Raw genomic sequence first — 72089 nt, 5'->3', positions numbered from 1 at the left:
CCATCATTTCTGGACTCTATTTTTCATGTCGAGATATTCCAGCTGCCAGCTCACAGTTTTCTAATATACTTATATTTTGTACAGAGATGTTTAACTGTCTCTACACTCGTTCAGCCTCCAATATGTTTTCAATCTACTTTTCATTTCCAAAAACTATTGGGAAACTCTGAAAAACAGTGATCATCTCTACCATTCAGCAGCACAAAGAACCTACAGAAACATTGAAATTCCTATTTCTATTCTAACATAATTAAATTCTTAGGTGGGACTCCTTCCATACCAGAATGCAAAAAAGAAAAATAGTTTTCTCTTTCTGTACAAAGTCTCCAGAGGTCACGATTCTCACACACACACACACACACACATGCACATACACACAAATACATTACATGCTGTAGGTACCAAAATATTTAGTCAGGTTCTTGCATATATAGCTTCTGAATGCTTGATGAAATGATTCATTATCCACATTCTGGTCCCAATTTTTTTTTTTTTTTTTTTTGCTGTATGCGGGCCTCTCACTGTTGTGGCCCCTCCCATTGCAGAGCACAGGCTCCGAACGCGCAGGCTCAGCGCCCATGGCTCACGGGCCCAGCCGCTCCGCGGTATGTGGGATCTTCCCGGACCGGGGCACGAACCCGCGTCCCCTGCATCGGCAGGCGGACTCCCAACCACTGCGCCACCAGGGAAGCCCCGACAAGTCTACCTTTTGAGCACAGGATAGCAGGGTAAAGTATTGCCTTTGTGCTCAATTCTAGGCTGCTCTGGGTCTAAGCCTTTGGGAATGTACACAATATTCTCAAGGCTGTTAAAAAGCCCATGCAAAGAGATGGATCTTCTATACCCTCATGAATGGCTTGATTTATGCACCTTTTCTGGAAAGCCAAAGGAAATTCTCAGCCTCTGACTCCTGGTTAAGAATTCCCTCCCTCCGATTTGAGACTATCAGTTCGTTAAATGGGACCAGAGGGCTTCCCTGCAAAAAGAAAATAAAAAAGGCAGACTTGTCTAGGCACTCAGGTACTACAAGACAAGCCTGCTCCATCTGGCTGCTTCTGATGGAGAAACGTCATGGGTATTATCTGATTCCTTGTTCCCATTGTCACTGTCTACACAGTACAAGTAAAGTGCAATCAAAGAGAAAAACAATGCTTTTGTGACCCTCAACATCTTAATAACACAGCTGATTTGACTGGTGTATTAGCAGGAATGTAGCTAGGCTGACAGAGCACTCATAAAGACAGGCCTGAGGCCTCTCCCTTGATGAGCCCTGCATCCAACACATAAACATCAGCTATTTACTTAACACGGGTGAGCCAGTGTCATAAAGAAGACCAAGTAGGTACATATGTACTAATACAAATCTCATAATTATCAAATTGGAAAACAAGCCTATGAGGAAACTAGGGGTAGGGAATAAGCATATTCTTACAGGCTTTTGCAGCAACGTCTTATCAACTCTACAAGTTCATAAGTTATCCTGGAACAAGAAGTAAGGAGAAAGTGGGGAAAATAGCAACATTTATTAGGCTGACTATTGTTTCACATTTATGCAGCAGTATGAAACTTAAAACTTGATCACTGAAATCTAACTCATTCCATTTAATCCATGCTATCTCCAATTCACAGCTGGGGAAACTAAGATTCAGAGAAGTTAGGTAATGTGATCAGGACCACATAGCTGCCGAGGGATAGAGTGTGGACTCAGACAGTGTTATTATTCCTGTCTAGGAATATTATTTTCTTCCATGTGCAATTGCCGCTTGTGAAACCAGGTTTGCCCTGCATGCAATACAGAAAATTCTATTATTGTCATCTCATCTAATGCCAACAGTTTCCAGAAAACTCTGTGTTGAACCATATGCTCAGAATGGTAAACTTCTTCCCATTCTTTTTTTTTGTTTTTGCTATAGTTTTGCGCATGCTTACAAGTCATTCTAGGGTATCTTGAATAGACGAAGAAGATTATAGTTTCAAAGAAGGTAAATATTTGTTGATTCAGAACTAAGTTAGAATCACCCCAGGTAAAGTCATACTTCAAATATAAGCAATGTTAGGAAATAGTCATCTCCTTTGTTGTGTGGTTTCCAAAGGAAGCAAAAGACACACTAGTGACAGGAGGTGCAGCCCTTATCAGAGCCCAGGTCCTCTGCCTTGTGAATAAACAGGAAAGAAGTTGTCCTCTTTTACACTTGAATCTAGGAACACTTGAAGTTCTTCTATATGTGGATGAAGTGGGAGGAGAGAAAGAATTCAGCTGTCTTTCTAAATCTCATCTTTTAGATGAAATTTTTGCAAAAGCAGTCATTTCATAAATGATGTTCCTTGAACTTTGCATATATTCAGGGTAAAGAGTACCTTTTTATTGCATAATTCTAGTTATTTTAAATAGAGTTTGGGGGGGGAGGAAATGGTTGTGTGAAACCCAGAATCAACATGGCAAGGATTTGTTTCCATTATTTCCTTCTGAGCACATTTATTTTAAGTTAAGTTAAATGTGGCAGCATGGGGCTTCCTGTCTATCCTCTTTTAGCTTTGAGAGTAATAGCCCACAGCAATGATGCACTAGAAATGGGTGGGATGGGAGAAAGAAGGAGAGGGAGAGAAGGAGACAGAGAAAGAGAGAGAGAAGGAGAGAAGATTAGGGCAAAGTGTAACTTGCTGACTTGACCACGAGCTACTGGAGCAGATTAAAGCTGATACCCCTTCAGAGAGGAGTTGAAAGGAAGAAGCGGAGGGATTTTCTGATATTGATGTGATGAAAAGACTACTTGAGGCTAGCAGGGAAGAATTGTTCTTAACCATCCTATGGGCTTAGAATATATTCATAGTCAGCTCCAAAGAAGACGAGGTTCTTTGTGGTGATGGACTGAGCTCCTGCATTTTCTAAGTCTTCGTTCAGTGTGACAGTAGGATTATGGATATAATGTTTGCACTGTTTTTAACTTACTAAATATTTATATTCAAGAAGACATTTGAACCCAATAGACTGGTCATCTTGGTGAAATGGTAAGTGCCTGGATTAGGGAGTTAAACTACCTGCCATGTGGTGATGTGTCAGATTCTCTTCCTTCCCTAGAATTAAAGCTAGTGTTGGACAGTCTCATTAGAACACTAAACATGTGCTTAGGTCACACTATAGCAGGAGCTAAATTCTTGACCAGATTCAGGTATTTGATGTTTTTAAATGCATTAAAGGCCAATAGGCACATGAAAAGATTCTTAATGTCACTAATTACTAGATAAATGAATATCAAAACCACAATGAGACAGAATGAGATCCCATGAACCTAAAAAGATAATAAAGAAATACTGTGAACAATTCTATGTCCTCAAATTTGATAACCAAATAAAATGGACAAATTCCTCGAAAGATGCAATCTGCCAAAACTCACACAAGAAGAAATAAACAATTTGAATAGGTCTGTATCTATTAAATAAATTGAATCAATAATTGATAACCTTCCACTGTACACTTAAAACTAACAGAGCATTGTAAATCAACTATACTTCAATTAAAAAAAGAAAAAAATAATTGATAACCTTCCATAACACAAATTACCAGGCATGATTGGTTCATTAGTGAATTCTACCGAACATTTTATGAATAGATTATATCAATTCTATACAATCTCTTTCAGAGCATAGAAGCAGAAGGAATACTTCCTAAATCATTCTATAAATCTGCATTACCTTAATATCAAACCAAACAGACATTACTAGAAAAGTATAAACCTGCATCTCTCATGAACATACATGCAAAAATACTCAAAATATATTAGCAAATCAATCTAACAATGTATAAAAAGAATCATGTGCTAAAACCAAGTGGGATTTATACCAGGTATGCAAGGCTGATTCAACATTCAAAAACCAATTAAGAATCAATCCATCATATCAATAGGCTAAAAAAGAAAAATCATACTATCATAACAATAGATGCAGGACAAAGCATTTGACAAAATTCAACACTCAATCATGATAAAAAAAAATTCCTGTCAGTACATTAGGAATAAAATACAATTTCATCAACTTGATAAAGAATATTTATGGGACTTCCCCGGTGGTCTGGTGGTTAGGACTCTGCGCTTTCACTGCTGCGGCCCTGGGTTAAATCCCTGGTTGGGGAACTAAGATCCCACAAGCCTCGAGGTGTGGTAAAAAAAAAAAGAATATTTACAAAAAACCTCAGTTAATATCATTCTTAATTGCAAGAAACTTGAGCTTTCCCAATAAGATCAGGTACAAGGCAAGAATGTTCCCTCTCACCACTCCTAGTCAACATTGTACTGGAAGTCCTTGTTAATGCTAAGACAAGAAAAGGAAATAAAAGGTATACAGATCTGGAAGGAAAAAATAAATCTGTCTTTGTTCACAGATAACATGATTGTCTATAAAGAAAATCTGAAAGAATCAACCAAAAACTTCCTGGAACTAATAAGTGATTAAAGCAAGGTTGCAGATTACAAAGTTAATATACAAATGTTAATTGTTTTCCAATAACTAGTCATGAACAAGTGGAATTTGAAATTAAATATACAATATCATTTACATTAGCATCTGAAAGTGAAATGTAATACTTAGGTAGAAATCTAACAAAATATGATCTGCACAAGGAAAACTATAAACTCTGATGAATGAAGTCAAAGAAGAACTAAGTAAATGGAGAAATATTTCATGCTAATGGATAGGAAGACTCAATATTATTAAAATGTCAGTTCTTCCCTAATTGATCTATATTCTCAACACAATCCCAATCAAAATCCCAACAAGTTATTTTGTTGATATTGACAAAGTGAATCTAAAGTTTATACAGAGAGGCAAAAGACCCAGAATATCCAAGACATTATTGAAGGTAAGAACAAAGTTAGAGGGCTGACACTACCCGACCTCAAGACTTGTTATAAAGCTACAGTAATCAAGACAATGTGGTTTTGGTGGGGGAGGGAAAGAAAGAAATATAAAAAGAAAAAAAAATAGTTCAGAGGAAGAATAAAGAGACCAGAAATAAATCCATGCACTTATGGTCAATTAATCTGTGACAAAGGAGACAAAAATACACAATGAAGAAAAGACAGTCTCTTCAGTAAGTGTTGCTGGGGAAACTTAACAGCTTTGTGTAAAAGAATGAGATTACAACATTTCCTCACACCATATACAAAAATAAACTCAAAATTGATTAAAGACCTAACGTAAGACCTGAAACCATAAAGCTCCTAGAAGAAAATATAGGCAGAACACTATTTGACATAAATCATAGCAATATTTTTTTGGATCTGCCTCCTAAGACAAAATAAATAAAAGCAAACATAAACAAATGGGACCTGAAGCAAATATAGTATTTTAAATCAACTATACTTCAAGTAAAAAATAAAAGTGTTTATTCTTAGGAAATACATGATGAAATATTTAGGGATGTAGTGTCACAAAGTATAAAAATTACCTTTAAATGGTATGCAAATACATGAAGCAAATATGACAAAATGTTAATCATTTAGCCCAATGGTGGGTACAGAGTGTTTGAAATCTTTCACATTAAAACATTAGCGTCAAAAGGAAACTGAGTTCTAATCTTGGATCCAAGATGGATGCGTCCCCTCCTGAGCCTCAATTTCGTCACCTGTAAAGTGAGAGAATTGGACTTGAGTGCAGCTATGGTCGTTTCTAGTGTTCACATTCTATAAGTCAGGAAAAGTTGGTTTCCTTTGTAACAGATTTTATTTCCAATAGCCGCCTTCTACTTTGAAATCTGTCACTCCAGGATATCAAGGGGTGATTCATCAATCTGGGTGACAAATGGGAGACCACTTTCTCCCTCATAACTCCTTAGGTGTCTCATCCAAAACAGAAGTCAAAGAGGAGATGTTCCAAGACAGAAAATTCTACCATGATTATAACCAGTTCTACTTCTCGACATAGATATTTCCCATGGAGCTTAAGAAGTTATTTGAAAACCCAATTCATTCTGTTTACTTTTTCCCACATTATTTTATAAATAGTTTTGGGTGATCAGAAAAGTCACAGAGATAATACTGCAATTTCCCGTATACTCCACACCTAATTTCTCCTATTGTTAGGTACATTTGTTACAGTAAATAAACCAGTATTATTACATTATTTTTAACTTAAGTACATACTTTCAGCCCAAACATTCAGTTTTTCTTAATTTTTACCTAATACATTTTTCGGTTCCAGGATCCCATCCAGGACACCACATTACATTTAGTCATCACGTCTCCTTAGGCTCCTCTTTACTTTGACAGTTTCTCAGACTTTCTTTGTATTTGATGACTTTGACAGTTTTGAGGAGTACTGGGCAAGTGTTTTGTAGATGTCTCTCAACTGGGGTCTGTTCAATGATTTTCCTCATGATTAGACTGGGCTTATGTGTTTGAAAGAGGAAGAGCACACAGGGACAGTGCCATTCTCATCATACCTTATCAAGAATACATACTATCCACATGACTTATATAGTTACTTTTCCCCTAGGTATGTTTCCAGTGGGTTACACTTACCCCCTAACTGCCAAAAACACAAAGATTGGATTTTTTTCTCTGATCTTCACAGGAAGAACCTGTTGGGGTTCCTAGAGGTAAAACCCATCAAAGTGTGACTCCTCCTAACTCTTAAAACTGGGTCCCCTGAAGTTTTTAAGTCTCAGCTGGTCCACATTCAGCTTCCAGCGATTCAAGAAAGTTACCATTGAGTGTTCCTACCAGTTTATGGCTTTAGCGGCTTCTGCTTCGGGTAAGCAGATCTTGGCTGTGCCTTTCTGGATGTACCTGTCTCTCCAAATTTGGGAGTGGCTTTTTGCCCTGCAACCTTAGTTCTCTGATATGCCCAAAAGAAGTCATTGATTTTCAGTTTGTCCAGCTTTTTCATGTTGTAAGGCTAGGAGTGACGTCTTCCAGCCTCTTTACATGTCGAAGCTGGACAGTTCATTCCGTTTTAATGCAAGTTTATTTAGCACTGCTCCTAAAGGAAATAAAATTAGTGGTCTAAAACCCTTGCTTTAATAGGCAAGTGATCTTTGAATTGAGTTATCTGCTAAGCTGCTTTCACTGTAGGAAATTTAGAGTGTCTTGGAAACCAGCTTTCAACAAAAACATGTTTCTCTCTTGACTAATTTGGTCTCATTCTGTTTAGAGGTACATGGTAAAAAGATAAAAGCATCAGATTTTCAGTGCAAAGGTATAGATTTTGGGGCTTTGGAGTAAAAATTTACTAGACCATCTCTATCTCTCTGAGACTCAGTTTCCTCAGTTTTCAATTTCTTGGCTACAAGAATGTCATCTAATTTATCTTTTTATCTTAAGTGTCTAGCATAAAACCTGGCCCAAAGTAGGCCTCCCTGAAAATTGAATTGAAATGCCTTCTCAATCAATCTCAGAGTGTTGTTATGAGGATTAAATAAAACAATGTACATGAAAGCTCTTTGCAATCTTCAAAGAGCCATACAAATGCTACTCTTTTATTTACTTATCAGTCATCAGTCTTGAATGCCTGTCTACATGTAAGCATTTCACATTTCTGTGGAGTATTTTTTTGTTTTGTTTATTTGACATTGTGCAGATAAGGAGGAAGTCACTATAAAGAGTTAATTTTTACTGAAGTTGTGGGTATAGCAACAACAATATACATTCCTCAACTTGTCCAATTTAAAAACCTGGCAGTGTTTTGATATTTGACAGCTCTGCTGTCAAGTAATTCTGTTCTACAATTAATCATGCCATAACCATTTCTTCCACTACTGCCACAATATAATGGCATCATTGTCTATGCATACATAGTACACTTGTATACTGTCTAAAAGGAAGCAGAGCAAATGAACTTGAAAAATTTACTACTCTGTAGATCACAGTTATATTGCCAAGATTTATTATTAAACCCATTCTCTTTTAATGCTACTACTGCTCCAATCTGAACTTAGATAAAATCATTCAGACATTGCAGTTTTCTATTTCCTTGCTTGAGAAATTGAGATTCTGCTTTCTTTGAGATGTTTTGAGTGTCAGCTATGTGCACTGTACAAATGGCTGGGATCTTTAATGATTGAATGTCAGCTCCTGGGTTTTGATTGCTGTTTTGTCTGGATCAGTGCTAGACACAACTGCGGCCTCTATTCCCTCTCTGCCCCTACTGTCAGTGACTTCCTGAGACAAATGAGTTTGCCACAAATCAAGATGCTTGCAACAAACGTCTCTGTGAACCTGTTCCATCTCTCCTTGGCAACTTGCCACTTGCCCTCACTCTTAACATTGAAACCCCTGCTTTTACCAAACGTCTTGGCTTCTTAGTAGATTAACATTTCATGGGAATCCTAGCCCTCTACTAGAATCATGTGTTTCTTATATAGAGACATCTTACTTTTTAAGCAATCTCAGGCAGTTTTGAACAAATACATCACCACTATTTTTCATGAAGATCATTTCATGTTTAGATGTCTAATTGGTCAAGAAATCAAATCACAAATCATATAAAAGGCAATCTAGAAAGTACAGATATGTTTGTCAAAAATTCATGTAAAAATAGATTTAACCTTCTACCTTCAGAGATCATTGAACTACTTACACTAATGACATTTTGTGACTTTCAGACTTTCATCTTTGTGAACTTCCATATGGAACTGTCTTGGCCAATATTTTTATGCAACTGCATAATCACCTCTGTAACAAGAACACTGTGAATTGCTACCGAATTGCTCAAGAAGAATGTGATGCAAAGACAATCACAACTTCATTTTAAGGGTTAAATAAATCTGTCAACAGAGAAGTGTACTTTATATGCATACTGATAAGTACCATAATAAGATACTGTAGTCACTTAGGGAAGCAGGTGAATGTAATTATTGAGTAAACATGGTCCAGGTCACATTAACTATGTGATCTGGAGGAAAGAGGGGGTGACTGTGCCTACGACTGCATATGCACTAGCAGAATTTTCAAGCTCTTCATTTTATTTTTTCCCCCTGATTCATAGTCTGATCTTAAATCTGTTCTGGAGTGTTTTTTTTTTCTCAAGAGTTTATTTCTTAATCTAGAAATGCCAGAAATATATGACATAATTTTGCACTTAGAGATTGCCAGCTCTGCACTTGTCAAGAGAAAGTGAGTTCAGTTTCATGCACCACTCTAGTATGGTCAGAGAGGCTGTACGGTATGGTAGCTTCATGAGATAATAATAATTCTGTGTAAGGTTGTTTTTGCTATGGTCCCCAGTCCTGATATGTGCATGACTGCCCCTAAACCAGTGCTCCTAAAACCAGTGTTTCTCTGGCTATACTACTGAAGGAAAAAAATGAAATTGCTCCCACTTTCAGTTTTGTTTTCTAATAGTAAAGATTAGTTTTCATTGTTGTGCCCTCTTATTGTCACCAATAGCACTTAGTTGAGTGATAACTATACTCTGTAGTCACAGAAAAAAAGCAAATTGAAAAGGATCTCTCAAGAATCAAGTTTACACATGTAGCATCATTAGTACCAATGTCCGTCTACATAAGGGAACTAGCGACTTATTAAAATGCTTCACCAACTCAGTAATGGAGTCAAAGTCTTTGCATATACCTTCCTAGCTACTCTTTCATCAAGAATGTGATGAAATGTGGTTTTGGAAATTTAAATCAGTTCTCAAGAAATGATTGCACCCAAAGTAGGTAATATTTAACTTTATCCTTTAGTCACATAACTTCTCTGAGTCTGAATTTTCTCATCTGTAAAACGACATGCTTAATATCTATCCTTTCTGTTAATAATAGCTATCATTTTTTAACCTCTGTCTTGTGCTGGACACAGTAAGACAGTCCACAGTCATTACCATAATCCATTCTGTTTTGTAAACTAATGTTATGTCCATTTTACTGATACAAATGCGAAAACTCGGGTAGGAGCTAAATAACTTGCCCTAAGTTACAGAGCTAGGCAGGAGAAGGACTGAGATTTGAACCAATGTCTATCTGATGCCAAACCATCATGCTATCCTATGGGATTATTAAATTTTGAGGAAATATGAAAGGAAAATTAATATACCATATATAAACTGTCAGAAACATTCTATAAGGCAGTGTTTCTGAGATTTCAGTCACTTGCCCTCCACCTTCATGACTTTTGCTCTCTCTGCTTACTATATATGTGTTATGTATTTACTATTTTCTTTAAGTTGACCCACTTTTTTATTTGAAATATTTTTATCTTAAAAGGAAATATTATGACCTGGAAATGGAAAACCAGCATCTATGGATCTACAAGTACATGGAATAAAGTAAGGGGAAGAAGATATGTAAAAAAGTATTCCTTGGGGCTTCCCTGGTGGTGCAGTGGGTTAGAGTCCGCCTGCCGATGCAGGGGACACAGGTTCGTGCCCCGGTCCAGGAAGATCCCACATGCCGCGGAGTGGCTGGCCCCGTGAGCCATGGCCGCTGAGCCTGCGCATCCGGAGCCTGTGCTCCGCAACAGGAGAGGCCACAACAGTGAGAGGCCCGCGTACAGCAAAAAGAAAAAGTGTTCATTTAGGTGGTCCTAATTCAGATCATGAATAGTAGAGGGAGAAAGGTAAACTCTTTTGCATAAAATAATGTGTCTAGTTTACCTAACTCATGGGTCTTCCTTGGTAGATTTATAAGGGAAAAGAAGATTACAACTACTCCATGTGTAATACTATGTAAGAAGGGACAATAATGTGAAAGCGAAATTCACACACTTTAATATATGTAGGTTGACTTTCTCAGTAATATCTTTCAGATAAGTTTAAATCAGATAGACTGAGGGATTGTCTATCTCCCTAATATTTAGTGTCTTTTAGAAATGGAAACTTAAGGAAAGGGGGAAAAGATCTTTTCTCTGACACATACCAGTGAGACACCAGCCCATATTATCCCAAGTTATTAAAATTTGGAAGGAATTAACAAATCTAAATTACCTCTTCTTTGCTCCATTAAGACTTGTATTATCTTTCTGGGTTGTTCCTTTTTTTTTTTTTTTTTTTTTTTTTTTTGGCTGTATGTGGGCCTCTCACTGTTGTGGCCTCTCCCCTTGTGGAGCACAGGCTCCGGACGCCAGGCTCAGCGGCCATGGCTCACGGGCCCAGCCGCTCCACAGCATGTGGGATCTTCCCGAACCGGGGCACGAACCCGTGTCCCCTGCATCGGCAGGCGGACTCTCAACCACTGCGCCACCAGGGAAGCCCTGTTCCTTTTTTTTTTAAAGCAATAATCCCTTTGGAAAACTCCTGCAAAATGGAATCTCTATGGGCTGAAAATTCATTAGTCATCTCCTACAAGCATACATGTAGCTCAAATTCTGTAAGCTAAAAGATCAACATTCAGAGAGAAGATTGGAATCAACAATTCTCATCTGCTTCTCCCTGCCTAAAACTGCCCCCTGCAGATCAATATCCTGTTACCTGGGTATACCGAAGTATTAATCTAATGCCTATCTACTACAAATGGATTCAGTGATTCCTTGCTCCAATAGACCTTTCCTACTAGGACATTGTTATTTCTCTGTTAGTAAGTATCATGAGTTATAGAGCACTTCCTACTTTTTAGAGTATTTTCTATTCTTTAGCTCACTTGATTCTCACATGCTTGGTGGGAGGCCCAGTAAATATCTTCCCTATTTTTACAGATGAGCACTTGGGGTGGCTTGCCCAGTATCACAGAGCAAACTGGTGATTGGACCAAATCTAGTTCTAGCTCTAGGTCCATTTTCTTTCTACATTGGGTGGTCTAGCATACCAAAAAAAATTTTTTTTTCTTTCTGCTACTTATGTGGTTTCTTTCCCCCTCAAGTCTTTTTATAAGACTATTTTTCTGTCCCAAGACTAGAGAAGTGTCGGTCACAGTACTGAGGCTGGCATAAACATCGTATAGGTCTTCCTGATAGCTCTAGTCTCTGAGGCAGAAAAAAATTTATCCCCTTAGTGCTCTGACCAGTGAGCAAACTTTTATTTCTGTGAATTTAAATAGCCTGGAATTCTTTGTACGCTGAAGGAGCCAACTTCATATTTCAATTAACTAGTTATTCCTCTCTAGAAAATCCAGTCATTAGTAAAGAGCAGACTGGAGGCCAGGAAGAGTTAATATTGCTTCCAAAGGTGAATTTATAACCTAGAAGTAATTTAGGCAGCAAGAGAAAATGTCTCACTTCAAAGATGGCAATGCTGAACCATGCATACAAATGTGACTGCTAACTTGTGTGTGACTCAAAATCAGCAACCAGGGATTCCAGGGACTAAAAAGGACCTCAAGAAGCCATCTGGTCCACCCCCACTTTCACATAATTAAAGTCTGCTCTTCAGTTTAAATGTGTGGCACCTGAAGCCCAGAGAAGTAAGGGACCTGGTAGCAGAAAGGCTGGTAAGAAAAGGCCTCAAGGATCCATTAGATTTAGCCATGTAGAGTTCCTTAGTGACCTTAATAAACACAATGTTACTGACATGGTGGGGGAACAGAAGACAGAATAGAAAATTGAAGACAACTCTTTAAAGACATTGGCTCTGAAGATAAAGGAAGAGAGAGGGCAGCAGTTGGAGGAGAATGTGGTGTCCAAGGAGGATTCTTTGAGGGGTTTGTTCTGTTTTTGCTTTTGTTTTTAAGGGGAAAAAAGAGGGAAGCTCTCCTTTACGACTGAAGAGTTTATAGTCTTTTGAAATGATACCAGGAAGAATCCAGTAAAGAGAAAAAGACACGCGAGATACAGGAAAAATGAAGTGTTCTTGATAAAGTAGCCATGTGTAAGGTCCAGAGAACAGAAGGAATTACAGAGGAAAGGATGCGTAATGCACTGTAATAGGAGAGAACAAAGGGGATGAAAAAACCTCACAGATGGAGCTGTAGATCTGGTGGATTAGTAATTCAGCAATTAGTATCTAAAGGCTTCCAATTTCTCTATGATACAGGAAGCAAAGTCATAGGCTGACAGTAGGGAGGCACGTATTGTTGGAGAGTGGTCAAAGGTTTGAGGCGAGTAGAACTTTGGGATGGTTGTTGAAGAGAGTGGTAGAGAAGTGTAGTCATGCAGTGTTGGGAACCCAGTTTAAGTGGGAGACATGAATATATAGTGATACCTACACCCTCAATTGCCTGAGTATATGCATGAAGAGAAAGTGTGGTGGAGCTCCTCAGATTGCTTTTTCTTTTTAAAGCTGAAAGTGATGGAAGGAAAAGTTATGGGAAATTATAATACATAAAGAAAGAGTGTTTGAAATAGAACGTGGATCTGAGCTGTAGAGAGAGGGAAGTGAAGACAAGAGGAGTTTGATAGATGAAGAGGGAGTATATTTATCGATGTTTGGGAAACCCTGATGATGTGAGAGAACACTGGCAAAGGGTGTATTTTACCAAACAAGTTGGAAGCTTAGGAAGTTGTCGTCAGAAAGGGGACTGTTCAAATCAGTAATTTCAGAGGTGGAGCAGTAGTGCTGACAAGTTTCAAAGTGTGACTTAGGATGTAGTGGCTGGAGTGGAATGATGGAGACAGCCATTGGAAATGAAGAGTTCAAGGGCTTAAGAAACAAGGAGTTGAGTGGACTGCTCATATGAAGAGAGTCTTTGAGACAAGGAAGACTAAACTGTGGGTTTTCAATGAAAAATGATAAGGAGGATAACAGAAATGAGGAGTGTGGTAAAGAGTGCTGGGGTCAAATGATCTGAGTCTAATGGGAACAGGCGTTTGTTTGTTTGTTAGCAAAGGAGTGAAGATCTAGTCTAGGGCAGAAAGGCACTGGTGTAGTAAAGACAACGAGGCAGAGGAGAGAGCACTGACTTTACCTCCTAACCTTGATGGATATGTTTGGGGGAAGACAAGCAATCTCAATCTGAGAGTAATCTCATAGGGGCAGTCAGATTTTAAAGAAGACAGAAAAATGTCAAGGAGACTGAGAAATGGGAGAACTTTGTGATCCTGAGGGACGACTTGAGAGGGCACAGAAGAAGGATTTTGGATGGAGGGGAGGGTAAGCTGGGTCAGAGGGGAGACCCATTAAGGTCCAGGGCAGACCACGCTCTCTCAGGGTTCTCTACGTGGAGCAGTTCACTAAGCCCCACTCTAGTGCTCCACCAGCACTGGACTCAGGCCCTCTCTAGCTCTGCTTCCTTCTCCATGTATTTGTATCAATCACTTGTCAAAATTTCCCCAAGAGAGTTTCCCTCAGTTGGTTTCCATCAGTCCTCATGGGCAGAGCTTTCATGTCAGGGCCCCCAGTGGCTAAGGGCCCATCCCTGGTTCAGCCCTCCAGAGCAGATGGCCACATGTACCAGCATAGGAAGGTATTTGACTTGAATCCCATAGAAAGAAACTAAGAAACTGGAACCCTCATATTTTGTTGATGGGTACATAAGATGGAAGAGCCATTTTAAAAAGCATTTTCATAGTTTCTTAAAAAGTTAAATATATACTTGTCATGCAACCCAACAATTCTATTTCTAAGTACCTACCCAAGAGAAATGAAAATATATGTTTACACAAAGACTTATACATGAATGTTCACAGTAGCATTATTTATAGTAGTCAAAAACTGGAGGCAGTCTATATGTCCATTGTCGGATGAATAGAGAAACAAATGTGGTATATCCATATAATGGAATACGACTCAGCAATGAAAAGGAACAAACTACTGGAACATGCAACAACATGGATGAGCCTCAAAAACATTCCAAGTGAAAGAAGCCAGATGCAAAAGACTATTTTATTATTCCATTCATATGAAATATCTAGAAAAATGAATCTATAGAGACCAAAAGAGATCTATCATTACCTGGGAGTGGCAGTGGGGATTGACTGCACAGCTGTGGGAGGGAGCATTCTGATGTAATGGAAATGTTCTAAAAGTGGATTGTGATGATGGTTGTACAACAGTATGAAGTTACTTAGAGATCACTTATCTATATACTTACAATGGGTGAATTTTATGGTATGGTAAATTATTTTATGGTAAATTTTAACTTAAGTAAAGCTATTTTTAAAAATTTTTAGAATTTTTTAAGGGGTAAAAGATTTCAACAGACAATTCATCAAAAAATATGTATTGATAGATGGCATTTAAGTATATGAAAAATGCTCAACATCATTAGTCATTAAGGAAATGAAAATAAAAATCACACGTGCCTATTATAATGGCTTCCTTAAAAGGCAAACAGTACCAAATGTAGGTAAGAATGAACAGCAACTAGAACTTTTACATGCTGCTTGTGGGAATGAATGGTTCAGTCATTCTGGAAAACAGTTCAGCAATTTCTTAAAAAGTTACACATAACATCTAATATACGACTTAGCTTTCCCATTCCCTTGTATATACCCAAGAGAAATGAAAACATGCATCCATACAAAAATTTGTCCACAAGTGCTCATAGCAGCTTTTTTTTTTTTTTTTGAGGCCTCTCCCGTTGCGGAGCACAGGCTCCGGACACGCAGGCTCAGCGGCCATGGCTCACGGGCCCCTCCACTCCGTGGCATGTGGGATCTTCCCGGACCGGGGCACAAACCCATGTCCCTGGCATTGGCAGGTGGACTCTCAACCACTGCACCACCACGGAAGCCCAGCAGCTTTGTTTTTAATTGCCACAAGTGGAAAAAATCCAAATATCCTTCAAAAGGTGAAAGGATATACAAATTATAGTATATCCCTATGATGGAACACTCTCAGCAATGAAAAAGAAGACCCATGGATTCAGACAGCAATGTGGATAAATCACAAAAAAAAATTATGCTGGGATCCTTAATAAATAGATAATAAAAGAATATATATAGTATAATGCCATTTATATGAAAGCAGATACTGTTTGCCTGGGATAGGGGTGGGAAATTAGGATGTGGACCAGAGAGATATTACAAAGGGTCATATGGAAATTTCTGAGAGTGATGGATACGTTCATTATTTTGATTTTTATGATGGTTTCATGGGTGTATTAATATACTGAAACTCATTCAATTGTGCGTTTAAATATATGAGGTTTGTTTTACAACTTTTATACTTCAATACACATATTTTAAAAGTGCCAGCCACTGCTACCTTTCCCTTCCACAGGGGTGTCAGTGTGTCGTAGGGGAAAACTGAAGTGTCCCTCATCAAACTGTTCTCTGCCCAAGTGTTGCTACAATATCTAAAAATCCACCATTGACTTTTTCATTCCCTTTGAGATCATTACTGTCCCTCAAGGCAATCCTCTTGGCTGCATCTTTCAACCCCAATTTGAAATCTAGCTTGAGCTATCTTAAATTAAAAGAGGGATTTTATTGACCAAACCAAAGACAGATGGACTTGGAAATGGCCTCCGGAGTACATCCTGCACTCCACTGCAGTCGCTTACTTCTGTCTCATTTTCCTTGAACTCTCCCAACCGCTCTCACTCTCATGGTCTCTCTCTCTCTCATCTTTCTCTCTAAATTTCTGGAAAGTTCTCGTTTGGCTTTATTCTCTCAAACTGGCTGTCCTCAAAAGGCCAGACAATGGCCCCGGTCAGCGCTAACTTGCCTTCTTAAAGCTTCACAACCAAAGAAGAAAGGGGGCTGTCTCCACAACTCCAGCTCTAAAAACCAACCCAGCTTGGATTCCAGGCTTGTGCTAATGAGTGGGCAGGCTCACTGTGATTGGGAGAGTGGTATTTGAAAACTTTACAGATTACCCAAGGGGGTTGGGAGTAAGGGGAGAGTGAGTAAAAGTGAAGAGCCATATGCAATGAGTTTTCTGTTTCAGGATCTTGCCTACCACCAGCCTGGATCCCAAACTCTGGCAAGATCAAAAACTTGTTTGTTTTGTTTTGTTTTTACTGGCTGAGACACCAGGCATGGCTTCCTTTCCCAGAACTGCCTTAATAAGTAGCTAACACTGCCAGTAGAGCCCTTCAGATCACCTACCTGCCCATCTAGAACTGTCTTATGGGAATTCCCTGGCGGTCCAGTGGTTAGGACTCTGTGTTCTTACTGCTGAGGGCACGGGTTCAATTCCTCGTTGGGAAACTGAGATCTCGCAAGCCGTGTGGTCAAAAAAAAACACATACAAAAAAAAATCTTATGGCATTCTGTTTTTCTCACCTCAAAAACAGGAAACTACCAGAATGCTCATGCTTCTCAGCTTCCCACAAAATAGTGATTGTGATTTTTCATCTTCCAAGTAGATTTCTCATTAGATGAAGAAGCCAAGGATGTTTGCATGCAAAATGACTCAGGAAGGAAGGGAGTGCTATCAGATACTGCTGGCTTTTTAAATCCTAGAACAGGTTCCTTCCCCTGGAGAAGGAGGTTAGTTCAATCTACTAATGTGGTAAAGAACTAGTTAACAAATAGTTGAATATACCCAGGCCGCATTGTCCAGTAACAGTGAAAATGATTGATGCAACCTACTATCGTGTTCTTAATGACTATTGAGTTAGCAATGGGAAACTATTTAGGAAAATGCAAAAGTACAAAGATTTTTCGTTTTACGAATGTCAAAACTTTTACATTTCAAGTTCTGTTTGGTTTGGACAACAGTCAAGTTGAAAGTTGCTGCTTTTTATAAATTTTTATTTTGTTCCCCATTACCATTAGAAGCACAAAAACTCCAACTATAATCTTTTCATATTTTATTTAAAAATATGCTTATTTACCTCCAAAAACAGTCATGAAAATGAAAGCCATTCCTGCCTTTGTCTAAACCCCTACTTCCAAAAAGACATTCTTTGTAAATTATTTTTCGGTAATTTGAATTCACTTCAAAGAGTCTGGCTAATATTTAAAAGGTTTTTTCCAAAGTCTTAGACATTACCACATGCACAATTTTGATCTCATAAGTATTACCACTGCAGGCCAATTGGGAATTCTACTGGAAGAATTCAAGTTTCTCTTGTTCTGGACCATATCTACTGACATTTCTTGAAAACATCACACACACACACACACACACACACACACACACACACACTCCTGGCATGGCTATATAATTTCTAAATTATGCAACACTGAAAAGTACATTACAAAATTTGGCTTTTAAATATTTAAGGTTATCTAAACCACTGTGCTCCCAAAGGAATGAATGGATGTAATTTACAAATGTGATAGAAAGATCTCCAGGACAGCAAGACAGTTTTTCTAAATTCATAGACCATGGAGCCAGTATAAGCCTGAATTGTTTGTTTTTGATGTTGTCATCATTATTATCAGAAGAAATTATAGTTTTAAATTTTTTAGATAATTTTATTTTCACCAAAGTCATAGATCAGATAGTACTAAAAGACTGACAAGGAAAACAACAATCCCTTTCTTCAAGCCCCACACTTCCTAACTTCCCAGCTCAGTTTATCAGAGGCAACCACTTTTTATTCTCGTAGCTATTCCATCAGAGAGTTACCTTCTTATTTCCAAATAATTGCACACTGCTACTCCTCAATTTGTTGGTTTTAGACATTCTAGACATTCTTCCTCATACTATAAACAGGATCTAGCTCTCTTAACTGAATATGCAAATATTATGTCTTAAATTTTTTTCCAAAAGCGACATAATATCTTTCGACAATTTATCTCGTTTTTGTTTTGTTTTCTTTGTTTTTCCAAGTGACCTCTCTTATCAGATGGCCCTTTTCTTGGTGGCGCCCTCCTGGCACCCTCTGTCCTCTGGCTGCATTCTGGACCAGTTGCTCCCTCTGACTGCTGTTGAGCTGTCATCCTGAAACATCTCTTTCCTGTGCTCTTAAGTTTGATACACTGCGTTCTGGATCCCATGTCACCCTTTTGCTCAGTTTAGTACTTCTTTTCACTGGAACCTGCCCAGCTTCTCAAGAACGGGATATGGGGTATAAATTTTCTGAGTCTCCACGTGTCCGGAAATGTCCTTTTCTGCCCTCAGATTTTACTAATGATTTGGCATTCCAAGTTGAAGATCGTGTTCTCTCAGATTTTTGAAGTCATTGCTCCATTATTGGCTAACATCCAGAAGTGTCGTTGTGGAGTCTCATTTGAATTTTTCTGCAAATATGTATTGGTTGCCTGCAGTGTAACAGGCGCTGTTGGAAATATAGCAATGTAAAAAGAAATAAATCTCCTGCCTTCATGGAGCTTACTTTTCAGTGTTAAAAGCAGACCCAAAAAAATCACAAGCAGTAAATAAATTAGATGATTACAAATTATGAAAAGTCTATGAAGAAAACAAGATGGTGTAAAGGAATGGGAGTGGATGTGCTGCTTCTGATGGCAGTCGGGGGAGAGGTACTAGGAAGGCGCCATCTAGGCTGAAACCCGGACAGTGGCTGAAGGGTCTGGACGTGGAACCAGTCTGGCCAGTTTGAAATGACCTCCGTGACTGGAGCCTCGTGAAGAAGTGGTGAGAAGCCTGCTCCTGGTCTCACTTCATGAAGACTCTTGTGGAATGTGGGCTTTTTCTTCATTACAACAGAGAACTGCTGGAAGGTTTTAAAATAAGGTAATGGAGCAACTTAAAATTTTTAACTTGAACATAAAATTTGAAGTTTTTAAAAGATCATGGTGCTATAAGAAAACTGTAAGAGTGGAAGCAAAGAGACCAGTTATGAGGCTATTTGTTCCTCTGGTCTCCATGAGAGGTGACAGTGGCCTGGTATGTGGCGATAGCAGTGACCAGATGGGGGATATAGTTGAGAAGCAGATCCAACAAGAACTCCTAAAATTAGCATGTGGGATGTGAGAGAAAGAGGATTTCAAAGGGGCCTTCAGCTGTAAGTGTGATGTTTTATTGCTTTAAAAATATATATATATACAAAGAAAATAGGGGAAATGTTAATATATTTGATGTCTAGGTTGCATGTGTTCATTGTGTTCTCTTCAATTCTCTATTACATATTTCACTTTTTTTCCCCTTCTTTTTTTTTTTTTTTTTTCCCCCTTCTTAATCATGACATTAAAGAGCTAGATAGAGCGCCACATTTGTGGATAAGACTTGCAGCTTCCCTGCTGGGTGACTGGGCAGAGGTCCGTACAGGCAGGTCTGCAGACTTTCAGCGACTCCTCTGCTCGGCCCTGCGTCTCTTTGTGAGCCTCAAGTCTGTCCCTTTCTGGATGTCTTGAGTAGGGACCAATATAAGTTTTGTGGAGCCTGAAGATTTTACAATATGGGACTCTCTTGAATGAAAAGAATACCAACTCCTCAATCCAAATTTAGTATGAAAGTGACTATTTAAAATGAGAAAAAGTTACAACAAATAGTACATTTGAAAAAGCTGACAAATTCCATAAATGTCACAAAATCTGGGAACATCACAGTTTTTGTTGATTCACTATGTAATACCTTTTCTCCTACATTTTGTTTTGCTATGGACTCTTTGCCTCTTTACATAATAATCATATAATATCATTTCTGTACAGAGACTAGGAAAATAATTCCTCTAGCTTGATTGAATATTTTTTAAAATATTGATGGTTTAGGTGTTTCAGCTTCACAACTCATGGGTGATGTCATGTAAATTAAGATTGCTGGCAAATTTGGGGAGGTTTCTATTACGTTTCTTTCAACATAAGATGAGAAATTTCAGGGCATTTCAAGGTGCCTTGTGTAATAACTAGTCTTTAAAAATCTTTAAATTGATGACATTCATTAACCAGCATGTCATCAGTGTCTGCATCATGGTGGCATCTTATGAATTTCACGTTACCTGTACAATGTCAATATTTTATTCAAAACAGCCAGGAATTAAAATTTTTCCAGTGTGTTATGATTCTCATCCAAAAGCCATTATTTCCATTTAAAATTTTTTCTCTTTCTCAGTGAATTATTGCCTTAGTATAACCTGAAAATTGCTTGTTTCAAGTTGCTTCTTTATCTCAGAATAATTTCTACCAATGTCAGTTGTCATTGTCACTTTTGTTTCATATTCCTTTAAATGTCTATCTAAATTTTCTTTCAGTTTCTAAATAAATACCTATATTACATATTTTGTCTTATTTTCTAATATATATGAGTTTTGATACTAGAGCCACTTGTTGTTTTAGACCATTTTGCATTGAATGCAGTTTGATCCATTGGGATATCTAAATCATGTGAGTTCACACAAACACACTCGGTGTGTATATGTGCTTGTGTTCACACACACAGGAATTCTGACTCATGCTATTTTGTGTAATTCACATAAAAATATATATAGTGTATTTATAATTGTACATGCTACGTTATCAAATATGTTTCTGACAAGAAAGAATTTCCATTTTAACCAGACATTGATGGGAACCAAATCTTTTGCTTACTATTTATAAGTCTGATGATTGGAAGAATTTTCCATAGACTAACTTGTTTTTTCTCCATTATTTATCATTCCTTGTGCTGGGAACCATAGGACACATTCATACCATTGTGTGACTTTTGTCCCTGCACCTTTGGGTCACAATGCAGATTTAGTTGGTACACTGGGTGGTATTTGGTACAATGGGTTGCCCCTTCTACATTGGGAAAACTAACACACTTTAGTTATACACAGAAATGCTTGCAAACCGTATAAATATATCCCAATAAATCCAAGTTAAATGCACGTCCAGCTCAACTTTCCCATATATGTATCCCCAAAATGTCCATCGCCACTCCAAAGTTGTCTGAAATGAAAGAGAGTATGATGGAGAGGAACTTGAATTGGAAAGGGACAGCAGTCTTCAATAATTGTAGTTAATGTGTTTTACTTCTGCAAAGTTTCAAAAATATACATGGCCATGTGAACAAACTGTAGGGTCCCTTCCAGACCCTCTCTCTTAGAAGGGGCCCACACTGATGAGGGACTTTGAAGTTAAAGCGTTATTACCTTCTCAGTAAATCTGCCTCTGCTCTGGAGAATAAAGCTCTGGTGTTTTCCTGTGTGGAGAGGGCGGGAGTGCATAGGAGAGCATCGATCTGGTGCTCTATGTGGATAGGCTGGTGTTGGGGGGTGACAGTCTTCTTACATAGTCTTTAACTCAAGACCCATTTGCTCCATCTGGGGCCTCACCTCCTCCTCTGATGCCTCCAAATGCTGAGCTCCCCATGGGTTCTGCGGTGCCAATTCATTCTCTTCTTCCAGCCTTTCTCTCTGTAAGCACTATAAATCATGGCTCCTCCACCCGCTCTATCAGCTACCATACCTCCATCTGCTCCTTGACGGCTTTAAATCTCACATGCACCCTGGATGCCTCAGCAGCTTATAGGCTGCTCTAATAGGACTTATGATCCCAGGCTGACCAAGCAGAATTGTTTATAGCCTAGTCCTAGGAGTCAGCAATTTTGTTCAGTTATGAGTAGACATAATTAGGTTGGCGTATATTAACTAAATTACATAATGGATTAGGTTAGTATATGTGGACTAGATGGAAAGATAGTAATTTGCATTCCCATTGCAAAGTAAATTAAAAACAAAAACTCATGTTCACTAGTGTTAAGTCTTCATTTCTCTTGTTCTTATGGGTTCATGGTTTCCATATTCCTTTTTTCTTCCAGTTTCATTGAGTTATAATTGACATACAGCCCATATACAGCTTAAGGTATACAGCATAATAATTTGAATTACATACATCATAAAATGATTACCACAGTAAGTTTAGTGAACATCCATCATCTCATTTAGATACAAATTTAAAGAAATAGAAATTTTTTTTTCTTGTGATGAGAACTCAGGATTTACTCTCTTACTAACTTTCATACATAATACACAGCAGTGCTAATTCTATTTATCATGTTGTACATTATATCCCTAGTACTTATTTATCACATAACTGGGAGTTTGTACCTTTTGATCATCTTCATCCAATTCCCCCCTATTTCTGCCACCCCCTCTTCTGGTAACTACAAATCTGATCTTTTTTTATGAGTTTGTTTGTATGTTTGTTTGTTTTTGAAGTATAATTGTTACTTGAATAAAGCGATATAAAAATCATAATTATACAACTGCCTTGATTGACTTATTCAACACATGTTTTTAAAAACCGATTATGTGCCAGAAATTGGGTTGTAATCTCCATGAGATTGGAGACTTCATCTCTTTTGTCCACCTTTGTATTTTCAGCACTGTGAACAGTACCAAACCCAAAGAAGGCCCACAACACACAATTGTTGTTGTTGAATAAGTAACTGAATATGTAAGAGCCAGCTGGGGGGCAGAAACAGATTTAGTAACCTACAAGAGAAATCAGATAGAGGCATATCTAGTGTATTAAGTTTATTATCACTGTTACAACAAATTGCCACAAATTTAAGTGACTTAACACAAATTTATTATCTTACAGTTCAGGAGCTCAGTAGTCCAAAAATCATTGTGTTGATAGGAATTCCTTCTGGAGGCTCTGAAAGGAGAAACTGTTTCCTTGCCTTTTTCAGCTTCTAGGGGCCACCTGCATTCCTTGTTTGGGGCCCCTTCTTTCAGCTTCAAAGCCAGCTGTATAGCATCTTCAAATCCGTTCTCTCTCTCTCCCTGAACTCTCACTTTCTCCTCTGATTGCATTGTCACATCTGTCACTCTGACATTCGTGCTTCCCTCTGTGCTTACACTGAGCATATCAGATAATTCAGGTAATTTCCTATCTCAAAAATTTTAACTTAATCACATCTGCAAAGTCTCTTTCACCATATAAGGTAACATATTTCAAAGGTTCCCGAATTGTGGACATATGGGGGGTCATTCATTCTTTCTACCACACCTGGGATTTAACAGGCCACAGAGGAAGGGAGCTTCATTTCAATGTGGGGATACAGGAAAAGGTTTATAGAGAAGGTTATTGTTGTCCCAAGTCTAAGAACATGAGCAGATAAGAAAAACTTTTATAGGCACAGAAAGCAGCATGAGAATAAGGAAGAAGACAGGAAAGAGCAGGTCTTGCCTGATGAGCTCAGGAGGTTTGGTAGGATTCGAATGTGGAACAAGATGAATAATTGGGGAGCAAGTGTTGAACAAAAAATAGCTGAAGGGGCTTCCCTGGTGGCGCAGTGGTTGAGAGTCCGCCTGCCGACGCAGGGGACACGAGTTCGTGCCCCGGTCTGGGAAGATCCCACATGCCGCGGAGCGGCTGGGCCCGTGAGCCATGGCCGCTGAGCCTGTGCTTCTGGAGCCTGTGCTCCGCAAGGGGAGAGGCCACAACAGTGAGAGGCCCACATACCGCAAAAAAAAAAAAATGCTGAAGAAGTCTGTCATCAGCATTTCACGAAGAGCATTGTAGGACTTGCTAAGGGTTTGGACTTTATTCTGTAGACAAGTTTAATCAGTGAAGGATTTTAAACAGCTTAAAATGTTTCAATGGTTTCTTGTTGTACTTGGGATAAAATTTAATGTCCTTAACATGGTGCCATGTTGGTCTCCTTTGGGAATCTGTTAAAAGCTATGAACCCCTTCCCAGAATAATATTTTTACATATATAAAATTTAAAAGAACATAGGGTTACAAAGCAAAACAATTTTGTTGAAATGTAAAGTCCTACCCATCAGCCCATCGGGAATCTGTGGATCCCAGGTTACAAACCACTCAAGTATCTGGCTTCTGTTCTCTCTCTCTCTCTCTTTCTTTCCTCTCCCATCTTGAGCTCAAAACCCCAATGTTTGCTCCATTAAAATGTGAAGTTCCTCCTGCCTTGGGACCTTGCCACATGCTATTCCTCTGTTTTTAGTGTTTTTCCTCTCTCCAGCCCCTTCTCCACCCACTACTGGGTAACTCCACCTTGGTTTGAATGTCACTTTACTGGGAAAATTCACAGGACCCTCAGATTAGGTTAAGTCTTCCATTAGGGTATCATATCATTTAGTAACTGTCTTTTACAAAATTAACAATATTTTCATAGTTATTAATGTGATTATTTACTAAAGTCTGTCCCACTAATCAGACAAGAATTTCCACAAGTGCAGGAGCTATTTATTATCTGTATTCCCAGTGCCGAGCACATTGTAGACACCGCATTTTTAAAATAAATTTTTAATTCTAAAACAGTTTTAGATTTACAGAAAAATTACAAAAATAAAGAGTTATCATATACCCAACAGTCAATTTCTCTTATTATTAGTATCTTATATTAGTATGGTTTATCACAACAAATGGATAAATATCAATATATTATTATTAAGTAAATCTCATACATTATTTAGAGTTTTCATTTTTATCTAATGTTATTTTTCTGTTCCAGGATCCCATCCAAGATATCACATTACATTTAGTCATCATGTCTCCTTGGGCTCCTCTTGGCCGTATTTCTCAGACTTTCCTTGCCTTTGGTAACCTTGAGGATTTTGAAGAGTACAGTTCAGGTATTTTGTAGAATGTCTCTAATTGCAATTTGTCCGATGATTAAACTGGGGTTATGGGATTAGGGGAGGAAAACCACAAATACAGAATCATTTTTATCACATCATGTCAAGGGTACATACTAGCAACAAGACATCACTGTTGATGTTGACCTTGATCACCTGGCTGAAGTCATGTTTGTCAGCTTCCTCCACTGTAAAGTGACTTTTTTTTTTTTTTTTTTTTGGTCCTTTGCATTTTGGGAGGAAGTCACTGCACAGCCCACATGTAAGGAGTAAGGATTTATGTTCTAACTTCTTGAGGTTGGAGTATCTATGTAAATTACTCATGGTTTTTTTTCTGCATGAGACATTTGCCTATTCTGCCCATTTATTTATTTCTTCAATCATTTATTTATAACAGTATTAACTCATGGTTTTTATTTTATACTTTTAAATTCCAATACTACTTTATCTTTTGCTCAAATTTTTCTAGCTTTGACCATTGGGAGCTTTTTTAGATGGCTCTTCTGTCCCTTTTACATACCCCCATTAGTGTGTGTGTGTGTATATGTGTATTCCCCCTCACTTCTTTACTTTCTGGCATATTGAAAGCTCATCATGCATACTTCCCACCCCAGTCCTAAAATTGGCTATTTTCCAAGGACCCCTGGCTCCTTTTATTGGAGAATCAGATTAGAAACCAAGATCTGAGCATCAGATATGCTCATTGTTACCGAGGGGTCGTTGCTTCTGGGCCCTCTCAGCTGAGAGAGCAAAGAAATACGTTTGCATACTGACTCACGTGTATATATAAACATTTCTATAAATATTTCTCTATGTGACTGTCTGTATACATATGGAGCTAAACATTAGTTCATACTCATGTCTCCAACTCTAATCCATTACCACAGAGCAATTCTAGCCTCCTCCCCTTGCTGGACTGTAACTTCACACTGCAAGAAACCTGGCCCCCATCATATGCCATTCATTTACTGAGTTGTTCAATTCCATTATACACATATAGTGGATTCAGAATTGTTAACCCATACACCCATGGGAAACAACTTCATTAACTAGATTACAATGCTTATATACAGTTTCTTTTGCCTTTAATCTTACAGATTTCAATCATTTCCAAAATTACTGAAGTCAGCACCTTTTTCCTTCACCCATGTTAGTGAAGTTGTTTCATATATTTGTAATATACTTAGATTCTTTTGTCACAGTCTGCGTCCCATTCTGGGACCTCCCTGACCACCTAAATGAGTTTTAAACTTGCGTAGATTAATATTCGCTCACTATAAAATTCTACGGCTTTTGACAAATACATAGTGTCACATGTCCACCATTATTACATTGTTATACACAATGGTTTCACCCTCCTAAAATATCTCTTGTGCTTCACCCATTCGAGTCTTTCCTCTTCCCACCCCCCGAACCCCTGACAAACACTATTTGTTTATCATTTTTATAGTTTTGCCTTTTCCAGAATGTCATATAAATGAAATCATATAATATGTAATCCTTTTAGAGTGGCTTTTTTCACTTAACAAAATACATTTAAGATTATCCATTTCTTTGCAAGGTTTAGAAGCTCATTCCTTTTTATCTCTGAATATTTCATTGTATGGATGTACCACAGTTTATTTATCCACACCTGTAAAGGGACATCTTGATTACTTCCAGTTTTTGATAATTGTGAATAAAGCTGCCATAAACATTCTTGTGCAGGGTTTTATGTTCACGTGCGTTTTCGCATCAGCTGGATAAACACCTAAGGGCATAATCGCTAGATTGTATGCTAAGACTATGTACTATGTCTAGCTTTGTAAGAAAGTGCTAAACTGTGTTCCAAAGTGTCTGCACTTCAGTGCATTCTTTAATGAATTATGAGGTCATTCTGGAGGCAGTGTGCTGATGTCAAAGAATTGAAAGCTGGAGGTTAAATTTAGTTAAGAGACTGCTGCAATGGTTCTGGCCAGAGATAATGAATGTCTGGAAAAAAGAGAATCTGAGAGGATAGAGGGTAGTTTCATAGCCATGAAGAGATAAGGATGTAGAGTCCTGGCCACTAACTAGATATGGGATTATGATGATGGATGGTGGCTCCCAGGTGTCTACTTCAGGTAACTTAGTAAATGGGAACAGAAAAGAGGGGCACTTTAGGAAGACTGTGGGTTTGGGGAACATTTTGATCACTTGAGTCCAAAGTGCCTATAGGTCTTGCCAGGGGAAATGTCTAGAGGGCAGTTGTACATAGGAGCCTGAGCACAGAAATAAAACCCGTTTACTAGGACAGAAAGAAATAAAATTACTCACAGTTGTAAAGAGAGGCCTGTAGTAAATTCTAACTTAGTAAACTGTCCATTTTGGTTTAAGAATCACCATTTCCATTAAATTTAAATCTTTGCCATGCAATGTATTTGTCTGTTAAGTGACAGAGGCTTTAAAATGAAGATAGATATCTGCATCTCCATCCTACAAGCCTGGTTGCTAAATTATTCTACCTGCCAACCTGTATAATTCAACCTCCATTCAACAACTGTATTCTGAATATTCCCTTAGATTACCAATATTTTGTATTTTAGAACCAAGAAAGAGTTTGGGGACCATCTAGTTCAACCACTTATTCTTGAATATGAACTCAAGTGTGTATGTAGTCGAACCTAATCAATTTAATTACTATCATCTAACTATACTTCCTTGCTTCTTGTTAAATCAAGTATCTAGGCTCTCTTAACAAAAAAGCAAACTTTACATTGAAATTCAAAGGAATAAGTTGTTCTGAACCCTGGAATGAAGGTAATGTTGCATTTCTTTATTTTTCTAAATCTAGTCAAATCTAACTCCAGATCTCTGCTCACAAAGATTGGCAGGAAACCCAGTTCCAGTGTCAATGGGCTGGGGACTCCCTCTCTTTCTTGGGCATGAGGCCTTAGAAAGTAGGAGCAGGACTTGGTCTTAGGTTTTGGAGGCTGCTGCTGCCTTTGTACTTTGCAGAGGCCCCTGAGTGCTGGAAAAAGATGGCAGCTTTATAGTGGCTCTAGTCCTTTATGGCAAGCTCAGTTACTGGAGACTCTTACAAAGGCAGAGCAGTTAATTCACAGGGCTCACAGGCTCCTTCCCCTCCTGCATCTGGCCATCTCAGACAAGTGCCTTCCAGAAGGCTCTTTACCACTCTCCCTTTATCCCTATTCCATTCCCAGAAGATGCAACTCCATTGGGGTTAAATCATTCCCTTCTATACCCTCCAAGCACAAACCTCCATTCCCTTGGCTCTTCCAGACAATCAACCTTAATTATCTGGAAAAACATAGACCAGGAATTTTAATTTCAGTTGACCAGACATTTGTTGACCAAAGCAAATAAGGTGCAAGCTGGCCAGGTGTAAGAATGACAAGTTAGGGGCTATATACCCTGTCTATAGGATGCAGGCACCACCCCACAATACCAAGTCTTTTGGTTCAACAAGAGAAGCCAAAAGTACACTCTTTTAGAGAAATTCTCCCAAGTTTCAAAAGTTGGTGATTATTTCAAGATATTTAAAAATTCCCTTTGGACCAAACCAAAAATACCTGCAATCAATTTTGAAATCCTTTATCTAGATCCTCTAAATGCACATGTATGTTAAGAAAAGACAAATTCTTTCTAGAAAATTCTACCTTCCAATCCTAGAATCAAAAAATAACGATTAAAGATAATTGCTTCTAACTGGAGTTAAGGGAAATTCACCATACCTCAGGAACAAAAGCTGAGTAGTGGGTGAGGGGATTCAGAAAATATTTTTTTTCTAATGAGTGTTCAGCAGAAAAATTTATTTGAAAGTTAAATTTTCAGGCTTGTTACATATACCTTACAGTGCTTCACACACATGACCTAATTTGGACGTGTGAATGATAAATATCTGTGTTAGGACATAAGGCGTTTGGATTAGGGCTGAATCCTTGGTTTCTCTTCTATTGACTTGGCCCCGTGCTTTGCTCAGTGAATTCAATAACTATACCAATAATTGATGGATTAGTAGAGAGGAGGAAGTGAATAATCTAGTTACTATATCCTGGAAATATAACAAGATGACTGAATAATGCATTTCTGTCTGAATAATTTTTTGATAATGGAGAGTGTGTGTGTGTATATGAAAAAATTTGGTCACGACTGTTTGTCTTAGTACATTCTGGCTGCTATAACAAATAACCATAGACTGGGTGGCTTATAAACAACAGAAATTTATTTTCACAGTTCTGGAGGCTGGGAACTCCAAGATCAAGCTGCTGACAGCTTCAGTGTCTGGTGAGAATCTGCTTCCTGGTTCAAAGGCAGCCATCTTCTCTTTCTGTCCTCACATGGTGCAAGGGAGTGAGGGAGCTCTCTGGCGTCCCTTTTATAAGGGCACTAATCCCACTCATTACAGCTCCACCCTTACGACCTAATAACCTCCCAAAGGTCCCACCTCCTAATGCTCTGACATTGAGGGTTAGAATTGGGTGGGGGCATAAACACTCAGTCTACAGCAGTACTGAAGCATTTTATGAAAATCATTTGGAGGCACAGGCATAAATCCAGTCACAGGATTCATATAGCAGAGAGGTCCCTGCAAAATGAAGGGGTCTTTCTCATGGAACTAAGATGGAGTAATGGAGCCCTTCCTTCCTGTTTCCGTTTGGGAAGGCTTGGTTTTTCACTTACTGAAATGAATTAGTAACGTTGTGTCTTGAATTTTCAGAAAGTTAAAACATTCAAATTTACCATGATTATAAAAAGATTCATAGCAAATCACTGTGCACCTTTGTCTCCTTGAAATACAAAGAGCTCCATGCTTATTATTCAATGCAGTATGATTCTGAATGACAGCCAGCCCAAGGAGGACCACCATATTCCACACTCAGAGGCCTCCTTTACTCAGTGGTATGCACTGTGCATTCATTTCCTCATCATCTAATCAACTCTGTTAGCATTTTACCCTACTTCACCTCTGTAGTATTCTTCCCCCCAACCCATCAACCTATTCTAATCATGAGGAAAAGTATCAGACAAACTCAAATTGAAAGTCATTTTACAAGATACAAACCAGTGCTCTTCAAACTGTCACGGTCATGAAAAACAAGGGAAAATGGAGGAACTGCCACAGACCAGAGGAGATTAAGAAGATATGACAACTAAATGCAATGTGGTATTCTAGATGGAATCCTGGAACAGAGAAAGGACCTTAGTGGGAAACTTGTGAAATGAAATGAAATTCCAAATGAAATCTGTAATTTAGGTAATAGCAACACATCACTGTCTTGACAAAAGTGCCATGGTTATGTGAGATGTTAACAGTAAAGGAAACCAGGCAAAGAGTTTATGAGAACTTTCTCTAATGTCCTTGCAATTTTTTGTAAATACATAATTACTCCAAAATAAATCGTTTATTTAATAAATTTTTTAATTGCCCTAAACTTAGCTTCCTGGATACTCTGTCTAACTTGGCTTCTTTGATCAAGCAACTTGATAATAGGCTTTAGACAACAACACAAAGCTCCAGGGGAAGTTTTGTTTTTCATTATCTTGTGGCCCCTAGAGAGTCTGTCCTAAATCAATATATCAGTCTGGAAGGAATCTTTTGGTTTCAAGTGACAGAAACTTCAACTCAAAGCAATAAACAAAAATGGGAATTTCTTGGTTCCTGTAATTGAAAGTCCAGGGTTGCACAGGCTCCAGAATAAAGGGAATGATGTCACCAGTTCTTCCTAATCTCTTGGTCCTGCCTTCTGCTCAGTGGCTTCATCCTGAAGTCTTCTATCATGACACTCTGCAAATCCAGCCTCACATCCCTAGGGAGGGGAGGGGAGAATGCAAACAATAAACATATTAAGTAAATAATACAGAATTTTAGTGCATGATGCATGCTTTGTACAAGAGAAAAAAAAATGGAGCAGCGTAAGGGGAGAGCCGACAGGGAGAAAAGTTGTAGTATAAATTGGATGGTCAGAGCAGGCCTCATTTTGTAGGGGACTTTGGAGAAAAAACTTGAAGGAATTAGCCAAATAGTTATAAGAAGGAAGAACATTCTAAGAGTGAGAACAGCCAAATCAAATTCCCTAAAGTGGAAGCATGCCTGGCATGTTCTAGCAGCAGCAGACAAGTCAATGTGGCTGGAGCAGAGTGAGAGAGGAGAATGGGAGTTGGGAAAGTCAGAGGGATATCAAGTAGCCACCTCATGCGTGGCCTTGCAGATAATTAGAAGAACTTTAGTTTTACTGAGTGATACAGGATCCATTGCAGGGCTTTGAGCAGAGGAGGAGCATGCTCTGTTGTGGAATAAACTACTGGTGATAAGGGTACAGAAGGGAGACCAGTAAGAAAGCTCCAGCAGTAATGCAGGTGGTTATAGCCATAAATGAGAGCAAAAAATGCTGGTGGCTTGGGACAGGGTGATAATACCAGAGACGGTGAGAACTGGTAGGATTATAGGTACATTGAGAAGAAAGAACCTGCAAAAATTCCTAACATATTAGATAAGGTGCTGTAGGGAAGTAAAGGAGTCAAGGTGTTTAGTCAGAGCAGTTGGAAAGGGGGAGTTGTCATCAATTAGATGGTGAAAGCTGTAGGTAGAACAGGTCTGAAAGTAAAATACAGAGTTTAGATTTGGACACAATAAAGATGGGGGGAAGCAGTTGCATATAGGAGTCTGATATTCAAGAAAGAGAGTTCCGGGCTTGGAACCGTCAGCAAATAGATCGTATTATCAATCAGCATCCTGGCAGGAAGTAGAAGGCAGATTCAAACCGAATGACTGAGAAGAGAAACATTCATAAAAGTGTGGGCAGGATTTAGGAAACACAACAAGGAATGGTAGAGTACTCCAAAGGTGATAGCATCCCTGGTGTGAAGAGGCCAGTGGAAGAAGCACTCATCAGTCTGAAGAGGGTGGCTCTGCAAAGAGTAGAGCCTGGCAAGAGATACGGCCTTCAGTGGAGGACCGCAGCCAAGCTGTGGCAACCGGCTGGGAATTCATATTCCAGCCTGGCTTTCCTTCTACCGTCCTAGCTCGTGCCAGTGCCTCCCATGGGCCAAAACCCAAATGAAAAGTAAAGGTCAAGGCAACGTGTTGCTGTGTGCTTCCAGGCGAGCAGGGTGGAAAAGGGTGGAGAGTGAATCTAGAAAGACCAACGGAAGAGATGAAGCATATGTACTAAACATTTAAAGCTAAGTGTCTAGATGAGATTGGCAGAGAAGTACTTGTGGGTAAAGAACCAGGAGGACTAAAGTCTGAGCCCTGGACATTCCAACGTGAAAAGGAGCTGAGGGATAGTGGTAAGAGGGGAGTGGGAGGAAAATCAAGTGTGACGTCTGGGAAATCACTGATTCAGGGAGGAGAAAGTAACTTTGTCGAAAGCTGCTGGTAGCATCAGATAAGATGAGGACTAAAAATCGGCCATGGATTCAGTAGCATGGAGGTTATGGGTCACGTGCACGGGCTCAGTGAGTGCGGGGGCACACACCTGGCTGAGTCAAGGAAAGGAGAAATGGGATGAGGGCAATCGGCTGAGCTAAGTGCTGTTTCAGAGCATTTTTCTGCAAAACGAAGGAACAGGATGGTAGCCAGCAAGGGAAGCGGAGTCAGGAAAAGGCTTTGTTTTTGTTTTGTTTGGTTGTTTTGTCTTTAAAGAGAGAAGAACTAACACCATGTTTGCCTTCTGATGGGTGTTATCTAATAGACAGCTAATAATTGATGACATTTGGGCAAGAGGGAAGGAATGCTGGACCAATGTCCTCCCACCAGACAAAGGGGAAGAGAGATGGTACAAAAGTACATATTAAGGAAAATATTAATACAGAATTCACAGGCCTGTAGTGAGGAGTGAAAGAAATAATGCAGGAAGAACAGCTGTTTCCAGCATAATAATTATTATATTTTTCTAATTAATACTTTTAATAATAATAATAATATTATGAATTTTTCTAGGCTTCATTTTTCTCATCTATAAAAAGAAGCTGACATATATTTCTAAAGTGCTGTCCAGCTCTAACAAGCTGTGAAAGGAGATTACTCAGGAAGCTGCACTTGATGTCTAAATAGGACCTAATATCCAGGCTGAGATCATGAGGTCACTTAGTAATATTTTAAAAGAAATGTATATACATCTTAAATGTATACAATTCAGCTGCATGCACCATGAGGAATTATAATGCCTCTGAGCCTATTGCTACAGTAGGAAAACAGTTAAGAAAAAATTCTCGGAATAACTGAGCGTCTAAGACTCTCTAAAAGCAATTGTCGTGCAACTCCAAGCCTAGACCAGGTTGCTGTGTAAACTGTACTCCTTAAGGCATTTAAAGACTTAGCACAAGTGGCTTGAAGTTTAATCTTTTAATTCCATTGCTCCATAAGTTCCTTGTAGGTTCAGTGAACAAGGAATTTAGACATAATATTAGAAACCTATTTTCAGGAAAGGGCTTAGGCATGGAAAAAAACGCCCTGCATTTTAGTGCACAAAAGAGACTCCAGACTAATCTCTAGATTTACTGGGTCTAAGGGTAATTCTCATGCAGGGATCCTGCTGCAAAGACTCGTGCTTGCACAGTAAATTGTCTGAGGCATGCTCCTCCATCATCAACCCTCCTCCCTCAGCGCCTCCAAAGGCCTCCTTCATTAAAGGGCTAGTGTAGATGGAAAAGCTCACAAACATGCCAATTTGGGTCATTTGCTCTCTGATGAAAGCCCCAATTCACTGTGAAACATTATGTGCCACTTATAGACTTAGGGATGTTTGCACTTTAGAACAGTAGAAGTAGTCACATGATCACATTATCAAACCCAGTGTGGATGTTCCAACCACTTGCCACCTAGCCAAGCAGAATGAAGGCGGCTGTCTCTTCCAAGGTACCCCTGCAACCCCAGACACACATGCAGTGCTCTGTCTGTGACGCTGCTTCATACTTGGCAAAAGCCACACCCAGAGTTTAAGCAATTCTTCGATGATCTCAGAGATTGACGGGATGAAGACTAATTAAAGTCATCTAACCCACGGAGGCAAATAGATATGTTTGGATGACATTTAGGAACAACCTCACATATTGAATATGTGTACATTAGCAGCCCTGTAATAGATGGAGAAATAGAGTGTCAGGAAAAACAAGTCTCAATTTATCCAGCCTGAATAACCAAAGCTAGTTTACATATATCAGATTTAATTTTATTTTTCACGAGTCACTTGAGGGCAAGGCACATTTTACATTGGAGCTTTGAGGAAGTGCTGAATTTGCTCTCCTTACTCTTTCCCTCCTCCCATTGGGAACTTGATGAGTTACTTGACATTTATCAGAATTTTCTTCAGTTTTTAATTTTTGGCTCCTTTAACTGTTTAGTAACTCTAGACACTTGGACCAGGATTTACAACACTGGAGGGCCTTGAGTTAAGTCACTGGAACAGGGGAGGTTGTAATGAGCTCATGGCCCACACAGGGTGTCCCAAATTTCTTGTTTGGACAAAGAACGTAATTATCTTCACTTACATTTTCCTATCTGGAAAATCCAGACAATGATAATCCCTTCAAAGGAATGTTGGACGAATTAGTAAAGTGCTCTAAAATCTCTTGGCATTCCTGAACAATAAATTCCACTACCACTATTTTACATTATTATAAACATTATGCTTTATTTTGATAATGGCACTGTCAAGGACTTTTCTTCTTTACCCTCTAGCTCTATGTATCATAGGGTTTAAAAAAAAGAAAAGAAAACCGCATCTGAGGTTTCAGTCAGAGAGAAAAACACAAGGAAAGCATCTCTGATATAGTAAAACAATTTTACTATGAGTGTCATCAAGGCATAAAGGAGAGAGACAAATTGTGGCATGTTTTGTCACTTCAAGATAATTAAGCCAAATTTCACTGATGCTTATAAAAGTTAATAAAAGAAAGTTTCTTATAAAAGAAATAAGTTTCTTATAAAAGAAACAAGAAAATTCTTTTAAAGAAAAGTTTTCTATTAGAACTGTTATTGTATGTATTCTGCTATGACAAGAGTTTGGAATTTTCATCTCATTTTTCCCACATTGATGCACAGACCTGCCCAATCCTGGTGACTAAACATGCTAGGGTTGCCAGATTTAGCAAATAAAAATACAGGACACCCTGTTAAATTAGAATATCAGATAAATAATAAATAAATTTTAGTGTAAATATGTCCCATGCATTATTTGGGACACATGCTAAAAAATCACTTGTTTGTGTGATACTCAAACTTAACAGTGTCTTTTGTGTTATCTGCCAACCCTAAGCATAATGGGATTTTCTAATAGACCTGAGGAAGAGGGTTAGCTGTCAGAGTTAAGGGTACTAGGACCAGATGCCCCACTAAGAAACATGAAACACAGCACTTAAGGGCTATAGTTACCATTGGTGAGACTGGATTCGATACCAATACACGAGATAGTAGAGCTGGTGGGGGTGGGCGGCAGAGGCAGGAAGAAGAACAGAAAAGATGGAGAGATCGACATATATACAATAATATGTATAAAATAGATAACTAACAAGAACCTGCTGTATAAAAAATAAATAAATTAAATTAAAATTTAAAAAATAAAATAAAATGATAAGGAAGTTTTTGCCATGGTCAAAAAAAAAAAAAAAAAGAAAAATGATGGAGCTTCTGCCCCTCTGTGCTCATGCTCAGGAAGGTGACCTCACGCAACATTCCAGGGACCTGTGTGGGGTTGGTGCTAAGGTCCTGGGAGCAGCAGCCAAGGGACTCACCTGGGAATTCTGGCCTTGGACAGTAGAGTGATTCCAGACCTTACCTTTCAGGTGGAAAGTTTAGCTCTTGCAGCTAGATGGAGCTAGGGCAGGCTGAATGGTCTGATGTACAAATAATATCACATTTTAAATTCAGCAAGGGATTATTATTATTCTCACATCATGCTTGATATTTCACCAGTATAAAATCAGGGTCAAAAACACTGGCTTTCTAGTCACACTGACCTGAGTTTTAATCCTGGCTCCACCCTCTAGCCGTAAGATTTTGATCAAGTTGTGTGAACTCCCTGAATTCTGTAAAATAAAGGTAATATCACTATTTCACAGGGATGCTGGGAGGATCAAATAAGTCATTTCTAAATTCTTGACACGGTGTCTGTCATAGAGTAAAATCTCAGTAAAGAGCATCTACATGCCATTATAAACTTTTCTGAAGGTCAAATTCTTAATCTGGACTGAATATATACAAGAAGCCCTGTTCTAGTCGTGGACTTAATGGTATTCATTGACAATCTCTGATGAAAAATCCATAGCAAGTGTTAAGATTGGCCCTTAATTATTATCATCCTAATAGGGTAAAGAAACCATTAGAGTCCAGTGATTAAACTTTCTATTACTTAAGTTATAACCCCATAAATACTGATGAGAAAAAGCTTCTCTGATTAACTAAATGCATGAGCTCCAACCAAAGAAAATCCTTCGACTCAATATAGGTATTTGTATTGACCAAAATGAGCTATTTCATTGATTCTTCAATCACATATGTCCAAATGTGAGCACTGCCCGCCCATGTTATTGTCACTCTCCAGATGCTTCTTGGATTCTGATAGTCAGCACACGTAGAACAGTGGTTCTCATCTTTGCTGTACTGAAGCATCATCTGGAAGGCTTAAAAAAAAAAAAAGAAAAAAGCATTTTTCAATTATTTAATTCTTTAAAAAGATTTTCAATTTTTTAATTCTTTAATTCAGACCAATTTAATTAGAATCTTGGGGTAAGGCATGAACTCCACTATGTTTTAAAACCTTTCTAACTGGTTGTAACAAGAAGCCAGTTTGAAAATATTAGGTAGAGGAAAGAACATGAGTTTTTAAGCCACACCAACTTAGGTTCAAACCCAGGTCTCTGTGTTTATTAGCTGTGTTGCCTTGTACAATTTACTAGTTTCTCACAGCATCAGTCCTCTTAATGAGAAAAAATGGAAACACTTAATCTCTTAAGGATACATGAAGTTACTACAAAAATGATTGTTACCATCTAAGGTTTGTATAGAAAAAGATGGTCTTGTTTAGATATCTCCAGCCAACCAGAGCATTTCTTTCCTTCCATTCACAAAGACTGGCAAATTATAGGGATTCAGCTGGGAATTTGGGCCTTGGACAGCAAAGCAATTACCTTTCGGATCCTTAGCTTTCAGGTGGAAAGTTTAGCTCCTGTGGCTAGATGGAACTAGGGCAGGTTGAGTGGCATGATGTACAAATGTTCTCACATTTTAAACTTCAATGAGGGATTATTATTATTCTCATATCAGGTTTGATATTTCACCAGTATAAAAGCAGGATCAAAAACAAAACATCAAAATAATTATGTAAGAGATACAAAGCATGAGGATGATTTGATTTCCTGTTTCTGAATTGAAGATGAAGACTACATGGCAAGGAATGTGGGCATCCTATAGGAGCTAAGGGTGGTTCTGGCTGATAGCAAGCAAGGGAATAGGACTTCAGGCCTACCATAGCAAGAAGCCATGTGGCTGACAGGATCTTGGTGCTCTGGTCAGATGTCAGGCCTGAGCCTCTGAGGTGGGAGGGCCAAGTTCAGGACATTTGTCCACCAGAGACCTCCTGGCACCACATAATATCAAATGGCAAAAGCTCTCCCAGACATCTCCATCTCAATGCTAAGACCCAGCTCCACTCAAAGACCAGCAAGCTACAGTGCTGGACACCCTATGCCAAACAACTAGCAAGACAGGAACACAACCCCACCCATTAGCAGAGAGGCTTCCCCAAATCATAAGTTCACAGACACCCCAAAACACACCATCAGATGCAGTCCTTCCCACCAGAAAGACAAGATACAACTTCATCCATCAGAATACAGGCACCAGTCCCCTACACCAGGAAGCCTACACAACCCACTGAACCAACCTTACCCACTGGAGGCAGATGCCAAAAGCAACGGGAACTACGAACCTGCCACCTGCGAAAAGGAGACCCCAAGCACAATAAGTTAAGCAAAATGAGATGACAGAGAAATACACAGCAAGTGAAGGAGCAAGGTAAAAACCCACCAGGCCAAACAAATGAAGAGGAAATAGGCCATCTACCTGAAAAAGTATTCAGAGTAATGATAGTAAAGATGATCCAAAATCTTGGAAATACAGTGGAGAAAATACAAGAAACATTTAACAAGGACCTAGAAGAACTAAAGAGCAAACAAACAATGATGAACAACACAATACATGAAATTTAAAATTCTCTAGAAGGAATGAATAGCAGAATAACTGAGGCAGAAGAAAGGATAAGTGACCTGGAAGATAAAATATTGGAAATAACTACCACAGAGCAGAATAAGGAAAAAGAATGAAAAGAATTGAGGACAGTCTCAGAGACTTCTGGGACAACATTAAATGCAGTAACATTCGAATTATAGGGGTCCCAGAGAAGAAGAGAAAAAGAAAGGGACTGAGAAAATATTTGAAGAGATTATAGTTGAAAACTTCCCGAATATGGGAAAGGAAATAGTCAATCAAGTCCAAGAAGCACAGAGTCCCATACAGGATATATACAAGGAGAAACATGCCAAGAAACATATTAATCAAACTATCAAAAATTAAATACAAAGAAAAAATATTAAAAGCAACAAGGGAAAAGCAACAAATAATATACAAGAGAATCCCCATAAGGTTAACAGCTGATCTTTCAACAGAAACTCTGCAAGCCAGAAGGGAGTGGCAGGACATATTTAAAGTGATGAAAGGGAAGAACCTGCAACCAAGATTACTCCACCCAGCAAGGATCTCATTCAGATTTGACAGAGAAATTAAACCCTTACAGACAAGTAAAGGCTAAGAGAATTCAGCACTACCAAACCAGCTTTACAACAAATGCTAGAGGAACTCCTCTAGGCAGGAAACACAAGAGAAGGAAAAGACCTACAATAACAAACCCAAAACAATTAAGAAAATGGTAATAGGAACATACATATCAACAATCACCTTAAATGTAAATGGATTAAATGCTGCAACCAAAAGACATAGACTGGCTGAATGGATACAAAAACAAGGCCCATATATATGCTGTCTACCAGAGACCCACTTCAGACCTAGGGACACATACAGACTGAAAGTGAGGGGATGGAAAAAGATATTCCATGCAAATGGAAATCAAAAGAAAGCTGGAGTAGCAATTCTCATATCAGACAAAATAGACTTTAAAATAAAGACTATTACAAGAGACAAAGAAGGACACTACATAATGATAAAGGGATCAATCCAAGAAGAAGATATAACAATTGTAAATATTTATGCACCCAACATAGGAGCACCTCAATACATGAGGCAAATGCTAACAGTCATAAAATGGAAATTGACAGTAACAGTAGGGGACTTTAACACCCCACTTTCACCAATGGAGAGATCATCCAAAATGAAAATAAATAAGGAAACACAAGCTTTAAATGATACATTAAACAAGATGGACTTAATTGATATTTATAGGACATTTCATCCAAAAACAACAGAATACACTTTCTTCTCAAGTGCTCATGCAACATTCTCCAGGATAGATCATATCTTGGGTCACAAATCAAGCCTTGGTAAATTTAAGATAATTGAAATCGTATCAGGTGATTTTTCTGACCACAATGCTATGAGACTAGATATCAATTACAGGAAAAAAATCTGCAAATAATACACACACATAGAGGCTAAACAATACACTACTAAATAACCAAGAGATCACAGCAGAAGTCAAAGAGGAAATCAAAAAATACCTAGAAACAAATGACAATGAAAACACGACGTATATGTGTAGTTATTATAATTCTTCAGTATTTGTCTTTCTTGACTTTCATTTTTTATTGTGTGCTTGGAATCTGGTTTTGGCTGTAAAAAATTTTTATATTTGTAATATATATATTTTGCTTTGTTATCCTGGCACTTTCCAGAACAATCTCTGAAACCTGGACCTGAAGAGCTAAATATTTTGATAACAAAATTTTAATAAAGGAAATTTAAATTTGTTTCACCACACTATTATTATTACCTCCTTATCCTCCCTGCCTTTGGAATTGCCACAGAAGAATTTCTGTTGTGCCATGCTTTCTGAAGAGCTTCCACTTTCTTCTCTTAATCCCAAATTTCCAGATTTGGAGATTGATTCTCATACTTACTATTTTATTTCATGGTATTCTCCCTTGCTAAAATTACTGTATAATATAGGTTTATTTTTAAATTTGTTATCAATTTTGTTGTCAGAATATGTTTACAATTCTCCTTGTAGCCCTTGAGGTTCTGGTGACAAACAAAATTGTCACATAATCAGGGTTAGAAATCCTATTTCCAACTGTCTTAAAGATAAATGGATGTAATGGTTGTAAACGGATTTGATAGACAAAAATCTTAGAAACTAGTACTATAATATAAATTATAAATAATACAGTTAAAATATAATTTCCCCTTTTATCAAATATAACCGTATTTATGGTAAAACTATTATTAATCAAGTAACATGAGATGTAGCACAAATTATTATACCAAGTCATTTTGATAATTTCCAAATCTTTTATTGGTTTTCAAAACTTAGTGTTATCTTTTGATTCATTTGGCTTTCATGGCTTTGCTGGTGTGTTTGACATGGCTGTCACTAGCTAAATAGAAACCTCATCTAAGCCATAATTTAACATAAAAAAGTGCATCAAACTCCTCCATTGGCTTCTCCATTAAGCAGATTGCCATTAAGTGTCAAAGAGAAGAGAATTTTCTTAATATTAAGGATATTGCCCATGGGACTGAGTCTTACTGCCTTAAATTTTTTCTCATTTTAGGTATGTTTTTATAATATTTTTAAAAGAAACAGTTAATGTTTCATTGACTACTATTATTTTAATGCATTGATTTGTAAGCTTTCCAAAAAGTTGTTTTCCCATTTTGGCAGATAAAGATTTTGCCAAGAATTAGGAATATAATTCCCGATTGTAAAGATCCTCTCATATCAAACCCACTTTTAAAAAATCCATTAAATATCTCATGACTGTGTCTTGCTCAGTTTTTTTAAATAAAATGTTTAATTTGGAATAATTTTTGATTTGCAGGATAGTTACAATGATAGTACAGAAGTTCTCATATACTCTTCACCCAGTTTACCTTAATGTTAACTTTTTACATAACCATTGTTCGTTTGTCAAAAACAAGAAATTAACGTTGGTAAAACACTATTTACTAAACTATAGACTTTATTTGGATTTCACCAGTAAAACTCAAGTCCCCACCACTACCAATTCCATATCCCTCAATAAAGGTAACTACTATTATTAGTTCAGTTTTTGTGCATATTATATACATATAGATAGACCTACAGAAATACAGAGTTTTGTTTTTGTTTTATGGTTGTGTTGTTTGATTTTTTTTTCCACAAAAACGTTATCGTGTTCTTCAAGTTTTCTTCACTCAAAGACATGTTATTGTGATTTTCCCTGGTAATATTTCTTGCTTTGATGTCTATCTGATATCAATATAGGCACGTTAACTTCCTCTTGATTAGAGTTAGCATGATATAACTTGTTTCATCATTTTATTTTTAACTTATCTATACAATAACTTTATATGTAAAGCAGTTTCCTTTAGTTGTGTCTTGTTTTAATATGCAACCTGACAATCTCTGTCTTTAATTGGGGTGTTCAGACCATTTATATTTAATGCAATTATTGATAGAGTTGCATTTAAATCTATAAACTTGCCAGTTACTAGTCTCATCTGCTTTTTATTCCTTTGTCCATCTTTTTCTGCCTTCTACTGGATTCTTTTTTATTATTCAATTTGATTTACATTCTATGCTTATAAACGATACTTCTTTTTCAGTTTTTCTGGTGGTTGCTGTAAGGCTTACAATATACATTTTTAACTTGTCACAGTTTATCTTTAAATGATATTACACCACTTCCAGTATAATATTAGAGCCTTAAGCAGCATACACCCTTTTTCTCCTTTCCATTCTTCATGCTATTTTTGTCATATATTTCAATTCTACATAAATCATAACTGCATAATAAATTGTTACTCTTTTTGCTTTAGACTAGGTGTCAGCAAACTATGACGTGTAAGCCAGTCACGTTTTTCTGTAAATAAATTGTTATGATATTACTGCCCACTCATTCATTTACACATTGCCCATGTCTGCTTTCATGCTATAGCATCAGACTTGAATAGTTACAACAGAGACCGTTATGGCCTTCAAGTCTAAAGTATTTACTGTCTGGTCCTTTAAGAAAAAGTTTGCTAACTCCTATCTTAGACAATTATCTTTTAAGTTGATTAAAATTAAGAAGAAATGTTTTTTATATTTGCTCTTATTTTTACCCTTTTTTATCCTTTACTTTTTTTTAACACTTTACTTCTTTATGTAGATCTAAATTTTTTATTGAAGTATAGTTGATTTACAATATTATATTAGTTTCAGGTGTACAGCATAGTGATTCAGTATTTTTTACAGATTATACTCTATTAAAATTTATTACAAGATAATGGCTATAATTCCATGTGCTATACAATATATCCTTGTTGCCTATCTATCGTGTACACAGTAGTTTGTATCTCTTAATCTCATACCCCTATCTTGACCCTCTCCCCTTTCCTCTCCCTACTGGTAACCAATAGTTTGTTTCCTATATGTGTGAGTCTGTTTCTATTTTGCTATATACATTTGTTTGTTTTTCCACATATGAGTGATATCATATAGCATTTTTCTTTGTCTGACATTTCACTAAGCATTATATTCTCTAGGTCCACCATGTTGCTGCAAATGGCAGAATTTCATTCTTTTTTATGGCTGAGTAATATCCCAGCCATATATATATATATATATATATATATATATATATATTGCAATATATATATATTGCAATATATATATATTGCCATATATATTGCATCTGCTTCATCCATTCATCTGTTGATGAACACTTGGGTTGCTTCCATATCTTGGCAACTATAAATAATACTTCTATGATCATTGAGGTGCATGTATCTTTCCCAATTAGTGTTTTCATTTTTTCCAGATGTATCCCCAGGAGTGGAGTTGCTGAATCATACGTCAGTTCTGTTTTTAGATTTTTGAGGAAGCTCCATATTGTTTTCTACAGTGGCTGCACCAACTTAAATTCCCACTAACAATATACAAGGGTTCCCTTTTCTCCACATCCTCACTGACATTTGTTATTTGTAGATTTTTTGATTATAATCATTCTGACAGGTGTGAGGTGATATCTCATTATTGTTTTGATTTGTATTTCTCTAATAATTAGCAATGTTAAGCATCTTTTCATGTACCTGTTGGCCATCTGTATGTCTTCTTTGGAATCCATTCAGGTCTTCTACCCATTTTTTATTGGTTTTTTTTTATATTGAGTTATATGAACTGTTTATATATTTTGGATATTAACCCCTTGTCAGTCATATCATTTGCAAATATTTCTCCCATTCCATAGGTTGTCTTTTTGTTTTGTTGATAGTTTCCTTTGCTGTGTAAAAGATTTTACATTTAATTAGGTCCCATTTGTTTATTTTTGCTTTTATTTATTTTGCCTTAGGAGACAGATCCAAAAAAACGATTGCTATGATGTATGTCAGAGTGTTCTGCCTATGTTCTCATCTAGGATTTTTTTTTAATCCTTTGCTTTTTTTTAACACTTTACTTCTTATGTAGATCTAAAATTTTTTAATCTTTACTTCTTTAAGTCAATACAACATCCTATCTGGTACTGTGTAATTTTCATTCTACCTAAAGAACTTCCTGTAACATTTCTTGTACTAAAAGACTACTGACAATGCATGTTCTTAGTTTTTGCTTATCTGAAAAAAATCTTTATCTGACTTTCATTTTTGAAAGATATTTTTGCTGGCTATAGAATTGTGGATAGGATTTTTTTTTTCTCTTCAGCCCTTCAAAGATGTTCCTCCATTGTCTTCTAACTTGTAAAGTCTTTGACAAGAAGTCTGCTGTAATTCTTTGTTCCTCTGTGTGTAATTTTTCTTTTTTCTCTGTTTTCCTGCAATATTTTTTCCTTTATCTTTGATTTTCAGCAGTTTGACTGATGTTTCTAGAGGTGTATGTGTACTTGTGTTTATCTTTGGGTTCTTAGATCTGTGATTTGTTGTCTTTTTATTAATTTTGGAAAATTCTTGATTATTATATCTACAAATATTTCTGTTTCCCAGTTCTCTCTTTTTTCTTCTGGAACTCAAATTACATTTATGTTAGACTATTTGATATTCTACTTGAGTCTTTGGATAATCTTATCTCTTTTTTTCACAATTTTATCTCTTTGTTTTTCATCTTGGATAATTTTTATTGGCTTATCTTCAGATTCAATGATACTTTCCACAGCAGTGTCCAATCTGATTTTAAACTCATTAAAGGAATTCTTCATCTCTAATATCATGTTTTTTTATTTCATTTAACATTTTTTTTTTTGCGTCTCCCTCCCTCCCACCCTCCCTATCCTACCCCTCCAGGCGGTCACAAAACACCGAGCTGATCTCCCTGCGCTATGCGGCTGCTTCCCACTATCTATCTACCTTACATTTGGTACTATATATATGTCCATGCCTCTCTTTCGCTTTGTCACAGCTTACCCTTCCCCCTCCCCATATCCTCAAGTCCAAGTAAGTATCCTCAAGTAAAAAGACAGTAGAGACTGAGGTAAATAGTATTTATGTCTGAAAATGTCCACATCTCATTCTGTGCTAGACTCTAATGTAAGAGTTGAGTCACTCAAGCAAACAATTGAGCTCTTTTGGGTTTTATTCTGACCATTGCTACTATGAGTTTACTGCAGGCTTCAAATTCCTCCCACAGGCTGCTGTTACCTTGGGCTTAGTGTGAGGTCCTTAGGGCTGGAGGGCTTTTCTCAGTGTTCCTATTCCACCCTTAGCTTTTAGCAGTCTTTGCCATGTCTGCACCACAGAATAGGGTCCTTCTGCACATTCTTGCCTCTCTCCAGTAGACTACTGCTGCATGTTACTCAGTACCAGGTTCAGAGTAGGGTCAGTGGGGAAATTTTAGGTGTTGCTGTTCCAGCCTCTGTATTAAGGCCAGTCAGCCTAGGCTTTTGGGGGAATATTGAGCCAAACTCTGTCTTGTATATATGGTGTGTCTTGAGAAGCAGAGAGTTTCCTGCCCTTCCCTAGCAGTAGAAGACTTCTGCTTTGTATTGGTTCAGAATCTTAGGTCCAAGAGGTTGGTTTTCTTTTTTTTTTTTTTTTTTTTTCCTCTTTACTATGTCAGAGGCAAGAGACATTTTCTTTTACCTTTTTCCCAGAAGCAATGGCTCTTTAGCTGGTTACTCAGGTTGGGAAAAAGAGTATCCTTCCCCACCCCTAGAAGCAGATGTGTTTTATTTCTCTCTGTCCCCCAGAGGCTTTGGAGTCAAGAGTTTTTGCTGCTTAAATCCAGTGACTTAAGGCTTTTGCTTCATGTGAAGGAAGGGTACAGGAAAATGGGTGGTGTTTCATGGCTGGGTTCCCCAACAGCAACCAATCACATGCTGCAAATTTATGCCACTGAGGAGGGCTTTCTCTAGCCTCTTCTTCTATCCCCCAGTCTTTCTCATGAGCTCACAGAGAAGGCTTGTGGAGAAGAACTTGAAACTGAATATGAGCTCCCTTTTGTCTGGGGCTTTCATGTATTCTAATTTGATACATTGATGCACACTTGCCTTTAAAAATTAGTAAAAATTTTTGCTGATTTCTTCTAATCCACTTCTACAGAGGCTACCTTTTCTGCCCATGCTCTGCCAAGGTGAAACAATTCATGTGTATTCATGTGTGCTGCCTCTGAGACTTCAGCCTTCAGATAGCTTCAAGAAAATTTATGACTGTATAGACAGTTTGACCTTCTTAGGTTTTTATTCATTGTTAGAATGGAAGTGAAATTTTCTTGTGACTTTTACATTCTAAATGAAAACAACACTCTTGTCTTTGCGAATTTGGTAGAACATTCATATATATATATATATATATATATATATATATATATAAAATTCTTTTTAACAGTGGCATTGAATTCTACAGTGGGGTGTATCATGGCCTAAAAAAATGTATCCCAAATGGTTCAAATAGAGAGATTTTAATGAAGGACTATTCAAAGAGGTATAGACAAGTTTAGGGGAACAAGCAACTTCCTTGATGATTCTAGTATTAAGTATTAAGATATTCCTTAATCCCTAGATGTATGTGGAAGTGGAAACATCATAAACATAAAGCAAGTGAGCCTGCTGTTGATTGGATTTCTTTTATTTCAAGGCAGTTGTGTTAGGGTTCTCTAGAGAAACAGAACCAATAGGATATGTACATATATAGAGATTTATTTTAAAGAATTGGCTCACACATTTATGGAGGCTGGCAAATCCTAAAATCTGCAGGGTGAATTGGCAAGCTGGAAACCAAGGAGAGCTTATGGTTTTGTTCCAGCATGAGTCCAAAGTCCTGAGAACCATGGGAACCAATAGTGTAGTTTTAATACAAAGGCTGGTAGACTCAAAACCCAGAGAGCAAATGTTTCAGAGCAAAGGCAGAAAAAAAGGCCAGTGTCCCAGTTTTAAGGCAGTCAGGCAGGAATAATTCTCTCTTGCATGGGGTCAATCTTTTTATTCTATTTAGGTCTTCTACTGATTGGATGAAGCCCATCCATATTAGAGAGGGCAATCTGCTTTACTCAGTCTAGTGATTTAAATGTTAATCTCATCCAAAAACATCCTCATAGCAAAACTCAGAATAATGTTTGATCCAATATCTGGGCACCCTATGGACCAGTCAAGTTGACACATACAATTAACCATTACAGCAGGGAATAGGCCATCTGCTTATTTCAATTTATGAGGCACTTTATCTTTGAGGATTGTCATTCTTTCTAATTAAGAGCTGATGGTGATGTCCTTTTTGGGTAATATGGACATGGGTGTGTGTGTGTGTGTGTGTGTGTAATACATGGTATATATGCACACATACATAGCTACATATCTTTTTTACAGGAAACACAAGATCTTTGGACCAGAGAACAAACCATTTATTATTCACTGAGCATTTAGCTGTGAGCTTCAGTCAACATGGAGCAACTCAATGAGGGCTTGATGTCACTCTGTACATGCAATAGGATTGCACCATAGGAGAGGAACCCTCAAGTTTTGAAACTCAGAGCTTTTATCGGTTGCTCACACATCTGTTTATTCTCCTTTCTAGAGAGGGAGAAAGACCTTCACTCTGGAATGTAAACAAAATCTTCTATGGAGGGGAGAGGGAAAGGTGTCTACCTTTTCTTCACTACCCTGGAATGCAAGCAAATGGTGCCAGTGGAGATAAGTCTATACTTTCTCCAGAACAAAACACTGTATCTAACTTTCAAGGCACATTTTCCTTTCAAACTTTAAATGCAATGATTTTCTTTTCTGATCTCCTCAGAGTGATTATTAATTATTAAGATTTCATTTCAGTTGGCAAAATAATCTACTGTAAGGTGCCAGAGATCTTTATAAATCACAAATAAAGATAATTTTTCTCTTTAGTTGGTTTTCCTAATCCTTTTCCCCACTGATGAGCAAGAAATGTAGATGGCCTTAGAAGTTTACCTCCTCCTTTATTTCAGTAGTTTAGCTGAGAGCTGGCTTAGCTGGACTAAACCAGTATGCAGAGGGTTAGCAAAGCCTTTGGTTGATGTCAACACTCTTGGTAGGCAGGGTGTTCCCAGGGTCTAATGTGCATACTCCTGAGGGCTTCTTGTGCCTAGAGGTTCCTTGATATATTTATTGCAACTTAGAAAAATTAGATGTCCCCAACCCTTCCTAGGCTAACCTACAAATAAGTACTAGGGTATGGGGTGGGGCTCATTTTTGTTCTTGGAAAGCTCTCTGACTGTTGGTCAAAGCAGGCCCCACTCTAATGGGACATTTTCCATGGTGGAGACAGAATATTCCTGCCAGGAATGTGCTGTGAAATAATTGAGGGGTTGGGGGATTGTATGCACTTTGCTACTTCTCTGTTTTTAAGTTTTTTCTCCCCATCAATATAATTTTATATCTATGCTGTGTATTGCTAGTATAACCATTACCAGTCTACATGACAGTAAACAGTGCAGATCTTATATTTTGAAAGCCAGAGACAAGATCCTTTCTTTAATCTTTTTTGCCAGGACCTATTTCCAAGAGGCAGTTTCCTTGTGATCAGACAGCCTATATTCATTCTCTTCAGGTTGAAACTGCCTCGTTCCATTTATCCTAATTGGAAGTAATGAAATTACTGTTCTCTCTGATATTCTTATTGAAATACTTTGTCATTTAGCTTTCATCAGTTTTTAGAAGGTTTTGTGAGTGATATTTCATCCTTCTGACTGCCTAGTTTAATGGGATATGATTTTAAGTATAAAGTTTTTCTTCCTCGTGATTATAATTTTTGGCTATCTAGAGGAAATGTAGAAAACTGAAACACAAATCCCTGTATCATATCTCAGACTTGGTATTCTCTACAACAGAAAATATACTTAAAATGTTAATGTGCTCACCAAGCAGGTGGTGTTTAATAACACTAAGAAATGTCACGATAATCATGTCTGCCCAGTGGAAAAGAGGAAGGTCTGTTTTTCATCTTATATCCCAAACTGGAAGCTACTTTTCTGTGAAGAGGGTTTATATGATTTTTCCACAGTGACAACCAGAGAAAAGGGACTAACTTAGGTTTAGTGCACCAAGACAACCTGCCCAGGACCACAGAAAACTTAGAGCAGCAGAATAGGTATTGCCAGAAACACAGAGTCTGTCAAATAAAAAGAGAGGCTAGAACCAAATCCCAGGAGCAAATGTGCAGACACATTTGCAGTATATGTGAAGAAAGCCTAGCCCTTTTAGCAGTAAGCTTCAGCTTAGGGGAGCACATAGAATAATATTCCTCTTGGGTCCCTAGCACCTAGTACAGTGACTGGGACATGGTAAGTGCTTAATAAATGCCAGTTGAATAAATAAATGACTGAATGACTAAACCTGAACACATGGCCCAAGAGTGCCAGGCTCACTGTATTGACTCTTCGAGAGAGATTATTCCAGACTTTTTACCTCTCTTAGGCTACATGTTCGGTAGCCTCATTCTCAGTGATGTGGTGAATTTCACCATTCACCTACTCTTCCAAGTGGAACTAACCCATCATTGATTTCTCACTACTAGCCCAGGACCCAAAGTAGAAAGAACCTGGATTGCTAGCATTGTTCTAGGAAGGCTGCAGAGAGTACTGGTGGACCAGTTGGTTGGGGTGAGTTAACACAACTAAGTGATTCATGAGTAAGGCAGGAGGAACAGTCTGGACCCTGGCTATGCATCTATTTCTGTGGTAGGACCATTCTGAGACTTTAACACTCTCTTAACAGATCATTCTCAAAGAAGGGACACTGACTATTGTTCCTGCATCCCTTCTAGGGATGTAAAAACCTTACCTGCCTCTGTCCTTACCTTGGCCTATCTATCTCAACTCACCTCATTCTTACAATATTTAAGTCAATTGTTTCCCCAGCAGTCATAGAACTCACCTACTACAGTCAGTCCATGTTGCTTCCACGTGGACTCTTTAGAGAAACTGACTCCTGTCCGGTTCCATTAAGACTAGAAATTGCTAAAAAAAAAAAAAAAAAAAAAAAAAAAAAAACCAATAAAACAGATAGCAAATGAGAGTGGTGATCCAGAGGAGGGAAAATCACTGAGAGTTTGGGTGGTCAGGGAAGGCTTCATGGAAGTGATGGCCTCCACCGGGTCTTGCAGGGGGAAGGGGTGTTGGTAGGAAGAAGAAGGGTATTCAAGCCATGGAAATGGTGGGGGCAAAGGCAGGATGAGGAAGGTTGTCTTCTGAGGACAACCAGCAGACCACTGGACAGAAGATGTAGATGTGGGGCAAGGATAGTGAATGATAAGGTAGAAAAGGTTAAGAGTGTGCAGCTCAAAAAGGGCTTCAAATTTCAGGCTAAAAGGTGAGACTTTATCTGTGAGCTAGAACATGAAATTTTCAGGTGAGTTTCACAGCTAAACCAACTTCTTTGGCAAAAAGAACAGAATATGGTTAATGCATTTAGAAAAAAATAATCCCACCATCTTACCATAGCCTACAAGACCCTACATCTTCTGCCTACCTCCCCAGTTCCCTCTCTCCCCAAGGAAGGCAGTCAGCTGAGAGCCTCTTCCACAGAACTCCCAACAGCTGGAATAACAAATCCTTTACTGAAGGGCAATCAGGATGGGGTATCACATGTGGGATGGGATCACACTGTCCACTGCACACATCAGCTTCAGGACCGTGTTTGACTTGGGCTGTGGGAAAAAGGGATGGAAGGATGTGGAACATTAGCTGGATCTTAAAAAAAAATGTTTTAAAGACTAGAAGGTGATCTGAAGCAATGCTAACATCTTTTATATTTACAGATTGACTTATTGGTGTCCATTGTATTATTTTCTCTACTTTTCAATATGCTTGTATACGTGGAATATTTTATAATTACAAATTTTTTAGTATTCAGTCAAACACATTTTGATCATATTTCTAAGTAGAAACTATTAGTGAGTGAGCAAAATGATTCACTCTTATAATTAATATCACAGCTACTTTTAAGGAATAAATACTCTTACCAGTTTTGACTTTTTTTAAAGGATGTACCAGGAAATCAGAGTAGTTGTTTCCAACCTTGAGTTTCATATGACTGGCATCTCTTTCCCCACAAATATTCCATGCTCCCCTGGGTGGAGCTGTATACCTAGGATGAAAAAGGGCTGCTATAGGCTGAATGTTTGTGTTCCCCGCATATTCAAATGTTGAAGCTCAAATCCCCAGTGTGATGGTATTTAGAGGTGGGAACTTTGAGAGGTAAGTAGGTTTAGATGAGGTCATGATGGTGGGGCCCCTGAAGGGATTGGTGCCCTTATAAGAAGAGGAAGACAGAGAGATCTCTCTCTTTCCATGTGAACACAAATAAGAGGTTGTGTGCACACAAGGAGGAGACAACTATCTGCAAGCCTGGAAGCAGGTCCTCACCTGGAACAGGATCTGCCAGTACCTCAATCCTGGACTTCCCATTCTCCAAAACTAGGAGAAATAAAAGTTTGTTGTTTGTCACCCTGTCTATGGCATTTTGTTATAGCAACCCAAGCAGTCTAAGACAAGGGCATGGGGGTAGAGTGGGAAAGAGGAAACACTACTTTCTTTCTCTCTCTTTTAGACACACACTATGCCTTCTGCTTTTTTTTTTTTTTTTTTTTTTTTTTTTTTGCGGTACACGGGCCTCTCACTGTTGTGGCCTCTCCTGTTGCGGAGCACAGGCTCCGGACGCGCGGGCTCAGCGGCCATGGCTCACGGGCCCAGCCGCTCCGTGGAATGTGGGATCTTCCCAGACCGGGGCACGAAGCCGTGTCCCCTGCATCGGCAGGTGGACTCTCAACCACTGCGCCACCAGGGAAGCCCTGCCTTCTGCTTTTTCAGTTTAAAAACCTCTTCCCTCCTCCCTGCCATCAGCCTTCTTCTTTCTTGTTCTCTTTTTTCTTCCTTCCCAATACCCATTTCTCTTGCCCTGCCCCAAACTGTGGTGATAAGTAGGTATGTTTAAGACAGTGAGGCAGGGAATACTTTGGTATTTATTCTCCCCCAACCGCCAGTACTGCCAGAAACACTGACTGTTTTCTCAGCTTACTCTCTTGTGTTAATAACCAGATTTTACTTGTCATCTTTTTTTGCCAGTTCTTAAGTTACACAGTAGGTACATTGAGTCCTGTTATATCATGCTTACTTGTGAGCTCCTTTGGTAACCACATAATTATCTTGGGGAATAATCTGTAGTTCTTAAAATGGGCCATAACAACCTGGTGTAACAGGTCATCCTTAAACTTGAGTTAAGTCCAGCATTAGGAAAGAGTAATATTTGGCTCTTGAGGATGCCAAGTATTTCACATACTCATTCCTGTTCATCATTGTCAGCTATTTGTTGACACACGGAGTTCATAATATTGTACAATAGAGCCTAGTACAGGGTCTTGAGCAAAAGACAATGAATTCTGACAGCTTTTAAAGAGTGACTTACAAGCTACAATCTCTTAGGAGAAGGCAGAATCCTAAAATACTTTTCTTTCCAAGTAAGTCCACAATGATTATCCCAAGTATCATAATTATATCATTAATTTATGATGATGCCACTTTTAAGTCAAGTAGAGTCTCATAAATTCCACCTTAATTTGTAGGTGTAGTGTGTGTGGAGGGAGAGGGTGGTGGATGAGGAAAACATGAACAAATCTGCTGAAAAAAAACCTCAACCAGCACAGGTGAGAATAGAATTAAATCCCATGTTTACTTTTAAAAAGGTCATTAAACCCTCATTTGAGACTAGTTGGAAATTAGTTAATTCTGCCAGCAGTTAAAGGTTTAAAGCCTAAAGCCATTTTATTTAACAGTTCAAATTAAGATGGGAGATGAGAACAAGGAGGAGGGTTTAAATACCTCCCAAGTAGATTGTGCTCTGTGTGTGTGTGTGTGTGTGTGTGTGTGTTGGGGGGTGGAGAAGGTAGTAGTTGACATGCAAGATGTTTATTTTATAATTTACAAGGTTGTGAAGACTTTTGAATCACTAATTGGGAGTCCAGGCATTAAATGTGGGCTTCAGTGGGATAGGGCTTAGCAGGATAGGAGATTCAGTTCATTGATGGGCCAGTAATTCAGGGTGTGAGAGCTGGACGTTTTCAAGCAAGATTGGGTCCTTCAAGCCCTGGATGATCATGAAATCCTAGAATTCTGTATTCTTTGTGTTATTTGTAACAATGCAGAATCCTAAAATAAAATATCAGAAGTGGAAAGAAATTTGGTGACTGTAGGGTCCAACCTTTTGGTTTTGAATATAAAGAGACCAGGGACAAGAATGGGAAAAAACTAACTCAGGATAGTTCTGGTAATTACTGCAAAGTCAGGCGTAGAAACCAAAATTGGTGATTCTCAGGCAAGTGTTCTTTCCAGTGACCCAAGATAGGTACGAGGAGGTTGCTCCTCCTATGCTGCAAGGAGAAACATAGAATCCCAAGTCCATGTTCATGGCACTCCCTCAGTATCCAGCTTTCACTTCATCCCCCTCCTAACACCTGCTTTCTCTCCAAACTGTAAAATGTATGTGCATACAGGAAGTACCAAAATGGAAAAAAAATTCAGAATTTCATCTTAAAATCTAGCTCGAGGCATCTACTTGGATAGACTTTTAATCTCATTATGAAGCTATAACTTGTGATCGAAGTGTATCTTAATGTGGTGATAACAGAGTAATAGTCTGATGTGATGAGATAATCTCAATTCACTATAAAACATTGCATGCTGCATTGTCTGATGCTCTCAAGTATGAATATTGCTTCTCTAGGTAGGATTCTCAGCATCTCAATTTTCTGTCTGGCTTTTAAATTGTACCTAATTAAAGGATTTCACATTCTTTCATAATATCGCCTCCTCAAGCAGAAATAAAACAATGGAGCCACTTTTTTTTTATGAAAGACATTCTGTTAATATTTGGGTGGGTTATTCTGCCTGAAATGTGTTAATTACATTAATTAGCCTTACTTCAGAGTTGCTGGAATGAATCTGAGCTAGATCACTGTCCTTGGAAAACCTCCCTTTCCTTCTCCTTACCCTTACCCCTCGCCAGTTTCCCCCCACAAAGAGACGAGGCTATTGGAAAGCCCTTGGAATTGCCATCACACACATTATTTTTGAGATGAAAGCGTAGACACTAAGAAAAATAATATTCAATAATTTTATTAATCTCATAAAGAATGATGAAGCTCACAGAATAAAAGCTCCTCAGAAAGCACGGACACATAATACAGGATTCTAATCTTAATGAGTCAAGGCCATGTTATTTTTACCCCATGCGTATTCTTTGAGTTGCCTACCTGGAAAAACGAAGAAAAGAAGAACATTCTGTGTGGTGGTAGCCCTAAGCAGGCAGGGCTCAGGGAGCTTCCAATCACCTTTATTGAAGCAGAAAATACTGTGGGCTGAACTCCCTACCCAGACATCACTATTTGTAGAAGCTAAAAAGGACCACAGACTTTTTGTGTGTGTACCCTGGCTGCTGATGGAAAACATTACAAAATCCTGAAAGAATAAAGAACTCTGCTGATGTAAACTCTGTCATCATTTCTAGGGCAGCCATGTCCTATGGACTCTGACAAGGGTCACCTCCTATTAAAGCAGGCAAGGAAAAACAACTGTGATGCCAGGGCTCTATTCAAACTTTGCAATGGTCATTGCCCTCACTCCAGCTCTCAATGAAATGCAGAGATTGTATTTTACCCTCTTGAAGGCTCAGTGAAGCTACCTACCAGGATAGCTTCACTCAGTCTCCTATGTACATGTAAATCATTTGGGGATCCTGTTTTAAAATACAGATTCTGATTCAGTAGGTCGGGGGTAGACCTGCATCTCTAACAAGCTCCCCAAAAGCTGATGCTGTTGGTGCATAGACCATACTTTGAGCAGCAAGGGTCAATGACAATGACTTTTAAAATGTGTTGAGCAGTCTTTCCCTGGCAGTCCAGTGGTTAAGACTTTGCCTTCCAATGCAGGAGGTTCAGGGTCCATCCCTGGTTGGGGAGCTAAGATCCCACATGCCTCACAGCCAAGAAACCAAAACATAAAACAGAATCAATATTGTAACAAATTCAATAAAGACTTTAAAAATGGTCTACGTCAAAAAAATCTTAAAAAAAAAACCTTAAAAGAATAAATAAAATAAAACGAAATAAAGTAATATGTGTTGATTATGACCCACTGTAAGAAATACATTTCGTATTATACATTATATTTATATATTTTATGCCATAATTTTGTACAAATGCATATTATATATGTGTGAATATAGATATAAACAAAACTGAAACAGCAGCTTCATGGAGCAACTCTTACCTTTACTAGCTGTGATATTTTCTAGACTAATTTTATTTCTGGAGTTATGTTTATTGAGTCAGTAGTTACATGAATCTACATAATGTGATAAAATTGCATAGATCTGTATATATATCCACTCAAATAAGTACATGTATTACTAAGTTTGTAATGTAATTACATGTAATGTAATCTGAATAACTCTGAGGACTGTACCAATGTCAAGTTCCTGGTTTGGATATTGTGCTCTAGTTACGTAAGATGTCAACAGCGAGCAAGGCAGTCAAGGGTGCATGGGACCTCTCTGTATATTTCTTTGCAACATCCTGTGAATCTACCACAATTTCAAAATAAAAAGTAAAAAATAGTAAATGGATTGGGACCTGCAAAATTGGTTTCAAGGCCACTAATGCATCGGAAGAGTTTGGAAAACTCCAGGATATTGTGAACCTTGATGGGGTGCTTCCCCAGAGCAGCTGCTGTTAAGTGGGTGAGGCTGACCTGGGCCTTGGACTGGGAAGTGAATGTGGCAGTGGTATGAAAGGAATGTGAAGAGGAAGGGAAGAGCCTGGGAAGAGGTTCTCTGAGGGCCTGCTGGGCGGGAGGTGACACAGATAGTGTCTTACAAAGAGTTGGGGGGAGCCCGCAAGGGAAGGAAAATAAGAAACACTCACCACTATCAACTGGCTGCCAAAAATTTATCTCCTGACACTTCCAAACTTTCAGAGTGGAGTCCATCCAGAGGACTTGAAGGAGAGCTTTGGGAGGAGGAAATCTGGAGGAGCTTTGGAACATAAAAAGTGGGAAATACTTGGATAAAGGCTAGCCTGGAAAAGGGGTCAGGACTTGGGGAATGGCCATGATTTTTAGCCCCAAATTCAGACTAAGGAATCTAGGAGGCAATTTTATGTATTTAAATTGTTAGGTATTAGAGCCACAGCACCATGCAAACCACAGAATTGTACAACCTCATTTTTCTCAGAGTAATACAAATCACAAGAAAAACATGGAGGAAAGAAAAGCACATTCCTTGGCCAGAGGCTCATGAATGTAGAATGGGTGAGGGGTGTGTCCTCATCAACCACGACTTTACTGTCATAAAGTGCTAAAAATATGCCATACAATTGTTTCAAATTAATACCTACTTGATTTGTTTAAATGTAAGAATGAACTGATACCATTTTCATCAGGTTTCCTTTCTGTCATTCACTTCATTTTTGCGAAGATGCATAGTCCTTTTGTAACTAAATAATTCTAAAGCATTATTTTGCTCTTGTAAATCAACTGCAGGTAAATCAGAGATATCTGCAAAGTCTAACTTAGAAGAGACAAAGGCTTTTTCTGCCTGGTGTAATAATTTATTTCAATTAACATGATGAAACCAACTACAGAGCCATTTTTCACTGAAAATGTTGTGGTGGAGTTCAGGGAGATATTAAAGACATTTCTAGAAGCACAAACAAGCTTACACGTGCACTTAGTTGCCCTAAGGAAAAAGAGAAGATTACAAATTATCTCAGCACACAGATAAGAATGCTCTGTCCGTTTCAACACTTTGGGTGAAATGGGGGATTGTATGTGGCTTATTTACAGTCACTCATTGTATGATCCCAGCACATGTCCCATAAAAACATTCTTTTTATTTGCATTCTTCTTCTTTAACACAGTTACCTAAGGAAAAGATAAAATAGAGTCTATTGTGGGTTTTAATGAAAATATGATAGATAGAAAAGTATCCATAAGAACAGATATTGCTTCCAGACTAAATGATATTGAATAAAGCTGATATAAGTAAGCGTTAGCAAGAAATTTCTGATATAAGCTTAAGGAGATTTTAAATTTGGTAAATAAGAAATGTAAAAAAATATCAATCTAATTAAATTGAGTTTGTTTTGTCAGTGAATGTATGTGTTTGTAGAGATGGAATGAGCACTGGCCAGTTGACTTGTAACAAACTGAAGAATGAAACAGTAGGAAGGTAAGATGAGCTGTAAAATTAATTGGGGTCCAATATGTTTTGGGCTGCATTTAATTTTCTTGAGGGGAAAAGAGGTCAGGAATGGAATGAAGTCAATGAGAACTGGAATAAGACTCACCGGAAAAAGTGAAAAGCAAAAGGGCCAACACTGAAAGGTCAGTGAATATCCTAGGGACAGGAAATGAACTTTAAACAAAATAGAAGGTGGTATTTCTATCTGTTTGAGAGCTGTTAAAACTGCTATTGAAAAAGGCAACATAAATCACCAGGTGTTGCTTGCCTGGAATATAGTTTGGATATGTATTTAACTTATTAGAAATATCAAGAACATAGATGTTTTGTAGTGGGCCATAAAAGAAATATTGAAACTCACAGCAAAATTGTTGCTATTTACCAAGACTTACTTCATGTTTTACTATAATATTTTTTCTTGAAAAGCAAAAAAAACAACTCCTAAATCATCTTGCCTAGGAAGTCTTCATTATGTTAAAGACTATTAGTATAAAACTTTACCCATAAGTGTGAAATCAAAGAAGATAATTTCCTTCTTTTGTTAAAAAGCTGCTGCAGGTCAAAATCATTTAGGGTTGACGTCTGACATGCAGCATTTTATATGGGGAAACCGTGATCACAAGGTTGGTTGATGCTCTCGTGCACCCACTGTCTTAAGCAGTAGCAATGACTGAATAATGCAAATGGTGAATTAGCATCCGAACACTTTCCAAAGTAAAACTAAAGCAAATAATTGCTACTTTGAATTGCCACATTTAAGGGCATCTTTTGATTCTACAAAGACTGGTTTTTAGAAATAAACGTTCATGGGTTTTTTTTGAAGGTTAATAATCATTAAAATTAACAGTTGTTATAAGGGTTTCTCTCCTCAAGGAGGCATATTCATAAGTGTGATGTATCGGCGCCCTTGTCTTCTCCTGCTTCCCTGTCTGATGCTGCGAGATTCTGGGAAAGACCATATGATGTAGCAGGATGATGCGGTGGTAACAGACAGTATAAACAGGCTTGTAAAACGCCAACAGGTCGCCAACAAACCCGGTGTTGTGCCTAGAGCTTCCAGTAACACTCGAGTTCTCTCTTCCCCCAACCCAAGCATGCTGTTAAGCTTTTACTCATATATCACTATTGCATGTAAATATTTGGACTGGCCCTTTCTGGCACTATACACCTATGTTATGCTTTTAAAACTGTGACTTGTCCTCTTCCACCCACTTGTGGCAAAAACTGTTTTGCCTACATTTTTTCCCCAGTCACACACATTCTGAAATTTTTTGGCATCGTCGCCGAACGACAGTTCGCTCTAATTTGGCTCTGCAGTGGAGTGTTACCGAGGCTTTCTTTCCCCCTCCCTTTAAGTAAAGGAATGAGTTGGAAAATGTGCTATACTTTGCTGTCTTGGCAAGAGAGGAGGAGGGTCAGAAAGGAAGCAGGTATGTTCTTTGCCCAAGCATGTGGCGCTCCTACAGAAAGTTGGAATTCAATGGAAGAGTGGCCTGGTGGCATTCATTATAAAGACATATCCAAAACTCTTCAGAGTTGCTTAAGGCCAGCACTCCAATTGTTGAGGGGACAAAGGGACTTGCTTTGAAGCTATATTTGCTCCACAAAGGTTTTTTTTTTTTTTTTTTTTTTACTTTGACTGTATGTTTATTTGGGGAGAATGATGGGGTTTGTGGATTAGGATTAAAGACCTAATCTCCCCTCCCCACCATCTCCCCTGAAAAATAGACTTCCTTCTGCCCCAAATTTAGCCATCACAAAAATCTACTGACGTATTTATAAGGTACTTGAATTATGAAAGTGCAATATGTGTTTACGCGCTATATATGTTTTTTCCCTTTGGTCCTTTGTTAAGCACATGAATGGCAAACAAAAAGAACTTATCTTAAAAAGCAGCAGGGTAGCACTAGCTGGAATGTAATTTTACAAAACCTGGCCATCTTTCAACAAGAGTGGGTGGATTTTTAGCGCTACAAATGTTTGTGTATTATAAAGTATTTGCCATGGTGACAAAGCTGGGAGAAACATCCCATTAGCCACAGACGGGCTACAGATTGTTCTGATTATCCATGTCCAAAACTCAGTCTGGCTACGGCTTTGTGTTATTTTCAGTGTTTATAAGTGCTTGTTTTGTTTTGGTTTTTTTTCTCCCCAACTCACTAACCTACAACTTAGCAAATATGGATGTATGTAGGCATTTCATTTAAAGTTATCTTTAAACATGTTCTTAGGGATTGTTCATATAACCCATGTGTGATTCTGTGTGTGTCATCATTACATTTAGAGTGGATGTGTTTATAGTGTTAAAAATAATAAGCTTTGAAAGAATGAGAGACTTGTGAAAAGCATCCTGCAGCACTTATTAAAAATAAACAGGGTCATGGTGAGAAAATGCGAATAAGAAGCAATGAAGTGTCTACCTAATTTATTTGGAGAGATTTCTGACTATTGATTTCAATTTTTAAAGTTACAGCCTCTATTTTTAAAAATGACTTTTATCTCAAGTACATGGGGAGAAATGTGAATTATAAATAGCTAACAGAAAATATGCCACTGCATGTAAAGAATCCACATTTTTCCTTTTCCAAACATTTCCCTGCTAAGAAAAACATAGGAAAAATTTTAATGACTCCTTTTGCCCCTATTTTTGGGGTGAACGTTTATAAGCAAATGGTGTTTTATGTAGTGGAATGAATCGCCATGCAATAAAACCTAGTATCAGACAGAGAACTGCTTTGAAGTTACTCATGGCTGTGCAAGGTAGAAGGCAAGTAGAATAAGGGGAAAAGGTAGACCTAAAAACAAAAAGCTTTAAGGTCATATAAAGGTTAAAGAAAAATAGGTCACAGTAAATTAATCCTTATCATCCGAGTAGCATTACTGCTAAATTAAACCACACTGGAAGCTGGAACAGTCTGAAAACTTAGTGAAAAGACATGACACAATTAATTCTGCAACTGCAATATCTCAAATTTTTTCTTAGTTTTCTGGGTGACTTTTAGTGGAGGTGACACTGAAGTTTCTTTCTCACATAAACAAGGAAGAAATTCTAATTCGCTTATTTATCATTCAGTCTTTCAGGACAGGCAATGTAGCAGATCATTTCACTAAACAGGACTAAGGAGAAACATTTTAATGAGGAAATAAAATGCCTGTTACAGGTATTTTGAGCAAATAAAGTTTTGCTGACTCCTTCCAAAAATTGTGCTTTCTCAATTCATTTTGAAAAGTACTAATTCAAGTGCACATCTGTGCAAGTTGAATAGTTGTTTGGATAAAATATAATAAGGTTTTCATATTCCCTAAATATGCTCATATTCAGAAGTGCATCTACCAATACATTATATGATTTTGGAAGAGGAAAATTAACGAAACTTAGTTTTATAAGGACAAAGGGTTCTAAAGTCTTATTTCTAGGATAGTGAATATGTCTGTATTCAACATTTCTAATAATCCTGTTTCTAAAGTTAATCTGGTTTGAGGTCTGATTCTAATACCAGTTACATTTGTTCTTGCCAATAAACAAGTTAGTTAAGGTTGGGAATATACATTGAAGACTTCAGCACACGTGTGACCCAAGTTCCTAGCTAAACAATTTCTATGGTCAAGGAGCACAGAGTCAGAATGGGGCATGGGCATCTGGGGCAGTGCTCTAGCTAATATTTGGCCATCATCACTTATTTCTAGCCTACATTTGCTTCAGAGCTTACATTTGGCATTTTCCAAAAGACAATCTGGACCACTGCCTTCTAAACTGCAGCTGAGATGTTCGTTGGGGATTTCTCTATCATATTTTGCTCATGACTAAATAGAACTAGACAGACATAAAAGGCTGAATTCCTGACACATCTTTTGTAATGGGAAATTTTCATATTTAAAGAATGCCCGGCACATATTTGTGTTTCAATGGCGCCCTACACATCTGTTACTTATTTTGGAGCAGCCTCTATCACATATGCAAAAGTCTTTTGCAGATAAATTACTTCATTTCAATCTAAAATTACATATAAAGGATCTCATTCTTTAGAAGAAAATTCTTTATATGGTTATCACAAAAAAGATCATGTGGGTTCCCCACGAAGGAGTCAGGCATCACACTGCGTGTGCAGAAATGTGCGATCAGTTACTAGAGTCACTGCTATAGTAATTGTATGCATGGAAGGCACAGATGCTCAGCAACATCCATTGACGGTATAGACAAACAAATTTGCCTTACAACTGGGGGCCTAGGATTTACATAGGTTCCTATCTGGAAAAGGCATTGTGTACCCGCTTCATCCCATAACTTCTCTCCCAAAGCCTACAGAGTCAGCAGGAAGATACTTGCAAGAAAGCTTCCTCTGCATTTGCATTTTCTGCACACCAGCTTCTTTACCCCTCCTTCCCATTTGGTAAGTAGAACACTATATGCATACCACCCAAAGGACCAGCTTTTCAAATCTGGGAAGTTTTGAAACCTTGGAGGGTACAGCACTAGAGGACCCTACCATCCCTTCTCTCTACTCGCATGAGAAGAGGAGTGACTTACCTGATTGGTGAAACTGGATACAAGACCATAATCCGCATTAGAGACCCAGCCTCTTGATAGCTCCCTGGACCTGACTCCCCACAGACAAACCACATTCTCCTTTTTGCTTCCTGCTGCCTTGTCTGCACTAACCAGAGCAGCTGCTTTGCTTACCACCAGACAAGGTCAGTTTGGGGGAAAGTAAAGCCTGGTGGCCTGAGGTTCAAGCCATATTCTCCAATACATTATTAGCAAGAAAGCCTGTTTTTGATTCCTATCTGACCCCTTTTATTTACTTACGTACCTCACATTCAGAGAGAAGAAGAGGTAAGTTATCTGGGATCTTACAAAAACTGACTCTCCTTTATAGTAATTATCTTACCGTGTTTGTTTGCTTGGCCATGTACCTTCTTGCTAGACTATAAGCAACTTGACAGTGAGACCTATTTCTTTTCATCTTTGTAAACCCTGCCTTAACATAGAGCACAGTATTCAGTTAATGTGGTTTGTATCTACCAACCAGTGGCACGAATACCTAATAAAATAGTAATGAAATGATAACCTAGTTTTAAAAGACTTCATTCAAGCAATTACATCACCTGTATTAATAGTTATAAAATCATCATCTGGGGGAAAGTGCCATACTGTTTGACTGATTTAATCTAGTGAATATTAGAAGTACTGAACTGACCTCCCCTCCTGCTACCATCTCTACTAGCTAATTCAAACTATTCTAATTTATAGAATGCTTCACTTTTCAACTAGCCATCACGGAGATTGAGTAAATGATAAGGTATTGAGTATGTAAATATCTCATATATCAGAAATCTCCAGTCTTTTCTTGAAGAATAATAGTTTGTTATTTCCCTAAAGTGTTTTCAACTATTCTGGACCCTAGGACTGAGCTGGGAGCTGCTTCCCTACTTTTGCCCTCACGAAAAGAAGGGAGGCCCCAGGGAGCAAGATGACATGGACCTGTGAAAACTTTCACAATCCTTGTGGAGTTTCCTGAAGTTAGACACACAAGCTTGAAAATGTTCTTCACACAAAATTTGAGTCCTGCTAAACAATTTTCCTGTAAGTATATGTGGCTTTAAGTGTGGACCAATTCAAGCAAGTTGTTGTTCTTAGTAATAAGCATTAAATAGTCATAACTGAACTAGAAAACTTAATTTTAGAGTCACTCTAAGACAAACAGGTTCACAGGAAGGGAACCAAACCAACACGGATTATAACATCCAGAGACAGGGCTGAGCAGCTGTGAATGAACAGTTCTCCCTTTTTTGGTTCAGCTACCTGTGAATGAATCCCCATTTTCTATTTTGTTGTTGTTATTGTCGTTGTTCTGAGGGTCTACATAGTTTCTGATCACAGATGGTTATGGTCAAGTCCCTTTATCATTATGCATACCTGTGATGCTCATACTGTCTCTCAGATAATTGGAGTAATTAGCAATTAATTTTTCTTGCCAAAAGAGACTACTAAATAAACCTAAAAACCCATTAACAGCACCAATACTTTCTCTTGTGGATTCTGAACCATTAAATTGACTAAATCCACTAAACTAATCCACGAACCTATTTAATCTAATCAAATCTCTTCAAATAACTTGTTTCTCATCCTCTTCATTATTAGAAACAAGAATGGATTTAGTTATACATCTTCTGGGTAGAAGAAAACATTGAGGAAGTAGAGGTGTTTACCTAAGGTCTGGTTTAGGAGGACGTGGGGGCATAGGATGGATCATGGAAGAGGTAGTAATAGAATACACACCGCCCCTGACTTACTATAGTTTGACTTACAGGTTTTCCACTTTATGATGGTGGGAAAGTGATAAGCATTCAGTAAAAACCATACTTTGTTGTTGTTATTTTTCTTTTAACATCTTTATTGGAGTATAATTGCTTTACAATGTTGTGTTAGTTGCTGCTGTATAACAAAGTGAATCAGCTATTTGTATACATATATCCCCATATCTCCTCCCTCTTGCGTCTCCCTCCTACCCTCCCTATCCCACCCCTCTAGGTGGTCACAAAGCACTGAGCTGATCTCCCTGTGCTATGCGGCTGCTTCCCACTAGCTGTCTACTTTACGTTTGGTAGTGTATATATGTCCATGCCACTCTCTCTCTTCGTCCCAGCTTACCCTTCCTGCTCCCCATGTCCTCAAGTCCATTCTCGAAGTCTGTGCCTTCATTCCTCTCCTGTCCCTAGGTTCTTCAGAACCAATTTTTTTTTTTTAGATTCCATATATATATGTGTTAGCATACGATATTTGTTTTTCTCTTTCTGACTTACTTCACTCTGTATAATAGACTCTAGGGGGCTTCCCTGGTGGCGCAGTGGTTGAGAGTCCGCCTGCCGATGTAGGGGACACGGGTTCGTGCCCCGGTCCGGGAAGATCCCACATGCCGCGGAGCAGCTGGGCCCGTGAGCCATGGCCGCTGAGCCTGTGTGTCCGGACCCTGTGCTCCGCAACGGGAGAGGCCACAACAGTGAGAGGCCCACATACCGCAAAAAAAAATAAAAATAAAAATAATAATAATAATAATAATAATAGACTCTAGGTCCATCCACCTCACTACAAATAACTCAATTTCATTTCTTTGTCGTTTCTTTTAATATTCCATTGTATATATGTGCCACATCTTCTTTATTCATTCATCTGTCGATGGGCACTTAGGTTGCTTTCATGTCCTGGCTATTGTGAACAGTGCTGCTGTGAACATTGGGGTGCATGTGTCTTTTTGAATTATGGCTTTCTCAGGTTATACGCCCAGTAGTAGGATTGCTGGGTCATATGGTAGTTCTATTTGTAGTTTCTTAAGGAACCTCCATACTGTTCTCCATAGTGGCTGTACCAATTTACATTCCCACCAGCAGTGCAAGAGTGTTCCCTTTTCTCCACACCTTCTCCAGCATTTATTGTTTCTAGATTTTTTGATGATGGCCATTCTGACTGGTGTGAGATGATATTTCATTGTAGTTTTGATTTGCATTTCTCTAATGAATAATGATGTTGAGCATCCTTTCATGTGTTTGTTGGCAGTCTGTATATCTTCTGTGGAGAAATGTCTATTTAGGTCTTCTGCCCATTTTGGATTGGGTTTGTTTTTTTGTTATTGAGCTACATGAGCTGCTTATAAATTTTGGAGATTAATCCTTTGTCAGTTGCTTCATTTACAAATATTTTCTCCCATTCTGAGGGTTGTCTTTTGGTCTTGTTTATGGTTTCCTTTGCTGTGCAAAGGCTTTTAAGTTTCATTAGGTCCCATTTGTTTATTCCTGTTTTAATTTCCATTTCTCTAGGAGGTGGGTCAAAAAGGATCTTGCTGTAATTTATGTCATAGAGTGTTCTACCTATGTTTTCCTCTAAGAGTTTTATAGTGCCTGGCCTTACATTTAGGTCTTTAATCCAGTTTGAGTTTATTTTTGTGTATGGTGTTAGGGAGTGTTCTAATTTCATTCTTTTACATGTACCTGTCCAGTTTTCCCAGCACCACTTATTGAAGAGACTGACTTTTCTCCATTGTATATTCTTGCATCCTTTATCAAAGATAAGGTGCCCATATGTGCATGGGTTTATCTCTGGACTTTCTATCCTGTTCCATTGATCTATATTTCTCTTTTTGGACCAGTACAATACTGTCTTGATTACTGTAGATTTGTAGTATAGTCTGAAGTCAGGGAGCCTGATTCCTCCAGCTCTGTTTTTCTTTCTCAATATTGCTTTGGCTATTCAGGGTCTTCTGTGTTTCCAGGCAAATTGTGAAATTTTTTGTTCTAGTTCTGTGAAAAATGCCATTTATAGTTTGATAGGTATTGCATTGAATCTGTAGATTGCTTGGGTAGTATAGTCATTTTCACAATGTTGATTCTTCCAATCTAAGAACATGGTTTATCTTTCCATCTGTTTGTATCATCTTTAATTTCTTTCATCAGTGTCTTATAGTTTTCTGCATACAGGTCTTTTGTCTCCTTAGGTAGGTTTATTCCTAGGTATTTTATTCTTTTTGTTGCAATGGTAAATGGCAGTGTTTCCTTAATTTCCCGTTCAGATTTTTCATATTAGTGTATAGGAATGCAAGAGATTACTGTGCATTAATTTTATATCCTGCTACTTTACCAAATTCACTGATTAGCTCTAGTAGTTTCCTGGTAGCATCTTTAGGATTCTCTATGTATAGTATCATGTCATCTGCAAAGATTGACAGTTTTACTGCTTCTTTTCCAATTTGGATTCCTTTTATTTCTCTTTTTTTCTCTGATTGCTGTGGCTAAAACTCCCAAAACTATGTTGAATAATAGTGGTGAGAGTGGAAAACCTTGTCTTGTTACTGATCTTAGTGGAAATGGTTTCAGTTTTTCACCATTGAGAACAATGTTGTCTGTGGGTCTGTCATATATGGCCTCTATTATGTTGAGGTAAGTTTCCTCTATGCCTACTTTCTGGAGAGCTTTTATCATAAATGGGTGTTGAATTGTGTCGAAAGCTTTTACTGCATCTATTGAGAAGATCATAGGGTTTTTCTCCTTCAATTTGTTAATGTGGTATATCACATTGATTGATTTGCATATATTGAAGAATCCTTACATTCTTGGGATAAACCCCACTTGATCATGGTGTATGATCCTTTTAATATGCTGTTGGAGTCTGTTTGCTAGTATTTGGTTGAGGATTTTTACATCTATGTTCATCTGAGATATTGGTCTGTAGTTTTCTTTCTTTGTGACATCTTTGTCTGATTTTGGTATCAGGGTGATGGTGGCCTCATAGAACGTGTTTGGGAGTGTTCCTCCCTCTGCTATATTTTGGAACAGCTTGAGAAGGATACGTGTTAGCTCTTCTCTAAATATTTGATAGAATTCGCCTGTGAAGCCATCTGGTCCTGGGCTTTTATTTGTTAGAAGATTTTAAATCACAGTTTCAATTTCAGTGCTTGTGATTGGTCTGTTTATATTTTCTGTTTCTTCCTGGTTCAGTCTCGGAAGGTTGTGCTTTTCTAAGAATTTGTCCATTTCTTCCAGGTTGTCCATTTTATTGGCATAGAGTTGCTTGTAGTAATCTCTCATGATCCTTTGTATTTCTGCAGTGTCATTTGTTACCTCTCCTTTCTCATTTCCAATTCTGTTGATTTGAGTCTTCTCCCTGTTTTTCTTGATGAGTCTGGCTAATGACTTATCAATTTTGTTTATCTTCTCAAAGAACTGGCTTTAGTTTCTTTGATCTTTGCTATTGTTTCCTTCATTTCTTTTTCATTTCTTTTTGATCTGATCTTTATGATTTCTCTTCTTCTGCTAACTTTGGGGTTTTTTTCTTCTTCTTCTTCTTTCTCTAATTGCTTTAGGTGTAAGTTTTCGTTGTTTATTTGAGATTTATCTTGTTTCTTGAGGTAGGATTTTATTGCTGTAAACCTCCCTCTTAGAACTGCTTTTGCTGCATCCCATAGGTTTTGGGCTGCCGTGTTTTCAGTGTCATTTGTTTCTAGGTATTTTTTTATTTCCTCTTTGATTTCTTCAGTCATCTCTTGGTTATTTAGTAGCATGTTGTTTAGCCTCCACGTGTTTGTATTTTTAAAATATTTTTTCCTGTAATTGATATCTAGTCTCATAGCATAGTGGTTGCAAAGGTACTTGATACAATTTCAATTTTCTTAAATTTACCAAGGCTTGATTTTTGACCCACGATATTATCTATCTTGGAGAATGTTCCATGAGCACTTGCAAAGAAAGTATTCTATTGTTTTTAGATGGAATGTCCTATAAATATCAATTAAGTCCATCTTGTTTAATGTATAATTTAGAGCTTGTGGTTCCTTATTTATTTTCATTTTGGATGATCTGTCCATTGGGGAAAGTGGGGTGTTGTCCCCTATTATTGCTGTATTACTGTTGATTTCCCCTTTTATGGCTGTTAGCATTTGCCTTATATATTGAGGTGTTCCTATGTTGGGTGCATAAATATTTCCTATTTTTATATCTTCTTCTTGGGTTGATCCCTTGATCATTATGTAGTGTCCTTCTTTGTCTCTTGTAATAGTCTTTATTTTAAAGTCTATTTTGTCTGATATGAGAATTGCTACTCCAGCTTTCTTTTGACTTCCATTTGCATGGAATATCTTTTTCCCTCTCCTCACTTTCAGTTTGTATGTGTCCCTAGGTCTGAAGTGGGTCTCTTGTAGATAGCATATATATGGGTCTTCTTTTGGTATCTATTCAGGCAGTCTATGTTTTGGTTGCAGCATTTAATCCATTTACATTTAAGGTAGTTATTGATATGTATGTTCCTTTTACCATTTTCTTAATTGTTTTGGGTTTGTTATTGTTGGTCTTTTGCTTCTCTTGTGTTTCCTGCCTAGAGGAGTTCCTCTAGCATTTGTTGTAAAGCTGGTTTGGTGGTGCTGAATTCTCTTAGCTTTTGCTTGTCTGTAAAGGTTTAATTTATCCATCAAATCTGAATGAGATCCTTGCTGGGTAGAGTAATCTTGGTTGTAGGTTTTTCCCTTTCATCACTTTAAATATGTCCTGCCTTTCCCTTCTGGCTTGCAGAGTTTCTACTGAAAGATCAGCTATTAACCTTATGTTATTTGTTGCTTTTCCCTTGCTGCTTTTAATATTTTTTCTTTGTATTTAATTTTTGATAGTTTGATTAATATGTGTCTTGGCATGCTTCTTGGATTTATCCTGTATGGGACTCTCTGCACTTCCTGGACTTGATGGACTACCTCCTTTTCCATATTAGGGAAGTTTTCAACTTTAATCTATTCAAATATTTTCTCAGTTCCTTTCTTTTTCCCTTTTCTTCTGGGACCCCTATAATTGAAACGTTGGTGTGTTTAATGTTGTCCTAGAATCTCTGAGACTGTCCTCAATTCTTTTCATTCTTTTTTCCTTATTCTGTTCTGCAGTAGTTATTTCCACTATTTTATCTTCCAGGTCACTTATCCTTTCTTCTGCCTCAGTTATTCTGCTATTGATTCCTTCTAGGAATTTTAAATTTCATTTATTGTGTTGTTCATCTCTGTTTGTTTTCTCTTTAGTTCTTCTAGGTCCCTGTTAAACATTTCTTGTATTTTCTCCATTCTATTTCCAAGATTTTGGATCTTTACTATCATTACTCTGAATTCTTTTTCAGGTAGACAGCCTATTTCCTCTTCATTTGTTTGGTCTGGTGGGTTTTTACCTTGCTCCTTCATCTGCTGTGTATTTTTCTGTCTTCTCATTTTGCTTAACTTACTGCATTTGGGGTCTCCTTTTCACCGGCTGCAGGTCCGTAGTTCCTGTTGTTTTTGGTGTCTTCCCCCAGTGGGTAAGGTTGGTTCAATGGCTTGTGTAAGCTTCCTGGTAGAGAGGACTGGTTTCTGTATTCTGGTGGGGAGGACTGCATCCGGTAGTGTGTTTTGGAGTGTCTGTGAACTTAGTATGATTTTAGGCAGGCTCTCTGTTAATGGGTGGGGTGGTATTCCTGCCTTGCTAGTTGTTTGGCACACGATGTCCAGCACTGTAGCTTGCTGGTCATTGAGTGGACTGGGTCTTAGCGTTGAGATGGAGATCTCTGGGAGAGCTCTTGCCGATTGATATTACATGGGGCCAGAAGGTCTCTGGTGGTCCAATGTCCTGATCTCGGGTCTCCCACCTCAGAGGCTCAGGCCTGACACCCAGCCAGAGTACCAAGACCCTGTCAGCCACACAGCTTGAAAGGACATCATAGAGACTTGAGGTGTTGGTCTGCTTCCTCAGTTTTTCATGGCCGGCCAATTAGCTGTGCCTTCCCTGTTCTCAGTTTGTCAAGTCAGAGATGTAAGATGGTAAGATGGTAAATGCACAAAATGATCCACCTTGCTCAGAGACCATACTCTGAAATCTGAATTTTGATTTTTTCCTGGGCTAGAGATATATGGTATAATCCTCTCTCATGAGGTTGGGCAGGGGCAGCTCCCAGTCAGCCATGTGATCAAGAGCATTACAAGCATTCTGTTTTACACTTTTTGTACAGTAGTCAATAAAGTACATGAGATATTCAACACTTTATCATAAAGTAAGCTTTGTGTTAGATGATTTTGCCAACCTGACGGTTAATTTAAGTGTTCTGAGTGCCTTTAAGGTAGGCTGGGCTCAGCTATGATGTTGGGTGTAGTAGATGAATTTTCAACTTATATTCAATATTTTCAACTTACAGTGGCTTTATTGGAATGTAACCCTATGATAAGTTGAGGAAGATGTGTAGGAGGCTTTGGAGAAGATGATGAATGAGAGGGGCCAAGGGTTGAGAGGAAGATGGAGGCACCATCAGTGACAGGAAATGGGGAATTCTGGGAATATGACCTCTTGTTATTGGGTTGGCTGTTGGGGTTCGCTGACACTGATGTTCCAAATAGGATGAGCTGTAGATCATTTTGTAGCTGCTCTAGCAAACTGCTCTCCTAGGCCACCTCTATATCGATGTGAAGTAGAACTCCAGCTAAGGGAGAATACATAAGCCCACTTCTTTGTTTTTCAAAACAAGATGTCCCTTTTGCTGTCTGATATTGAAAGTATATCATCCGGCTTTAATCTAAACTCTACCTAAACTCTAGACACTTGTCAGAGAGCTTAACCTGGGTGCAGTTTTATTGTATTTTACCTTGAGTTCTTTTCAGGGGTAAGTAGGATATAAATTATAAATAACACAAACTTAAAAAACAAACCCTGTGCTCCAGGTTGACAGCACTATTAGATATCCCGGGAAGAAAAAGAAAATATGCCTTGTACTTTCCTTGCTCTGGTTAACAAGGCAAGGACCTGTTGTCTGTTTTAGGAAGATTTTTATCCACAACCTTACCTTAAAATGTACAAATGTTGACACGAGAAAGAGTCTGCTCCAGTTATCTGGAAAAATATAGAAGGGCATACTAATCCCCTGTCCTTCAGCTAGACTCCTGGGAATTCTCACTCCATCAGCAAAATGTGTCTGCCCAAAGCAAGATATAAAGTCCTGAAGACCATTTCATTTGAGAAAACAGGAAACAGGGTTAAAGGATGGCAACAAAATCTTGAAATTTTTGATTGGGGCTGGCTTATAAAGGATTTTTGCTGTCCTTCAGATTGTAATATGTCCCCTTTTCTGGTGTCAATATAACAAAGCTCCCTAAAATCATCCTCTCGAAATTTTTTTCTAGACTGTCCAGGATGCTTAATCCACACCACCACAGAAATCACGAGGGTGCTCCAAACAAATACAGAGGTTCAGATTCAAAATCACAGGACCTCTCCTTATCATGTCCCTTTTGTAGGTTTAGGCAAGGGCTCTGGACAACCGTGTCAGATGAGGACGCAGGGGAGGGCAAGATTGTATAAAAAATAGAGTTTTGCAATCCAGAGAGCACTCTTGACCACAGATCCATAAATTTAGACAAGTCACTTAAGAATAAGGAGAACATACAAACTGATTTGTCTATGACAGTTCCAGTTTATGGCTACTGTCCCAGAATAATTATAAAGAGTGCCTTGCTACTCTTAAATATCCCAATATAATGCGTTCTGTATTATCTGGGCATGCTATTAGAGACACCATTTATAAAAATGACCTTCTGACTGAAAAATGTCTACAAAAAATCGTTCGTATGTAGAAACAGACTGTAGATAGTTAAAATAGGTTCTGTTCACTAAAGAACCAGCTCTGGTAAATTGGCAATAAAAGGTGGAATATTACAGAAATGTTAACCCTTTTAAAATTGTTGTCTTAATTTCTTCACCTTTGTGTCCGCAGTAGTGGTGGTAGTAGGGGGGTGGTGTGTGGAGGCAGGTGGGAGTGTGTGTGTGATATTATTAATACGTCTTAAAAAGCTTTAAGAACCTCTAAGTGAAGATTTCCTATGAAGTAGTATTATTACAACTTGTAATTGATTAAAAAGGTTTAAAAAGCATTTGAAAAGGCATGGAACAAGGACATGGTCAGGGAAATGGGGGGAGGGGATACATATCTGAATGACTGTCAGACCCTACCTTCCGTCTCATGCAGAATATGTGGGACAGAACATACACACACATACGCACACACGTGCATGCACACAATGAAACCAAAACCCAACAGTTCTATCAGGGCACAACAAGAAACTCAAAGTGGTGTGTTTTTGTCATTTACTTGAGGGCGTGGCAGCAGGTTTGGTGGGGCATTTTTGTGTTAGGAAATTGTGGCAAGCAAGAGACTTTGATAGTGTTTAATTCTTTACAAAGAACTCCTTACTTTGCCCTTGAGAGTGGGCTAAGCTGTCTTCCCAGACTGCTCGGGACTGAAGAATCAGCAGTGGGTGACTTTAGGGCCTGGAAGCAAAGCACAGATGCTGCTCCCTGAAGCAGGGTGGGGTGACGGTGAGCCTTTGGCTATTTCAGAGTCTTGCTGGGATCTCTTTAACATCCCCTGGTCATTCTGTCAATCACACCTAGCATGGCAACCACTTCACAACACTCGTTTTATTTCTGCCCTTTTAGTCTATTGCTGAAAAACACATGAAAACCTTGTGAAGTGTAACATAAGAGAGCTTAAAATGATGGTGATT

The 72089-nt window shown here is 38.2% G+C and overlaps 1 long non-coding RNA gene across 2 annotated transcripts; it reads right to left on the bottom strand.

Moving 5' to 3' along the window:
• Positions 1 to 29375: 29375 nt before the first annotated feature.
• Positions 29376 to 54157, bottom strand: LOC308621482. Of its 2 annotated transcripts, XR_014016470.1 has the most exons (5): positions 54062 to 54157; positions 50777 to 50901; positions 49690 to 49772; positions 36127 to 36789; positions 29376 to 30974 (listed from the first exon to the last, which is right to left on the bottom strand). It is a non-coding gene; the product is annotated as an uncharacterized lncRNA (long non-coding RNA). The 2 variants fall into 2 exon arrangements; XR_014016471.1 differs by lacking the exon at positions 50777 to 50901.
• Between the last annotated feature and the right edge of the window lie 17932 nt (positions 54158 to 72089).

This window comes from Mesoplodon bidens (assembly GCF_964165515.1).
Source record: "Mesoplodon bidens genome assembly, chromosome: 8".
Lineage (NCBI taxonomy): Eukaryota > Metazoa > Chordata > Mammalia > Artiodactyla > Ziphiidae > Mesoplodon > Mesoplodon bidens.
The sequence above is the reverse complement of the archived record's forward strand: the minus strand, read 5'-3'. Positions and strand labels throughout refer to the sequence as shown.